At 35.0% G+C, this 72089-nt stretch overlaps 1 protein-coding gene across 1 annotated transcript; it reads left to right on the top strand.

Annotated features, from left to right (window-relative positions):
• The first annotated feature begins 21618 nt into the window (after positions 1-21618).
• On the top strand, positions 21619-53760 carry LOC149571314 (uncharacterized). Its single transcript, XM_089812864.1, has 6 exons — positions 21619-21697; positions 21778-21996; positions 35065-35364; positions 52369-52530; positions 53042-53125; positions 53387-53760. The coding sequence occupies exons 1-6, from the start codon at positions 21659-21661 to the stop codon at positions 53492-53494; spliced, it is 912 nt and encodes a 303-aa protein (XP_089668990.1). The 5' UTR covers positions 21619-21658; the 3' UTR covers positions 53495-53760.
• Positions 53761-72089: the final 18329 nt, after the last annotated feature.

The raw sequence follows: 72089 nt of genomic DNA, 5'->3' as shown, positions 1-72089 counted from the left end.
CAAGCAATGCTTCCAATTGTTCCACATCTTCCTCATCAGTGCTATTGCCACTAGATACATACTTCATTTTTCTTCCTTTCTTTGATTTCACCTATTCGACATCTTTCAGTGATAACTTGGCCTTAAAAGCAAATTCAACATTTTCAGGTTTGTAGTTGTCAAAGTTCGATAACTCAAATGCAATGAGTCTACCTATTATACTTTCAAAACTTGGATTATTTCCTGGTATACATCTTAACTCTTGTATTGTTGATACTCTAATAGCATAGATAGGGAACAAGGTTCTTAAGAACTTACTATTAATAGTATTTTCATCCAGTTGACCATTCAAGCATCTTATTGCACTTACCACTTCCTTTATTCTTCCACCATATTGAGCAGCATTCTCATTTTCTTCCATTTTCATGTCATCAAACTTTCCTCTAAGACTTTATCTTTTTGCTCTTTGTACATTCTAATCTCCTCCATAGATGTCTGATAGGGCTTTCCACATTTTGTATGCAGTGTCACATCCTTTGATATCATCAAATTCAGCATAGTTGAGTGCAGAGGCAATTTCCAGCATTGTCTGGTTGTGTTCTTGCTTTTTTTTCATGTCTTCTGCAGTAGGAGCACCTGTTGGATCTACATGTTCAGTAACAATTGAATTTTGGGCATAATCTCCTATGGATCCAAAATGTAGCTTCATCAAACTTTTTCATGCAACAAAGTTGTCTTTGTTGAGCTTGGGAACTTCTCTCTTTGCCATTTTGATCTTTTATGCTTGTAGTCCTTTTAAACTGAATCAGCAGTTAGCTCTGATACCAATTGTTAGAATTCTTTAGAATAACTGAGAGGGCGGGGTGAATCGGTTATTCATGAAGGTCCAAAATTCCCTATTAATACCTTTTTACTACTTTTAATGAATCCATATACTTAAATCAATCATATAAGCAAGTTACTATAAATCAATATGCAATGACAAAACATCCAAAATTAACACATGACACAATGATTTACGTGGAAACCCAATTTGGGAAAAATCACCAGTAACATGCTACTTGATTTTTGCTCTTCTGAAGTGATTCCCTGTTAAAGGCTTACAACACACTGTTAAATATGACCTTGTTAGAGGATTTCACCAAACTGTTAGGAATGGGCCTGGTTAAAGGTCTTTAGAACATTCACTTGGAATGGCACCCTGTTAAAGGATTTATCTAATGGCTATTAAACCAACCTAAGTCCATAGGATTTAGACTTACTGTTACAATTGCTAGAAAGTAACGATAATGGTCTTTTGATCTGATATAACTTACAACATACTTTGCAGATTTCATATCACACTTTCAATTCAATCCTTATGCTTGGCTTTAATCACTTCAGCTCTAAGTGCTTGTCTCCCTCTCAAGCTTTGTCTCCTTGATTCTTACTCATTTTGCCAATGCAATCTTCCTTGCGGTCGTCTATTCAAACTAAGTTCCAGTGCTTTCTTCTCCTTAGCACATTCTACAGCACTTCATTCTTTTATGCTTGACCACCTCTCTCTCACTGTCCCCTTTTCTTTATTAACTTATGTCTTCTTAAATAGGAGTCTGATTTTCCTTTGCCGCTCAATTCTCCCTCTCCAATTTTAGGGCTTCAAAATGGGTTAGGTAGGATACAATGTATCTACCCCATATCTTGTTCTCTTTTAGAAACTTTGCCAATTGTATGTTTAAAAATGTTCTACATGGTGTTCTGTGCCACCAACTCATCATTCTTATCTTTCTTTTAATTCACAAATTTCTAGAGAACAACCTTGTCGGCTTAGATTTGGCAAATCTTCAATTTCCAAAATAATGCAGCAGCTCGACATTATTGAGTTACTGGTGCTTGGCACCTCTGTGTTACTCAACACCTATACCTTCTTGGCACTTGGTTCCACTCGGCACTTCGGCACTTGGTTCTGCTTGGCACTTCAGCACTTGGTTCTGCTCAGCACTTGCTTCTGCTCGGCACTTAGTTTTGCTCGACACTTGATTAACTTTGTGTCACTTGGCATATGAAGTTTACTTGACATTAACTAAGAATTTTCTCGGCTCCTTCTCTCTAATAATCTTAGTTTGAGCTTTACAAAAGACTTAGCTAAAATCTTAAATCTTTGATATGTTTCAGTGTGCCCATTCTTTGTATCTTATAGTATTCCATCAAATGCACTTTTTCATCAATGGCTTAGTTGATCCTTGTACTTCATTACAACATCATAACTTCAACCTTTCTCTAGGTGTTCTAGTTACATCTTATTGATTGCCTCCTCCTTGACAATCAACTAATTGATAGTATTTGGATCATTAAAGCAATTGTCATTCCTGCAAGTAGCAAGTTTGACATCAATGACAAAACAATGATTGAGGACATTATTTTACCAGTTCCATATATTATTCCAACAACTCTTTTTATGATCATTTCAATCATTTCCAACAATCTCCCTCTTTAGCATTGATGGCAAACAAAACTGATCAGTTAATCAACTTAGTTACCACCAAGATTGTATACGTTGTCTTGCTGCATTTTTACTACTGATCTCATATATCTCCCTCTTTCTTTGTATTGATCAGTTTTCTGGATATTTCTCCCTCTTTGACATAAATGCCAAAGATGTAGCATCTCTATCATGCAAAATATAAGATTTGGCTTCTTGTTGATTTTCTCCCTCTATCACCATGCTTGTGACTGATTTGGAGTTTCTGTTCCTGCTGTCATCTTTTGCATCAACCTATTAATATTTCAATGATTTATTCCTGTTGATGTAAGGCAGCTTTCTTGTTGCCTTAAACAGCTTAAGTTAGGGGTATGACCCCCAACTTGCTTCTAAGATATTCATGGGCATCCTTGGGCAATGGTTTGGTGAAGATATCTGCAGTTTATTCCTTTGTGTGAATGTATTCCAACTTCACTTGTTTGTCTTCTACCAATTCTCTAACATAATGATACTTGATTGCAATATGCTTTGTTTTTGCATGCATCACTGGATTTTTGGATATGTTTATGGCACTTGTATTATCACAATACAATATCACAAGTTTTGTTACTTCTTCTCTCATTCCATTCAATAAATGTGTGAGCCATACAATGTTTGTGCAATTGACTACAGCTGCCACATATTCTAACTCTGCAGTGGACTGTGATGTACATGTTTGTTTCTTGCTAGTCTAGGTAACCAGCCTTTTGCCTAGAAATAATGCACCTCCACTTGTTCTTTTTCTATCATCAATGTTTCCTCCCCAATCTGCATCTGTGTATGCATTGAGTTCAAATTTTCCATTCTTTTTGTAGTATAGACCAAAGTCATCAGTCCCTTTGAGATATCTCATTATTCTTTTTACTGCTATGAGATGATTTTCTTTAGGATTAGTAGAGAACCTAGCCACTATTCCAACTGCTAATGCTATGTCTGGTCTACTATGTACAACATATTGTAGTTTTCCAATCATGGATCAGTACATTGTTTGATTGACTTCAGCTGACTCATCATTTTTGGACAGCTTATTTCTTCTGTTCATTGGTGTGCTGACTGGTTTGGATTCCTCCAATCCAAATTTTTTAAGAATTTCTTTCATGTACTTTGATTGTGTAACAAATATTTCATGTTTGAGTTGATGTACTTGCAATCCAACAAAAAATTTGATTTCTCCAAACATAGACATCTCAAATTCATGTTTCATTTTGTCAGCAAAGCCTTTGCAAAGTACTTCCTTACCACCAAACACTATGTCATCCACAAAGATTTCAGATACAATAATATGTTTACCTTCTTCTGCTTTGATGTACATGTTGTTATTATCATCAATTCTCTCAAATCTAATTTGCACTAAATACTTGTGAAGTCTTTCATACCATGCTCTAGGTGTTTGTTTCAAACCATAGAGTGCTTTATGTAACTTACACACCATATCCTTGTTGTTTTCATCAACAAATCCTTTTGGTTGTTCAATGTAGACTTCTTCTTCTAGTATACCATTTAAGAAAGCAGATTTTACATCCATCTGATAGACTTTAAAATCTTTGTAAGCAGCATATGCAAGTAAAGTTCTTACTCCTTCCATTCTAGCAACAAGAGTGAATGTTTCTCCATGGTCTATTCCTTCTTCTTGAGCATAACCCTTACATACCAGTCTAACTTTATTTCTGGTAATCTCACCATTCTCATCTAGTTTGTTTCTGAATACCCATTTGGTGCCAATCACATTCTTGTCAGTTGGTCTGGGAACCAAACTCCAGGTTTTGTTTTTTCTTATTTGATCAATTTCTTCTTCCATAGCTTTATACCAGTCATCATCTTGTAATGCACCATATACTGTCTTGGGTTCAGATTTGTTGATCAGACATGATTCATGTCTTAATTTGTTCCTTGTCATTGGTCTTGCATCTTTGTCACCAATTATTTGTTCAGCAGGGTGATGTCTTTTTACATATTTGGATAATCTTGGTTGTGTCCTTATTTCCATGTTTGATATTTCAAATTCAGGATCACTATGCAGTCCGTTGTCAGGTTGTTCTTCATCATGTGTACTATTTTCATAATCAGATTGTACATTTTCTTCATTCTACAACTCGGCTTCTGAATGCAACTCGGCATTCACTTGTTGTGAATTGGCTGAAACTGATACCTATTGTTGATTTCCAATTTGATTGACATCATTTTCATTAACAGTCATTCCTTCATAAAAATACACAAAGGTTCTGTACTCTTCCATTTTCTTTGGTTTTTCAGCTTGGACTTCTGTGTGCTCATCAAAATTTACATTTGCACTTTCCACAATTTTCTTAGTGTTATTATTCAAACACTTATATGCCTTACTTCTAGTGGAGTAACCAAGAAATATGCCTTCATCACTTTTTGCATCAAATTTTCCATTTCTAACATCTTTAAGGATAAAGCATTTGCAACCAAACACTTTGAAATGTTTTACATTGGGTGAGTGACCATACCATAATTCAAAAGGTGTTGTATGTGTACCTTTCATGACTTGTACTCGGTTTAGTGTATGAATAGCTACACTTATAGCTTCTCTCCAATATTTTAGAGCAACATTCTTTTCCATCATTAATGTTTTGGCACAGTCAATCACAGATCTGTTTCTTCTTTCAGCAATTTCATTCTACTGGGGAGTTCTAGGAGCTGACGTTTGTCTTTTGATTCCTTTGTCATTACAGAATATCTCGAATTCCTTTGATGTAAATTCACCACCTCTATCTAATCTTAGGCATTTCAAGCTTTTTCCAGTTTCCTTTTCAACTCTAGCCACATACCACTTAAACATTTGAAAAGCATCAAATTTTTGTTTTAAGAACATAATAGTCATCATCCTAGAATAGTCATCAACAAATAGAATTATGTATTTATCTCCTCTATAGCTTTGTATTTCCATTGGACCACATAAGTCAGTGTGAACTAACTCAAGTATCTCTTTAGATGTATAGTTTTTGCTTTTGAAACTTGATTTTGTCATCTTTCCTAGCTGACATTGTTTGCACATGATATTATCAAGCTTCTTCAATTTTGGTAAACCTCTGACTTTCTTCATTTTACTGATGTTGACTAGATTGTCAAAGTTGACATGACATAATCTTCTATGCCATAACCATTCATCATCAAATTTTGCAAATAAACAAGAAACATTATCCATAACAAGGTAAAACAAATTACTCTTTGCTTGATCTCCTTTTCCTATCAGTTTACCATCAGTATTATAGATTTTTGCAGTTTTGTTTCCAAATTCTACTTTGCAACCTATATTGCCTAACTATGAGACACTCAGTAAATTGTAGTTTAATCCTTCAACATACTATGCATTGTCACATGAAATTTCTTCTATGAGCTTAATGGAACTTTTTCCTTTGATTTGACATGGAGCATCATTACCAAATCTAACACTATTTCCATCATACTGAATAAAGTTAACAAACTTACTTTTGTCTCCTATCATGTGATGTGAGCATCCACTCTCTATGATCCATCTATCATTCTTGTTTATACATGTTACCAGTGTTGTGGTCTCTTCTTCATTAGATTGGTCCTTCATGGCTACATAAACAACTTCATCATCATTATCATCAGAATTTTCTTCAACAATATAACACTTCTTACCTTTTTCTTTGTAATCTCTCCTGTCATCATCTCTTCTATTCTTGTATTTTTTGCCTTCCTTGGAATCCTTTTTCTATGGACATCTTGCAGCAATATGACCTACTTCATTGCAATTGAAACAAATGATAGGCATCTTACCTTTGAATTTTCCTTTCCCCCTGTGAAATCTTCTAGCAAGCAATGCTTCCAATTGTTCCACATCTTCCTCATCAGTGCTATTGTCACTAGATAAATACTTCATTTTTCTTTCTTTCTTTGATTTCACCTGTTTGGCATCTTTCAATGATAACTTGGCCTTAAAAGCAGATTCAACATTTTCAGGTTTGTAGTTGTCAAAGTTGGATAACTCAAATGCAGTGAGTCTACCTATTATACTTTCAAAACTTAGATTATTTCCTGGTATACATCTTAACTCTTGTATTGTTGATACTCTAATAGCATAGATAGGGAACAAGGTTCTTAAGAACTTACTATTAACAGTATCTTCATCCAGTTGACCATTCAAGCATCTTATTGCACTTACCACTTCCTTTATTCTTGCACCATATTGAGCAGCATTCTCATTTTCTTCCATTTTCATGTCATCAAACTTTGCTCTGAGACTTTCTCTTTTTGCTCTTTGTACATTCTGATCTCCTCCATAGATGTCTGATAGGGCTTTCCACATTTTGTATGCAGTGTCGCATCCTTTGATATCATCAAATTCAGCATAGCTGAGTGCAGAGGCAATTTCCAGCATTGTCTAGTTGTGTTCTTGCTTGTTTTTCATGTCTTCTGCAGTAGGAGCACCTGTTGGATCTACATGTTTAGTAACAATTGAATTTTGGGCATAATCTACTATGGATCCAAGATGTAGCTTCATCAAAATTTTCCATGCAACAAAGTTGTCTTTGTTGAGCTTGGGAACTTCTCTCTTTGCCATTTTGATCTTTTCTGCTTGTAGTCCTTTTAAACTGAATCAACAGTTAGCTCTGATACCAATTGTTAGAATTCTTTAGAATAAATGAGAGGGGGGGGGGGGGGGGGTGGGGTGAATCAGTTATTCAAGGTCCAAAATTCCCTACTAATACCTTTTTACTACTTTTAATGAATCCATATACTTAAATCAATCATATAAGAAAGTTACTGTAAATCAATATGCAATGACAAAACATCCAAAATCAACACATGACACAATGATTTACGTGGAAACCCAATTTGGGAAAAACCACCAGTAACATGCTACTTGATTTTCGCTCTTCTGAAGTGATGCCCTGTTAGAGGCTTACAACACACTGTTAAATGTGACCTTGTTAGAGGATTTCACCAAACTGTTAGGAATGGGCCTGGTTAAAGGTCTTTAGAACATTCACTTGGAATGTCACCCTGTTAAAGGATTTATCTAATGGCTATTAAACCAACCTAAGTCCATAGGATTTAGACTTACTGTTACAATTGCTAAAAAGTAACGATAATGGTCTTTTGATCTGATATAACTTACAACATACTTTGCAGATTTCAGATCACACTTTCAATTCAATCCTTATGCTTGGCTTTAATCACTTCAGCTTTGACTGCTTGTCTCCCTCTCAAGCTTCGTCTCCTTTAGTCTTCTTACTCATTCTACCAATGCGATCTTCCTTACAGTCGTCTATTCAAACTAAGTTCCAGTGCTTTCTTCTCCTTAGCACTTTCTACAACACTTCATGCTTTTATGCTCGACCACCTCTCTCTCACTGTCCCCTTTTCTTCATTAACTTATGTCTTCTTAAATAGGAGTTTGATTTGCCTTTGTCGCTCAATTCTCCCTCTCCAATTTTAGGGCTTCAAAATGGGTTAGGTAGGATACAATGTATCTACCCCATATCTTGTTCTCTTCTAGAAACTTCACCAGTTGTATCTTTAAAAATGTTCTACATGGTGTTCTATGCCACCAGCTCATCATTCTTATCTTTCTTTTAATTCAGAAATTTCTAGATAACAACCTTGTCGGCTTAGATCTGGCGAATCTTTGATTTCCAAAATAATGCAATAGCTCAGCATTATTGAGTTACTGGTGCTCAGCACCTCTGTGTTACTCAACACCTATACCTGCTCGACACTTGGTTTTGCTCAGCACTTGGTTCTGTTCGACACTTCGGCACTTGGTTCTGCTCGGCACTTCGGCACTTGGTTCTACTCAACACTTAGTTCTACTCGGTACTTGATTAACTCTGTGTCACTCGGCATCTGAAGTTTACTCGGCATTAACTAGGAATTTTCTTGGCTCTTACTAGCTTGCTCGACTCCTTCTCTCTAATGATCTTATTTTGAGCTTTACAAAAGACTTAGCTAAAACCTTAAATCTTTGATATGTTTCAGTGTGCCCATTCTTTGTATCTTATAGTATTCCATCAAATACACTTTTTCATGAATGGCTTAGATAATCCTTGTACTTCATTACAACATCATAACTTCAACCTTTCTCTAGGTGTTCTAGTTACATCTTATTGATTGCCTCCTCCTTGACAATCAACTAATTGATAGTATTTGGATCACTAAAGAAATTGTCATTCCTGCAAGTAGCAAGTTTGACATCAATGACAAAACAATGATTGAGGACATTCTTTTACTAGTTCCATATATTATTCCAACAACTCTTTTTATGATCATTTCAATCATTTCCAATAGATCTTTTAGATCTGACGACTAGGAAGATACATCTCTAAGGACCATTATAATTTCATCTCAAAATGCCATCTGTTGATTTGGTCTTCATCTGACGATCTGAATTTAATCTCTAATCCATTTGACTTGTCAACTTTGCAATATACACATGAATTAAATAAAAGCTATCAATTGGATTTCAAAGAAATTCAAACCACCTTTGACCAAGTTCTTTCACCATTATTTAAGTAGATTGAGAATTCTTGAACATTTTTTTGTCTCTTCTGCATTTAATTGAAAATCCACCTTCACGGGTTGAAACCCACCGAGGAGAAAGAAAACTTAAAATTCTAGTAGAAGTTTCAAAATAAAGAATGGGAATTTGAAAATCATCCTTGAATATCTACATTATATCATGAGTGAGTGGAACATAATCTTTATTAGGTTAGGTACTAAACTTACCCATTATGAGACATAAATTTAGGATAACCCACTCGGTTCATTAGAAGAAAAGTCAAATGAGGGAAACCTAATAAAGATCTCCTTAAGGAAAACTAGACTTAGACTCACCATAAGAAAAATAGAAGAATACCACCTTTGACTTGATATCTAAAGTTCACTTGTTTTATCATGGGAAGAACAAAAGTGGAGGCAACAATTGACTTTTTCTGGGGACTTGGACAATTGCATGTCCAAACAATGAATCTTAGATCTCTAGTTTCGTAAAAGAATAAACAAAAGGTGGCAACACAACAAAAAAAACAAGGAAAAGAGAAGAAATCAAAGGAAACTAACTTAGGAAACAAAAACCAGAACTAAATGTAACTATAATACAATACAGGGATTACCTATTTTAAAAGTGTCTCGAATTTTCCATGCGTACCTTTAGGTGCTCTTCTCTTATCCCATAGCAACACCACATCTCCTATCATGAACTTTCAGGGTCTAGTTTCTTATCAAACAAATCCTTAACCTTCATCTGATGTTGTGTAATATGGTCTACAATATCCTCTCTTTCTTCTTCGAGTTTTCTCAGATACAAAATCCACTTTTCTAAACCATCTTTATATATGTCATCTTCTATCATAGTTCTCAACTTACTAGTAGCCAGTTCTAAAGGCAAAGGAAGACTTGCCTCAACTCCATAAACAAGTTGAAAAGGAGAAATTCTAATCACCCTTTTCGAAGTCACCCTATCAACCCAAAGTGCCTCATGAATTTTCTTGTTCCAAGTTTTGTAGTAATCTGACACAAGGTTCTTCACAATGTTTAAATAGTCAGATGAGTGACTAATTGTTATGCCATGTTTGAAACAAAAATCAATAATTTCAATGGAGGAAAAATAAGTTGCATTATTTGTCACTATTTTTGTGGGCACCCCAAATATTACCATGATGTTCTCTTTGATAAAATAGCACACTACCTCAGAAGTAGTTCTTTTCATTTTCTTGGCTTCCACGCACTTCGTGAAGTAATCTATAGTGGTGATTATGTAAGAATGACCAACATTGGATGCAGGATTTATACGACCTATGAAATCAGAACTCCACTATTGAAATGGACCATCAATTACTATTGGTTTGAGAGGTAATGCTGTCAATTGGGGTCTACCTATGAACATCTTGCACTTCTCACATTTTGATACCCAATGGTAGGCATCTTTGAACATTCCATGCCAATAGTAACATTTCCTAAGTATCTTGAAAGTAGTGACTAAAGAAGAGAAGCATCCACCGCAAGCTTCACCATGGAATGTCTTTAATAACCTCTCTTGTTGTTGCTTATCTACACATCTGAGGAAGATTTCGTTGATGGAATTTTTGTATAATCTATCCTCCTAGATAACATATTTAGTTGCCTTCAATTTCAAATCTCTTCTTTGTTTCATTGTTATCCCTTTAGGAAATTCTCCATAAGTTAAGAAATACGTGATATTTTCAAACCATGGATCTTGTAGGCTCACTATCAAGACTAACTAATTTGCTTCAGGTTCTTTATCTAATTGATTTTCTACCATAGCTCTGCACAATGCATTCCCTCTTACCAGTTTTGTAGGTTTGATCTTCATATCATATTCAAAAAAATTAGCTATCCATGTTCCTCTATTATTACATCCTACATCTTGCTGAGTCAATATGCTTTTCACTGCTATATCAAGAACATACACTACAGAATGAGAGTGTAAGATATAAAATCTAAAACTCTTTGGAGCTTTTACCACAACAAAGGCATGCTTTTCTGCTTGTGAATACTTCAACTCATGATCTTTTAGGGGTATACTCATAAATGTGATAGGATCTTGAATTCCTTCTTTATTTTTCTGGATAAGAATGGATGACATGGTATGCTTGAAAGCATAGCAGTAGATCATGAAGTCCTTATTATAATTTGGGTGACACAAAACATGAGCTTTAGCTATAGCTTCTTTAATCTCTTTAAAAGCCTATGTTATGGAATGACTCCATTTGAAAGTTGAATTTCCTTTCATCATATCCATGATGCATTTGGTGATCTCAAAAAAATCTAGAAGAAAGTTCACTTGATTAAAGAAAGATTTGACCTCATTCTTATTTATAGGTAGACTTAATCTTTGTATAGCTTTGTCTCATTCTAGGTTGATTCTTATCCCTTCCTGAGACACTATGTGGCCAAGTAGCTTTCCTTTAGTCACACAAAAGACTACCTTCTTAAGATTCAAGGAAATCCCATGTTCTCAACATCTTTGCAATACTTTCTTCAAATATCCTATATGGTCCTTCCTCTTCTTTGAAAACACTATCAAGTCATCTAAATATATGACAATAATTTTACCTTTCATATCTTTAAAAGAAAGTTCCATACCTCGTTGGAAAGTGGCACTGATATTGATGAGGCCGAAAGGCATTATGTGACATGCAAAAGTTCCCCATGGGGTGGTGAAAGTGGTTTTATGTTGATCTTTCTTTTCCACCTCAACCTGATTGTAGCCCAAGAAGCCATCGAACATAGACATCATTTCTGCACCTACCACTATCTATAATAGATGATCCATATTAGGAAGTTGGTAATTATCTTTCAGTGATGCTTGATTCAAGTTTCAAAAATCTACGCATATCCTTATCTCTCCATTTTTCTTCCTAACTAGCATTATGTTAGCTATCTAGGTGGAATGATGGATCAGGTATATGGTTCTTGCCTTAATCCACTTCTTTGAATATGGCATCAACAATCTTTGGATTATAGCTTCTCTGTTTCTACTGAAAAGGAGCAACATCTGGTTTTAACAAAATTTCATGCTTGAATTTTCTATTCGTGAAAATTTTCAAATCTTCATAACTCCATGTGAATACATCTTAGCATTCAAGAAAATTTTGCTCAACTTCTTTCCTTTCTTCAAGTGTGCAACATTTCCCAACATTAATCATCTTAGGACTTTGTTCACATCCGATGTTCACTCCTTCATATTCACCAGTGGTAGGTCCTTTCTTTGCTCTTTTCTTCTTGATATAAGTATCATGGCGATTGAACAATTTTTCCAATGATACGAAATAGGGAGGAGTAGTATTACCTTGTACCTGGATGATGCAATAGTCCTCTTTCTTCTATTTTCTAGGATGAACCCTTTGATAATCACTTGAATCATTTCCATTAAAACTCCTATCATTCTCTATAAATAATTGCAGGCTCTTGTCATCTTTGAATACCTTCCAGTCTTCTTCATTATTAGGCACATATGATCTATATATGACTTCTACATTATACCTTTTATCTTTAAATTATGGATGGGGAAGTAGTAAAGATGCAAATAGTGCTAATGAGTCTGCCTTTGAGTTTAACTCTATTGGCATAGATTCTATTGAGAAAGCATCTAATCCTTCTATCTCGTCCTATACTTTGTTACAATAGTTTTTCAATTTATGATTTTTAACAAAATACTAACCTTTTATCTGGCAAACAATCAATTCAGCATCTCCTCAAGCTTTCAGGATTTTCACTCCTTTTTCTTTTGTAGAAATTATTCCAAGAAGTAAAGCTTCATATTCAGCTTTATTGTTTATGTTCCCAAATTCTAATTTGAATGCCATTGGTTTAGGTTCACCTATTGGAGGTATCAATACAATTCCTGGGCTTAAACCAGATGAAGACCAACTTCCATTGAATTCTAGCATCCAAATTTGTGGTATTTCTTTTTCTACAGAGGTTTGATTTTATTCTTCTTCATTTTTTTGTTCATCAACAATATCATTAGTAAATAACATTTAGTTTCCAAATTCTAATTCTTGATATAGGATCTGAGCTTTGGGATCATCTGATTTCATAACAGTGACTTTGGCCTTCTCTTTAGGTTCTAGCTTAAATTTCTTACTGCCCATCAAAATTATGGCTTGAGACCAATCTAATCTTATTTCTCCACCTAAATCTCTACAAAAACTTCTACTCAGCAATAACTCGTAGCTAGCAGGAATATCAGATGCCAAGATAGTCAACAATAATTTCTTCTCTGGATGAGTAGTCAAGGCTACCTGAACATCTTTGATTTGTCCAAGCAATGGAACTTGCTTGGCATCCATAGAGTAACATCTACCATGAACTTTGGTGAGAGTGAGACCTAAGGCTTTAGCTATAGGGTAGGGCATAACATTGTTAGAAGCTCCATAGTCTATAATACACTTATTCAACTTGCAACCATTTATATAAATGCATACACAAAAAGGCTCAGGCTTTTAACTAGGAAAGGTGGCTAGAACCATAGGTTCTCCTTGTTCAAAAAGATTGGATGTCAAGGATTCATCTTCTGAGGACAAGGCAACATTATGATTCAAATTTATATAATCACTTTTACAGTAGTCTATGAATCTCTTTAATTCAACGGGATTAGATTTCAAATAATCTATAGGAGAAATTTGAATTTTGGAACCTTGGAAAAATTTAATAAAATCAAAGGGACCTTGTTCCTTACCCAATTGGAGAATCTTCATTCCTTGACTAACATCTTTAGTACCTAAAGTAGATGGATCATGAGTTCCTCAAGGAGAATTAGAAACTGTGGTTTTTCCTTTTTGACTTTTGGTGAGCATGGTTTATGCAGTACTATCTATAGTATCATAGCATTCTCCATGTCATTTTGAGTCGAACTCATACTCTAAAAATAAATTTACAGAGTCACCATTCGAGCACAAATCCATTTTAGCCCCCGACATTGAGGTGCTCAATTTGTTAGTCATCAGTAATTGTATCATGTGGACTAACAACTTTCTCCATCATGGTTCGTTGTCAAATGAAATACACACATGTTTCCCTTTATAGGAGGTTCTTTTATAGCCAACCTTTGTTATGGACCAGTCAATTGTAAGGTTCTACCTTCGTTATTTCTTCCATCATTATTCTTTCTAATCTGGTCTTGGAAATTCTGCTGATAAGGGTTTTTGAATTTGGAAATTTGTCTCTTCATGGCAATAAGCTCATTTGACAACTTTTGGTTCATTTCAACCTCTGAAGAGGTAGGACCACTGAGACTAGCTTTAGTTTGTATCTTGTGTTTCCATCTTCTCACCAAGATCATATCATCTTCTAATTCCACAGTTGTTCTCTACGTTGCTTCCAAATTAGCAAGATGGGATCTTCTTAAATTAAAGTTCATACTTATGAAGAAATTTTTCAAGTTTCCTGTAGTAGGCCTATCTACCAAAAGGATCGTGTTAGTGATTTTGTTAAAATTAGCAACAAAATCTCTCATACTTATAGAAGGTTGTTTCTTGATGGATGTTATATGTGCTAACAATGCATGCTCATCTTCAGTTGTTTTAAACCTTGTTTTGAAAGTTGCTCTCATGGTGTCCCAAATTGTGATTGAAGCATCGGCTAAATGATAAAACAGATTGGCCATAGCTTCGACCAATGTTCCAATGAACAATCTAGTAGCCACATCTTCATATCCTACTCCCAGAATATGAGTTACTGCATTGAAAGATTTTATATGATCATCCATAGAGGTTTTCCCATCCCCTAAAAATCTGGGAAGATTCTTCTTGGAACCTATAGGAAGTGGATGATATGCTGCACTTTGTAAAGGACCAGTTGCAGTGGCCCAAGTAGCTTCCATGACTGCTTGTGCAAGGTATTGTGAAAAATTAATAATAGGAGGAGCAACTACTTTGATTAGGATCAATCCTTGACAAGTAGAAGATAATGGAGCTTGTGTCTTAGGAGGCGAAGGTGATATGCTTATGCTCTTCCTATCACTTCTTCATTAAGTTACTTCTAATATGGGGAAGCCAAGTTCTGCAAGCCTTTCAAATATAGAATCTTGTCCACCTTGCTCTTTGGTAATCTTGAGAAATCTTCCTTGATCTAGAGCTTCGAATTAACACTACTGCTCAGCTTTGCATTCTACTCTTTAAAGTTCTCTCCTTTGGATTTCTCTTTCTCATGCTTCAGATCTAGCTTCTTCTTGTTCAAGCATGTGACTAAGATTCCTGTAATGTTCAGTATTTCTTCTATATCTCTAGATGAATGTATTCAAGGAAGAAATTATGTCTTCTTAGTCATCTTAAAATCCAAGGTTAGGTTGGAGTATAGGAAACATGTTCTCATGAGAGAGCACCATTTTTCCTCATGATATATTTCTTTTTTGGTCTAGCGATTGTTCAATCTCCCCAACAAAGTCGCCAAAAATCTATTGGTAAACATATTGTTCTTTCTTATAATAACTCCCAAAGTGCCCAATTGTGTAAAGAAAAATTGAACAAAACATTTGGGAAAATGTTATTTGATAACTAATTTCCCTCTCAATTATAGGTATAGCTCCCTTATATATGATTTTCAAAGAATTTGTTTATTTCTAATCCTACTATGGTGTTCTTGACCAGAGAATAGAAGAGGTAAACCAAGTTAGATCTAGGTAGGACTAACTCGAGCAATGGGTTGGTCTTGAAATAAGATTAATTTCAAAAATTCACACATCTTATGAATCCACATAATTAATCATGCAATTATGAAAACTTGTAGCATGAGTTATATGTAGAATGATATGATATGATGCTAAGATGCAAGACTATAATAGAAGTGTTTCTTTTGACTTTAGTAATTCTTTAATTACTTATAAGTTCATTAAATTGAAAAGCTCAATACAAAACTCTGTTTGTTTTTTGATTTCTAATCTAACTTGAAAGAAATACACAGACTAACATATGCATGGAATAGTAAATCAATGGTATCAAACACTACAATACTTGTCTCTCCAACAATGAGTATTTCACACCAAAAATTGTTGACCTTTTCATTAACTATCAAAGTTACATTTATAGGTTCCTTCTTAGAGTTCTTAGCTAGTTACAGATTCATCAATTACATTAATAGAGCACTTGAATCACTTAGAAATCCAACGGTTACTGATTGTAATTCAATACATTAGAGAAAGGAAGCATAAATATTTAAAAACCCTAAAAAATGATTCATATTCCTCTCTGATGTGTAGTAGTCATCTTGGCACCAAAAATTGTATTTCATATCCCAACGGTCACTACAGATTTAAATCTCTAACATCGATCCTCTATCAATGATCATGATTAAAACATTAAAACCCTTTTTAGATTTTCCCTTTTCACTTCTTTGCAATCATCATTCATTTGATATCTTTACTGGACGCAATGATGCGATGATTGGCTTTTGTGGCTTCACAACTATCATTCATTAGATGTCTTCTTCCAATGCAACTATGTGATCAATAGATTTTCACTTGTTCGCAACCTTAACCTAAGGTTGACTTAAATTGCTAGCGATGATGTGATCTTTAGTCTTTTCGTAACTTTGCTACTTTAACTCATGATTTATCTTTAACTCCTATGACCATGCAATCAATGGTTTTCGTTGCTTCGTTGTGCTAACTCTAGGTTTCATTTAACCACCAATGACCATGAGACTATTTATTTTAAATTTTGACTATTATCACTTTCGTTGGGTTGCAACTCATAACTTCTGCTTGTATTTTAACCATGAGACGATGCAATCACTGTCCTAGTTTACCAATCGCAGCTTCACTACTTAAACTCAAAATTAAGTTTAACTCCTCATGACCATGTGTAATCGTCATGTACCTTTGCAGTTTCACAACCCTAAAATATTTAATTGCCTAATTACCCATTACAATGCAATTATTTGCTTTAAGTCTTAACTATTAACACTTTCGCCAGGTTGCAACTTAAAATGTCATGAATGCTTCTTAACTGGTGACCTTGCGAAAACTGTTCATCTTAACCACTGTTGTCTCTCGCACTGTCGCAACCTTAACTTTAGATTACCCTTAACTACCTGCGACCTTGCGATCTTCAATTTTTGCTACTTCACAACTTTGACTTGTGATTAACTTAACCTTCTTGCAACCCTACGATCATGTGATTTATACGCTTCTACTCAATTAGTGACATAATAGTTCTCATTCACTTAAACTACATGACCAAGCGAATGAAGAAATTTAAGCATTCAGTAATCATATTCACTAGGTCGCGACTTAAAATGTCTTGAATGCTTCTTAGCTACCAATCTTGCAAAAACTTTTCACCTCAACTTTTATTGTCTTTCACACTATTGCTATGGTTTATTCCTTAGCATTTTCTCAGACTGTGATCACACAAAAAAGTTTAATTCTATTATTTCACTCCATCGTCGTCTTAACTCTAGATTACCTCTAACCACCAGCAACTATGCAACTATTCAATATTTGAATTCTTTGGTTACTTTTCGCATCTTTGTTTCATTAACTATGGGTTATCCTTAGTCACTTGCAAACGTGTGGTGAGCATTGATCTTTTAGATCTAACAACTAGGAAGATACATCTCTAAGGACCATTATAATTTCATCTCAAAATGTCATCTGTTGATCTAGTCTTCATCTAATGATCTGAATTTGATCTCTAAGCCATTTGACTTGTCAACTTTGCAATAGAGATGCACAAATTAAATAAAAGCTATCAATTGGATTTCAAAGAAAATCAAACCACCTTTGACTAGGTTCTTTCACCATTATTTAAGAAGATTGAGCATTCCTTAACATTTTTGTTGTCTCTTTTCCATTTGATTGAAAATCCACCCTCATGGGCTGAAACCCACCGAGGAGAAGGAAAACTGAAAATTCTAGTAGAAGTTTCAAAATAAAGAATGGGAATTTGAAAGTCATCCTTGAATATCTGCATTATGTCGTGAGTAAATGGAACATGATCTTTATCAGGTTAGATACTAAACTTACCCATTATGAGACATCAATTTAGGATAACCCACCCAATTCATTAGAAGAAAAGTCAAATGAGGGAACCTGATAAATATTTCCTAGCTTAAGGAAAACTAGACTTAGACTCACCATAAGAAAAATAGAAGAATACCACTTTTGACTTGATATCTAAAGTTCACTTGTTTTATCATGGTAAGAACAAAAGTGGGGGAAACACTAGTCACGTTTTATTTTAATGGAGGTTCTTCAGATCAAAACTTACTTTTTGATAGAGCTTTGTAACTTCTTCATGCTTTAGTAGTGTTCTTCATGATCATTCTTTTGTTCCTATTTTCTGGGACACTCTTTAGTTTGGAGGTTTTTCCAGTCCTTCACTAGATTTTTCAACATTCTTTCTATCTCTTCTCAGAGTAGATTTTTTCCCATGTGGTTTTCTCCATTTATCTATTTTACAAAATTTTAATTGTGATTGGGAACCTCATCAAGCCATGTTGCAGGGGCCCACATTTTCTTTCTACATTCTAGTTTCCTTTCTTTTCATGCATTATTTCTAGATTTACCATCACTCATCTTAAGTGATTGGGGTGTAAGAATAAAGCAATAACTTAATTATTAAGTCATCTTGACTTGATCATTAAGTTATCTTTACTTCTCTCTTAAGATAACACTTTATGCATTAGTGACATTAATAATTATATTAATTATTAAATGATTTCTTTTTAGGGTTTCTTATTTTAGATTGCCAAATATAGTTTATAAGGATTAATCATTGTATACTTTTTTAATTTGTTTGTCTAATAATATAATATTTCATATTTTCAGAACCCAATCCCTTGCTTTATTATTCCATTCTTCCCGGTAACAGGTTAACTTTGCATGCAGGTGATCTTGGCTTCATGAAGTTGGATTGGCAACTTCTACATATTTGTTGTCAATAAAACAAATCGATAGGTACATGCTATGGTTATTAGTGAATATTGGAGAGTGATTGTATTAGTTCAAATGATGCATAATGAAATATATTTATGAGCAGTTGTGCCATGTTAATGTGAGTATAGTAGCCTAGAGTTATGGTATGTATTATTACTCTTAATTTGGTTTGGCAACATGTTTTGTTCACCTTGGTAGTTGTTTTCATGGGTTGAGTGTTGTGTGGCTGATGTTTGTGCTCAAAATCATATTTGAGTGATTGAAGAAATCGTCTAAGTGTTGAACTAGTGCATCTTCCTATGTCAATGTGCTAGTATCTTTCTCCCCATTTCACCATGTTGCATCTTATGGTTGCGTGTTGTAGGGTTTTATATTATTTAGGTGAGAGGACCCTACTATCAATTTTTCAAGTCATGATATATTTCACAAAAAAAATTATAATAGTTTGAACTCCATATCACATTTTGACAACTGCATTTTATTACATTGATTGATTTGGGATTGCAATTTTGGAAAGACATTGAGGATTGTGCATTACACCAATAACATTGGTTTTAGGGTTGTTGGAGCTTCAAACCATGATCTTCATCTTGTTGAAGAATACATTGCTTATCTTGTTAAAATATTGTGTTTGCCAGTTCAACGAGTTACTTTATTTATACCAACAAATTTAAAGATTGGGGCTTCAATTCAGACTAAGTGTGCAAAGTCAGTATAATAGAAGAATTGGGCCTTCAATTCAGACTACATTATCAATATTAGTTAGATGCTTCTTCCACAATTATTCATATTATCTATATTGCTTTGTAACTTAATTGTATCTTCTTTTGAAAAAGTGATCTTTAATTTATAGGTCTATTATATCTTTCTCTAAGATAGCATATGTCTTGGCTATAATTATGACAATGAGCCTCTTGGAAACTTGTTTTGTATATGAGTTGACTCTCACCATGATTTTTCCTTCATTAGATTTTTTGTATAAAATTCTTGGTGTTCTTGTACGGTGTATGTTATGTGCTCATTGTTGACTTCTACTAATTTGAATTAATATTCTGTAGAGTTAATATATAGTTGGATTTTGGTTTATGGTAATTCAACCCCCTCAACATTTGTACATGTTCAACAATTCCATGTCCAACATATACAACAGTTTTGTTTATAGAGTAGCTATTGCCTATCACACACACTATAACAAACATCATTCAGAAAATAACACTCTGCATTTGACATTATAAAAAAGCTTTATTGTTTTAGATAAGCAACCTCAAAATCAAAACTTAGTCTTGCATTAGATCCTTTTAGGAAAAATAAATAGTTTTCCATGAATACAATAAATGATAACTTAGCAGTGGGAATTTTAAACTATTAGAAATGTTCAAAATTTGAATAACCATCATTGAAGGGAGGAGAAAGGTCACATGAAGAAAAATTGAGAGCAACAAGAGAGAGTAATTAGGACATTAAATCATTACTGTCCAGACACAACAAAGAAATTAAAAACATATGATGCAAGCATGTGATCACAAGATGGAGTGCCTAATGAGTAATGCAAAATAAGGTTTCCAATGTTGTACATAATAGGGCACTAGAGACAAAAGATCAATGCATGATGGACTCCATACCCAACACGAATATTCATATCTAATAAAGATAACTTGGAAGTGTACAATCTATGAAACGATTTCAGAATCAAAGAAAGAAAATTAATAGAATAAGGCAATAAAAAAGATGAGAATATATAAATGAAATTATAATAGTCTTTTACAATCCAAAAAAAACTCGAGGTAAGAGAAAAGAATCTCAAAGCCAACTTTTCTTTTTGGTTTTGAAAGAGAGGTTTCTATTAATTAAAATAAAAAATTACATTTTGTTGTTTAGATTTGAAATCCCACCCATCTTCATATTGGCTCAATGCGATGAAATCTTTCTCATGCAAGACCTTTATCCCAAAAAGAAGCTTGATTCCATTGTTGAGCCCAACACAGGACAATCAAAAAAAATCTAATCCTTCGCAAGTCCTACTTCCATTGACCAATAATACCAATAATTCGACACCTCTTAGAGTCCCTTTCCATAGGATGATAAAGGTTCTTAGATCATATTGTTTCCACATAGGGTCAAAAGGAAAATCACAACCATTTAACCCGGAAGTTGTCCTACAAATCACAGATCTTAATACAACATTGCCAAGTTGAACTCAAAACTTGAACAACTAATAAGATTTTTAATGTCACAATAAATTTTTAACAATAAAATTTGCAACTTAAATATATTAGATAACAATCTTACATTGACTAGACTTACTATTATGCTGAAATTGTCAAACTAAATCTTGATTTGCTTGAGTTGCACTATCCAAAAGGACTATCAAGTTCAAATATAAAATGAAAATTGCGCTAAAATTGAAAAAAAAAAAATGAAACACGAGAAGTTGTTTTTTTTTTTTTAGGTATAGAGGCGACAAGCTCTCCCGTAAAGAACCTCACTCTACCAACCAGAAGAATCTCGCTCAAATGTAAAGAACTTGATAGCTACCTCGAAATTTAATCCCTTCAACATTATTAAAATCTTTTTATTCATTTCTTTGTAAATGAAATCTAAGGACCACGTGCGCAATAGAAATATGAGCAGCCGCCCTTCCACGGCATCCGACATAAAACGAAGTATCACTTGTACCAATCATGTCACTTGGCCGATCCCTTTTCGTTTGTACATTCTATTTAACAGAGCTGCTTTCAATTAGGGAGCCAGATCCGAATTGATTTCCAGTCGAGCACTATCTCATAGAAATGGCAGAAAATGGGTCTGGCTCGATAAGCTACGCGGTGGTATGTAATTACTAAAGCTCTGCTTTAAGTTAAACCTCTGACATCTTCTTCTTTTTTTTGAATACTTGTTTGCCCTCCAGATTGATTCATTTACAGACAAACCATTCAAAGGGAATCCTGCCGCAGTATGTTTGTTGGAGGAGGAGAGGGATACAGAGTGGATGCAGGCCGTTGCAGCAGAGTTCAATATATCAGAGACTGCTTTCCTAAGAAGAAGAGAAAATGCCTATCAAAATGGAAATGCTCTAGATAATGAGACTGAAGAATTTGAACTGAGATGGTTCACCCCCGTAACAGAGGTTAGCGATTTTGTAGTTGGTTCTCTCTAAATTTTTTTAGTTTGGATTGAGTTCAAATTGAGATGGCACACTTTTAGGATTCGGGTTATGTTAAGGTTTTGGAATGGATAGTTCATGTCTGGAATTTAGGTGCAGAATGGTCCCATGGGCAGTGCTTAACTGGGATTGCTGGCAAAACATTATAGGTGCTACTATATTGAGAAAAGGGGAGTATTATGGTCCTATGTATTTGAGATTTCTGCCAGGTAAGATTGAGTATTACAGAAGGTTTACTTCTGACGTAATTGTATTTTTTGAGTTTGCTAGCGTATGTTCTTCGAAATGTTAATGATACTGCACGCCGAATTCCTCAATGCTGAATGCCCATATCCGCTTCTACTGGTTGTGTACCTTTGCTCGATGTATGCTTTTTGGGACAACTGATGCTCGTTTTTTTAGGACAATGGGTGTGATACTCTATGTTATATGGAAAGGTTATGTACAGTGAGTGAAGGATGTATGTTTAGTTTTTTGTTTTTTACCAGATAACAGATTTACGTTTTGAAATAAACTTATTGTTAGTGATTTAGTGGTGTTTACATCTTAAAAGATATAAATGAACATGAATATGGTTTATATTGAACAATATGCCTGCAAAATGCAACACAGTATTAAAGCAATTTATGATCCTGTGCTTTGGAAGAATTTGTGAGAGAAAGCCCTGTTTTGGAACTCCAGATAAGAGACGCGGTTATATGGAGAAAAGTTATTTACTAGAGCAAACAGAACAAATCAGATCCATCAGGAACATAAGGTTTCAGATATCATTTTTCATAACAGTTGCTGGCAAAATCCAGCAATGCCCTGTCGATATTTTTCTTCAGTAGTCATAGGGAGAATCCAGCATAAATGTTCTCGTTCTCATTTAATTTATCTATAGCTTCCAGCTGAATTTATCTATAGCTTCCAACTGCTGCAAAGTGTATTCTCTATTTTCTGGCTTTTGTAAAGAAGTATCACGTGCCTTTCATCCGATTTGATTCACTGCCATCATTACCAGTGGCTAGGGCTAGAATTTGTTTGCATACATCCATTTTGATCTTCGGCCATGGTGCTGCTACTTAATATTATTTTCTGTGTAATTTTCTGAAGAGCTTCCAGCTGTTGTAAGTTGTGCTTGTAGTCAATAGGAAGAGTTGTTTAGTATGCCGTGTTGTAGTTCAATAGTCTTTTGGTCTTGTATATGCTACTTTGTGTCATTGACATAAGCACACATCAGGAGCTTTTAATCTGATTTGATGTGCTGCCGCCACTGCGAACCGCCAAAGCTGAAATATGTTTATAGTCAAGCGGAAATGCCATTTTAGTATGCTGCGTGGTGGTTTCTGATCTTCTTGTCTTATATTTGCTGATTTTTGTTTTTGATGTAAGGATATATCAGGTGCCTTTCATTTGATTTAATTCACTGTCTTCATTGCCAACTATAAGGCTGAAATTTGTTTGCATATATCCACTTCTTTCACTGGCCACTGTGCAGCGACACAATATCTGATTATTTTGTAGCCAGGAGCTCTATATATTTATCTATTAGAACACATACTGAAACTTTCAAGTTTCAAATATGTTTCGTTTCTGATAGTAAACAAGGCTAGTGCTGGAATATCATCAATCAGAAAACATTCATTGGTGCAAATATATTAAGAAAGAAGGCAGCAACAGTATTCATGTTAGGCTAAGTTGGCGGTTCAGATTCTGGTACGGATGTGGGTTCGAGAGTTGGGTTCGAAATTCATCCAAAGTTTCTTCTTTTGGTTTTGGCTTGGATTTGTTTTGGGTTTTGTCCATACAATATTTTTAAAAATAAAATAAATAAATGTAAATGTATTCATGTTATGCTAAGTTGGTGGTTCAGATTCTGGTACGGATGTGGGTCAGAGAGTCCGGTTCGAAATTCGTCCAAAATCTCTTTTGGATTTGGCTTGGATTTGTTTTGGGTTTGTCCAAACAATATTTTTCAAAAATAAAATAAATAAATATAAATGTATATATATGTGGCAATAAATAAGTTCATACACTACTATGCTAATATTAAAGCAACATATAAAATATACAGTCACATATATTAATGTTTTTTTCCAAATGACATAACAAAATGCCAAAATCACCACCAGATCAATGTTCCAGTTCAAAACAATAATGTTAACATTAATAAGCAGCCATCAGTGATCTAATATGATAGGAAATCATCAAACAAATCATCATCATTCTGCTCTTGCGAATGTGAAGCACAAAAAGTGCCACTAGCATCAGTACTAGCAGCCAGAAGACCTGTAATTCACTGCTAGAAGACTAGACACTCCCTGCTAGAAGACCAGAAGACTGTAACCGCCGTGTGAAAAGAATGCGAGAAGACCTGTAACTGCCATGTGAGAAGATGCTGTGCCATGTGAGAAGACCTTCTTGCTACGATAAAATATAAAATGATAAAGCATAAGAGTTGTGCCATGTATTACCAAGGTGTGTATATATGCTGTCACTTTTAGGGCTGTATTTGTCAAAAAAAAGTTAAGGAAACTATATTGAAAAGTCAACATAACCAACGTCTGACCAAATTTGACCAAATTTGATCCAAATTCTGTCTTGACTCACACTGGCATTTGTAAAGTCAGTTAAATTCGTAGGAAATTCCTACAGGGTCCTTTTGACAAAATTCAATGCATATTTCTCAGTCAAAAGACAAATTTCGAATGAATTTGCACTGTACAAATTTGGACCGAATCAACTCTCGACTTTGGGGTTCTGAATGTGGTAATGTAGATGGTATGATTCGTTTAAATATCTTTTTTCATACTTCATATTGAGACTTGTAAAGCTGCTATAGAAATTGTCGAGTTAGTTAATGAATGGTGAGCTCTGAAGTTTGCCGACATTAGGGAGAATAAGTAGTTTATATTGAAATGGTGTGAGGGTTCAATTTCTTACTTTGCTGGGTTGCTTTTTGGCGTAGATTAGTTTTAATTTATGAGGCGTTTTCCTAAAATGGAGATTTTATCAGACAAATATTCAGGCCTCAACTTTTGCATTTGCAAAATAAAAAATTAAATGCAACGATGAATGTGGAATAGGGAGTGAAATGGGAAACCAGCAACAGATGCAAATAGGTTATTGGATTGACACAATATATTTTCTTCTGATTTTGAAATACGTCATTTAGATCTAGAGAAATTATCCAAGAAAATATAGGATAATTTGAATAAGTTGTTTCAAGCAAAAAAAATGAATGCAATGTTTTCCCCATAATTTCAGCTATATAGATTGATGGATAATGGAATTTCTACGACAAGCCACATAAGCAATTTGACATCTTTCATTGGACAACAGATGCGTAAGCTTCAGTAAATGATTAGGAATCAGGTTATTAAAACCATTTTGTTAAGCAACTGGGCTTCTAAATTCAACAATGTCATTTTATTCCTTATGAAAAATATGATTTCAGCTCTCTTAGCTAAAGAAAAGAGAACAGTTGTAGAAAATAGAAAAGGTGATTCTCAATAGGAAAGTGCAATATATTCATAAAATAATTATAGAAGATAAAATGAAGAGAAAGGGGAGATTGTATGTTATCACTGCAAGAGAAGAGGTCACACAACTTGAAATTATAGAATTGAGGTCAGTGATGCTGTCAAAAGAAAGCCCAAAGACAAATAAAATGAAGTTGATTAGCCTTTGTTGAGGATCAACTGAATGCTTTTAGTGAAAATCCAAAGCATGTTAATAGTTTTTATAGACTACTTTTTTTTAAGGAGCCCTCTTCTTGAAGATAGGATTATAATTAGTATGGATGAAACTCCACGTAGATAGTTTAGGAGTTCATGGATCTTGGGAATTATACGCTTACAAGAGTTATACAAGAACTTGATGGAGCTCTTTGGTTGTCCAATAATTTGGAAGATTTGTGATTTGGGAATTTGGGGAGGTAGAATTTTATTTTCTTTTCCGAAGAAAAAAGAGCAATCGCAAGAGATTCAAAAGGTGATTCTGGACACGTGAGCACATTATATTAATGATATAACAATAGAAGATTAGATAAAGAAAAATAAGACTCTGAACGTCGATATTGCAAGAAAAGAGGTCACTGATGCAGGAGCATCCTAGGTGTAAGAGCAATCTTGCATCACCCAAAAATATTTCCTTTTTGTTTCTTGAATAAGGGTTGTCTCAGTGCAGAGTTGTTGTTTCTGGAGGCTTGCTACTTAGTAAGTTAGTCATACGAGCTCAAAATGTCCTAATTTTAGAGGTGGATGTGCATCTTGGATATATCAACCTACCAGTTGAAGATCAATGCCATATCATGAGTATTCATGGATTTATTGCGGATTTTTGGTATAAAAACTTCAGGCTCACCGTTGAAGACCATAGAGGCCCCGGATGGGCTTCGAAATGGGGTCCACTAGAGCTTGCGCTAGTAGGGCCTCGTAGATCAGAAGCTAAGGATTTCAAAAAGTGGTTATAATAGCCAATCGAAGCAACAGTTCGAAAGTTATGGCCTTCCGAAGTTGGGCCGACCAAAATTTCCAAAATATGTGTCAAAGGTGTATCAAGCAGACTCTATATATAATTTTAGATTTAGTCTGTCTCAAGGGTTAGGGTTTGATGTCTAGAAACTTCCCGGGTGGTGTAAAAATGTCTATTTAAGGAATGCTCGTACATTGGCTAGGACAACTTTGGGTGATAGTTCATAGCTCCATGTTGCAAATTATTGTAAGGCACCCATGTGGGTTTGCATATTGTATTTCAAAATTCTGTAATTCCGCATTTGCGGCGATAATGAGAAGCTCATATTTTGTTCTCGCTGATTGCTGTTATTTCTTTGTTTCTATTATGTGTTTGTGGTAGCAAGGGGAGCACCCTTCATCAATCGCACAACCTAGAATTGTAGAATCACACCCAAGACATTCTCAAAGGGATCTCAAAGCCAAATTAATATAGCATTTGGTGAGGATTTATGAAATGCTATTATTGAAATTCCAACAAATGTTAATAGGGATATGACTCCTTAATTTAAAAGACCCTCTTGTTGAAGGTAACAAAGAGATTTATCATAGACAAAACTCAGCATGGATGGCTGCATAGATACTTTGGGCGTTTGTGGATCTTGGGAGTTATACCATTACAAGGATCGTGAGACAACTTTGAGCATTGATGATAAATCTCAGAATTGATGGTTGTCCAATGAGTCAGAAGATTTCTGATTTGTGAGTTTAGGGAGTTGGTATCTATAGGTTGAGAATTTAGCTTGGAAGCTGCACTTTTATGGGAGTCGCAAGGCAACTTGATAGAGTTCTACCTGTTCCAAAAATTATCTTCAAAGAGAAACTTCTGAAGAATATGAAGTTATAATTGATCAGCATGTTGTTTCTTTTTTGTATTGCAAACCTTAAGAGGGCATGCTGGAAAATAAGGCTTACATTTTGTAATAAAGTCACCTGTGTGGTTTTGAATTCTAGATTTAGCTATTAAGCCATTAATATTATTGTTTTTTTATTACTTGCAAGGATGCGATTTTTGGTGAACCATTGAACAGCAATGCAATGCTTTATAAGTGTTTGCACAGTACATTGTAAAGGACCCCAGTTAAGTATGAATATTATTCACACAGTGTAATTTTAGGCCTAATTCCCATGGCAACATCTACTGGTCGTGTAACTTTGTTTGATGGATGCTTTTCGGGATATTCTTTGTAAGTGCCATGTACATTCATAGCAAAAAAACTTGATTGTCCCAGGTAGTCATCCTGCTGCAACTGCGTAAATAGACCCTAGGGCCTTGATGGGTTACCAGAGAGCAGCTGGCATCCATCTTGACGAAAGAAGTTTCATTTGATATAATATTCTTATGGTGGGAAAGGCTGTTCAAGTCTGACCATAAGTGTTCAACTGACTACTGGCTTGGATTGATACATTTATATGAAGGACCAAAATGATCTTTTGGCATTGATACAAATAGCTATCTGTCTTTAGCTTCTGAGTATGACAAAACAAAGACATTATAACTTCCAGATATCGACTAATCTTATTCCTATGTGACCAATTCTAACTGGCCTCTTCGTGAGATTTTCTTATTCATTCTTAGAATTAATCCCATTTGGTTTCTTATTTGTCTTTTTAAACTCAAGAAAATTGAATATGTGAGTTAGACATGATAGTCCATATTTTCATGACTCCCTGATCCAGACTGTAAGATCTTCCTCAAAACAGATCTGAATGCTGATTCAAAATCTGTGATCCATATTGTTATCAAGCATTTATTCAGACAGTAAATGTGCACATAAAAAAAGTGACAACAGGATAACACGCTGTCCAGTATGTGAGAAGAAAACTCAGAAAACAGAACAGTGCAACAGAAAACATATGCAAATGGAAACACCAATTTATGTGGTTTAGACCATTTCTGAGAGACATTATTAATTAATTACAGAGCAACATCAAGAGTGATTCCTTTTTGTTTAGGAACACAACACACACTGCCCTTCGGAAATCTCTTCCGCAAATCTTAGAGCCATATTGTAATGTCCCCCACTTAGCCAGTTTGGAGTTATGTTGTCGTTAGCCCATTTTTGTATGGTCCCGAGGGCTAACCAGGACTTCTAAAGGGATCCTAAGGTTATTTGGCCTAGTCAAATTTAATTACAGGCCAAACGGAGTTCATTTGTTGGGTTTTCGGAAAGACTTACTATTTTTAGTAAGCCAATAAGGGGATGCAGTGCCTTCAATTTTCAGTGACAGGATGAGATGTGTTTTGTTGGGCTCTTTCTGATGAGCTATTATATGTGGAATTTCGAGTTTATTTGGTATATAATTTTAATGTTTGAAGTTACAACGGTAAAGTGACTATTTAAATTAAATATTATAATGTTTCATAAAGTCACTTTATAAAAAATCAAGAGTCCCCCCTTTTGAGTACATACATGGACTTTGTAAGAAGAAAAAAAGAAGTAATATTAAAACTCATGTATTATCCCACATTGGCAAGACGGAAGCGTGGAGCAAGTGAGGAAGGGATTAAAAGAAAGAGGATAGCTCTCATTTAGGCATGCTTGGAGATATCAAAAAAAATTGGAAAATTTTCTGGAGATTATGTCTCAATAGTTTGAAGGACAAAATCCCTTCAAGTTGGAAATCTTGACGCCATTGAAAGATATGGTCTTGAGATTCAACATTGTAGCAATCTGAAAAAGCAGATACGAAAAAACAGCCCGAAAAAGCGGAACCGAAAAAGCAGGCTGAAAAAAAGTGGGTACGAAAAAGCTGTCCGAAAAAAGCGGAACCGAAAAAGCAGGCTGAAAAAGTGGGTGCGAAAAAGTAGGCCGAAAAAGCAGTTCGAAAAAAGAAAAGTAGAAGGGGCAGCATAGGAGAAAATTATTACAGCCATCTACAACCAGGTTCTTTGTTATGTATTGTTTTTTTGAGTGTTATAAGCTTTCAGCTGTAAGTGTGCATTATACCAGCATTATCATTTTGTAATCCATGTAAATGCCAAAGTCTTGGCCATATTTCATGAGCATTGTAATTTTCATTGCAATTAAGAAGATAATAGTTGTTGGTGCCATTTAAGCAATTTAATATCATTATTTATCAGCTAGTTAGTTTGCATACCAACTGTTTGTAAAAATGCCAGTTGGCTGTAGGTGTTCATTTCTCATGCTTAGATCATATATATGCACTGAATATTGTCAAAATTAGTAGCACACTCATGTTAGGTCATTGTGTAGTCCATTGTAGTCTTCTAGCACAAGATTTTCATTGATGCAAATTGAAGAAAAAAGTCATTTGAAGCTAGCTGAAATACTATATCAGTCATACGTCCCTTGCATGTGAATTGTTTGATGAAATTCCTTGAGCTTTCATCAGCATTTTTTTGAGGGCAGATTAGAGGTGGGTTATTACACATATTGAACTCCCTGTTGCATCTCCTTCTTCCTCTTCATTGTCCTTAACTTGGAAATGAAGTTATGAGGCAAGTTGAATAGTTATAAATCTGGATTTTTTGTATTTGATAAATTCGCTTTATGCAGCAGAAAGCTCAAAGTTTTTTTTTTTTTTTTTTAATCAAATTTTTAATTTCCAATTTTTTGACAATCAGAACATATCAATTATTTCAAACTTGGAAACTACGAGTATAAGGCTTGACAAGACTTTGTTTGATGATTTGAATGAACCCTTTCACTGTTATTTGGTCTACATTCTTAAAGATATCATATGGGTACATGCAAGCCTCATTAAATTTCCGTTCACACACATTTCAATGAGTTATTTAAGTAATTGTCAAGGTGAATTGAAGTTTTAAAAAAGGTTTATGTTGAACACTCTTTTTGATTGTTTTCCAATGACCATGTGCAGTCATCTTTGTCTGAACATTTCGTTCCTAGATTAAAAAAAATTATTAGAAGATTTACCATCAATAAAACAAAATTTTCCAATAGAAGTTGTGAGATCTTATAGTTCTTGACCATATTCATAATAAAAGAGAGGAAAATTATCAAAATTAGACTGAAAATAATTTTCTTTATTAATTATAGAATATTCAAAAAATATAAGCCAAGATAAATTATCTCCATACAAATGAAAGAAATCTTCATACCATTCTGTGTGTATATCCTCTAGATTTATCCACTCATCTATTTCCCTTTCATTTTTTGATGCCACATCAAAATTGTGAAATTATCAAGGGCTCTATCAAATGCATTGTATATTGTTTTCTTACCCTAAGACTTGAGACTGATATTAAGTGTCTACCCTTTACCCCATCTATACTTTATCTAAAGCCATGAAAACCAAATCGTTTAAAAAAAAATGAAATCTTGTTTCCAAAAAATATTCAATTACATATAGTACTTAAAAAGCTAGTTAAAAGATGTATAAGAATTACATTTCAAATGAAACTTTGATATTAGAATAATTTAAAGACTGGATACAATCAGTTCAGCTGAATATGATCAACATAAAAGTGTCAAAATTTCTGTAGTTACTTCAATACCTAAACACAACACCACTATACAATTGATTACATATCAGATAAGTGGCCCATATATCAAAAATAGGAAGTATATAAAGTACAAAGAGTTTAGAGCAGCAATATATGGCTCAGAGTATATCAAATATTTAAAAGTCTCAAAAATAACAAGAAAAGTGGTATTCATTCTTCACTGAGCCCCAACCATCATTAGTTTCGAGAGATTGTAGAAAGTCTGTATCAAATAATTCATTATTCCAGCCTGCAAGGATATATTCTTTAGGTGTATTGTCACTAGGCCTGTGGAATCTTCATGGCCACTTATAGAAGTCGCAGATTTCTGCACTGGAAATGTGTTAATCTTTCATCATCTTTTCAAGCTGGTTTAGTTCAGCAGGGTCCAGCATGTTGAACTGATCCAGATATTGAAAAGCCTTGACTTCTTTTTTTGTGAATAAGGAGCATACCATCTCGAACTAGTATCATGATTCATAAGTTCAGCCATAGAAATTTCAAATGAAACTTTGACAAATTAGTAAACTAACAAAATTGGAAATATTAAACAGTAAGATTTAAGATTTCCTTTTTAATCTGAAATACTTGAACAATAAATAAATCTCAATTTAACAAATGAAATTGTCGAATTGGATATTTCTATTATATAAAAAATGCTATAAATATGATTACCACAAGTTGCATGATATCAGAACAAGTACAAAATGCCAAATGTAGTGAAGGGAAGCCTTTAATCATCCCCGAAGGCAAACTCCTCATCATTGAAATTACTGAACTCATAATCATCAAGCTCCTCCAAACTAGCACCAACCAGCCCTGAATTTAAAGTTGTAGCATCTTCATCAATTTGTGGTGGCTCCTCTTGCTCTACATCCCATTGTGCTACTAGACTCTCTTTTTTAACACATGTCTTGTGCTCAATGAGACACAAAACAGTATGTACAACTACAAGCTTCTTTGCTCTCCTATCGGTAAGTGTGTTCCTCTTAAGAGATTGGATGATTCTATAAGTAGACCAATTTCTCTTAGCAACTAAAAAACTAGAAACTTGAGATAACAATGATTGCCTAGAGTGGTAGTCTTTGATTTTTGTCCATGATAGTTTCACCAAAAAAACTGGGTACTTTTATGCCATAGTTCGTATATCCAATGCAGTCACATTAGAATATCCCCTAAGAGTGGCAAGTTTTGTCTTCTCAATGCAAATCACTCCAATAGTATTAGGTTCATACATCTTATCAATGCACTTGAAGAACCATGCCTTCACCTCATCACCCTAAGCCTTCACCTCATCATCCTGAATCGATGTAGTTCTACTAGGCCTAGCCATGTACCACTTAGGATTCAAAACAAGCAACCATATGCAAGGCAGTGTTGAGCTTGTCCCATTTGTGCTAAATGATTGGCTGAATGTACTCATTGTAGAATGCCAAAGTGGGTACTCTCGCACAAAAGCCCTAATTTGGTCTAGCATAAAACCAATGCACTCATCCCACTTTCCAAGGGGTAGTCACATCCCCATCCCTATATCTGATGACTTGGAAACTTGGAGCAATGATAGAGATTATGTATTTTGCATCACTTCAAAATACATCACTCTTCACTATATTTTTCACCCTTCTCCCATGCTTTGTCTTGGTCTCGACTTATCAATTCCTATTTGTATTCATAATTATGAGTTACAACGCCTCTTGCAACTCAATCATTCTCTACAAGCGAATGGAATAGAATGCATAGCTGATCTTCACTAGTTTCAAGAACTCCTTCATGAAGCTCCTGAAGAGTGCATGTGAAGTATGGTGGGTGCAGATAAACAATTGCACATCTATCACATTGTTGACCACTCCTATAATCCAGTCAATCTTTCCCATGTCCTTAATGGCCTTCCTAAGTACCTCAAACTAAAAGGCAACATCGTTGCAATGCTGTGTACGATTAACTACCCTAAGAAAGTATGGGCCCTTTATACATGTACCTATGATGTTGATGAGTGGATGATTGCTAATGATTGTCCATCCGTCCATAACTATGTTGTATCTAGGCTCCACCCAACATGCCTTGCCCTTCATCTTCTCCATCAAAACATTTATCTTAGAATAGTTCTTATACAAGATCATTGTCCTCAATTTTTGCTACCTAGTGGCACATATGATGCCCCTCTTGTCACGATCGATATCATCTTTTTATAATAAGGAGATTAGGCTAATGAAATGGGATGCCATTGGTAAAGAAGAATTTTCCATTGGCATCCTTCAACTACACATTGAATAATTCAGCTATGGGGTTACTTTGCAACTTTCGTTTTCCTTTACCGTCCCGTGATTGGGCTATGAAATTATGAGTGGGCGATAGTCTTGACATGGATTTTGTTCTTTGATGCAATGTATGACTAGAAGCATGTGGTTGGCTATGCAGAATCTATATATTACGAGACAATATAGCAGGCATTGCAATTGCATTGTCATTAGGAACACTCCAAAGCTTGTTGATCTCAATTGTATATTTGATATTTGCAGATTGATCAAAACACTTATGCGAGAACACACTGTTTTATTGAATAAAGAGGAAGTGCACATTTAGTCTAGGAATGTTGCCAAACCATTCTACACCACGCATGTTGCTTAATTTCCTTGTGCCACCACCTATCCTTGTATTCGTGTTGCAAAAAACCTACTGTGTGCTCAAAAAATCTCTTCATGTTCGTGTAGATTCTTCTTTTTCTTCTTCTTGCTCTTTGTCAAGCTTCTTTCACCTGAACTCACTCAACCTATCTCTTTTCACTCCTTCAATCACTCTTTTCTCTTTGTTCTTGAAAAAATTAAAAAATAAATTGTTAGTAAAAGTGAGTATTCGAGGGGGTTCAATAGGCTTGGAGGGAATGGATGGGGCTCACCTCAAACTAGGGTTTGACTCTATCCCGAAGAAAGAAATTAAAAAAAAGAAATATAAAAAAAAATCCTTTTCAGATGTTGGGAGACTAGAAACTCCCAGAAGTCCCCAAGACGTCATGGCAGTGGTGGTTGGAGGTCTCACCCTGTCTCTACATCTTAGGGACATTCTGATATTTGAAACTTAGGGATCTAGGGAGGGTGGGGAATGCGCCCCCAGGTTAGAGGGGTGATTGATGAAATGAATATCATATCATTAGATGGGCCATTGGTCAATGAATTATCATTGTAAATTCAGCACCCTTTTCTTTGCTTTTAAACTTGCAGATTTCTAAAATTTGTTTAATTTATTTTTAAAATTTTATTTGTAATTTAATATTCCAATATTCAGGTTTTTTATTGCTGTCCCTGCCCACATAAGCTGACTCTGATTTTCAAAAACATAGAGAACCACTACTGTTATCTTTTTATGGCTTGGTGATGGGGATGGAATTTATGGGAGTGTCAAATTAGTGATGATGACTGATGACACAACATGATAGATAACAAGGGTTGTCATTCATTCCAAACTGACTGTGTATTGGTTGTGGATTATTTAAGATGCATGTATGGGTATTTTACACATGTGGCTATTATCAATTGTGGGTACAGATACTAGTAGGAGGATCTCTAGCAAATCCTGAAAAATAGAGACACATTACTGTGATAAACCTTCATACAAAAGCAAACAATTTCATGATCAACAATGTGTTAAGTTCTAGAAATTCCTTCAAGATGACACAGGCAGAAATCAGCATGAAAAAATCAATTTGGATTGCTTCTATATCATTATAGCACTTCATTATATTGTAAAATATTCAAGGATACAGTAACCCTACTGTACCAAAATTTTCCTCTACAACTCATTTTGCTCATTATTCCTTCCTCTTTTTAAACTGCAGACTGACATAACTGATATGAGGGGTGGAAGTTTGTAATATTTTCGCATGGGTACTATTGTTTACAGACAATATTTGGGACATGGCTTAAGTAAGACATAGAATGGCTGAAAATGGTAGCTACCTGGATAGAATCATTTTTAGATGTTAGAAAGAAAATATGGTCTGACTTAATTTGTACATTTTCTCATGTGTTTCAATTATTTTCTCTTTTCATCGTTATGGTTTTGTGGCAGGTTGACCATTGTGGCCATGCAACTTTAGCATCTGCCCATTTCCTCTTCTCCTCCAGTCTCGTGAATCGCAATTCAGTGCTCTTCCACACAAGGTCTGGGGAGCTAACTGCTCTGAAAATTGAAGGGTTTAATAGAGAAGGCAAATCACTTGGAAGCAAGACAGAGAGATTTGCTATAGAACTGAATTTTCCACAGGTTTCAGTGTTTGATTGTGATTCTTCAGACATTCCATTGCTGTCCAATAGCCTCAAGGGACTTGAAGTGAAATGTGTTAAGAAGACAACAAGCAATGATTTGTTTGTAAGCATCCTTCCTTTCTAATCCGTTTTCTTCACAAAGAAGTAGTTACACGTTCTCTTATGTGCATGACAAATGATGTTGAAACTGCCCACTCTTTTGTCTTGTTCTAGATGTTTCAACTTTCAATAGTTTAAGCAAGGAAATTGAGAAATTCAGTCGCTAAGTATTTACATCATTTTTAGTCCATCATAATCTTGCCCTACAAAACTAATTGTTTTTTATGATGACATTCATATGACTTGTCCTCTGTAGCTAGAATATATAATTGACTGGGGAGTAAAGGCCTGCTAGGGCTAATAACAACCCCCATTCCATTTTAAAAGACTTTTGCCTTTGATGAGTTTGCCTTTTCTCATAAACAGTCTTATTCTCCAGACTTTCTTCTTCTAAAGGTTTATCTGATAATACAATAGGCCCAAGGGTACTACCTGATCAACTAATTTTCCTAATTTTTTTGGTGCCTTTTATAACAGTAGTATAACCAGGTTACAGGTTGTCATTTTAGCTTAAATAGTAATAGCAGAATGTTCTATGCTGATAGAATATATTTAAGAAGCTAACATGAAAATGCTAGTTTACTTTTACATGAGGTGCTACTTAGATCTTATATGCTACTTCACTTATCCTTGCTAATATCAATGTATGATCCACAATATCCCAAAGGTATATTGATCCATTTTCCATTTGAAAGAGAGCTAATTGGTTGTACTCTTACATATACATTATCTCCTAGAAAAATATCTACGTCTTTCTGTTTGTTCTCTAGTGTTGCACATTGACACATGTGCTCAACGATTGATTCTTCCATTTTGTGTACTGGCAGCTAGACTTCCTTGTGTGGGGTGTACAACTTTCAGCTTGCACATCACCCACTTCTGAAAATTGAATATGGAGTTGTTCAAGAGTGTTACATTTCGTTTGGTTTTCCTAGTGTGAAATCTTTTATGTATTCCACTGAGTTCCAAGGAATGTATTTGGTGTCTTTCTATTCTAATTCTGAGAAGGGGATGAGTATGGTATGATATACCCACTACTTCCTCAAGAGATGTATATGGACTCCCTATGTGTGAGGCGGATTGTAGTGTTAGGGACATGTGGTATTCTTGTACTCCAATGCTAGAGAGTAATTTTGTTGAGATGACTTTGGACTCTGCAAAAACATCTCTGTGTTGCAATCTAAGTCACAGGATATGCTGAATCTCATCCATGAAATTTGCGTTTCAGCGAATTTTTTACCCTTTCCGAACATCATTGAAATTTTTATAATCTTTAATATAATATTATTTTATTTTAAAATAATATTGAGTTATTTAGTTTAATTATTTAGTAATGTCAAACTATTTTGACAATTTTGTGGATATATTACTTGTATATAAAAATAAATAAATTTGTATTAGTCAAATTTAATGTCGATTTTTTTTCCCAATTTTTTACCCTTGTCGAATTTTACCCAAATTTTATGATCAACGAACTTGAATTCGAACCTTGTGACTTAGGTTGCAATACTTCTTTGACATGTTGCGCTAATTTACGATGAATTCAATAAGTTGCATTGTAGGAAAACTCTTCTTTGTAGTGTTTAGCACCAAATCTTGGCAAACCATGAGTAGTACAAACTTCTAAGCACTAGACAAGATTTTAATACTACTCTGGTGTCTCATGAATCCTATTATCATGATATATAATCTTGTACGAGTGAGTGTTAATCCAAAAGGAGGTATGTGGTATGTTCTCCTTGTCTGGATGTCTCCTTAAGTGATGTGTGGGGATGCCTTATAGACGAGAGTGAGTTGTTTATAAAGAACATTTATGTCTAATGACTATTCGGTGTTGAGGAACATGATGAAATCTATTTGAAAGCATATCGTAAGATATAGACTTGTGTGAAAATTTATTTGATACCATTGCTAATTTATGTAGGACACCCACAATGAGATTTTGAAGCTCATTTTGTTACATCCCAATTTTTGACCTAATTTAAAATGTTCATATAGCCATTGAGGTTTACATGAAGTCAGTTGACAGTTTAATTTGTTATAATCTTGCGAAATGGTAAGATGGTTAGTTGTTATAATTTCATGTAAAGATAACATGCTAAGTTGATTAATTATCACGAATTCATAAAATTGAAAAGGCGGTTAGCCGTTATGATTAATTATGATTAATAACTTGTTTTGGTAATATGATTTAACTTCGGAGAATTTCTTTGTAGGAAGCACATCGAAGGGGTGGAAGCATTGTCAGAAAAGAATTAGGCATAGGAGCATCACCATCACATGAGCTATGAAATAAACAATCGATGGAATCACATGAGCTATGAAATAAACAATTTAAAACATTAATTAACTTAATTAAAATATAATGCGTACCTCAAAGGTTTTGAATGATCTTTCACCATATTATTTTAATATATGTTCACCAACAACAATATATATCTATGTACGTACACAGATATAAATATAAAGTGACACCACAATATTATTTTCTTTATAATATAATGATGCCACCTCACCAATTTATCTACATGCATGTAGATAGATATAAACCATAATATTTTTCAAATTATAACCTTCAAATTTTCTTCCATCCTTTTTATTCTTTTTCTTGTTTAAAACCGATTGAACACTTGGCACATTTATTTGGTGTCCAAAAGCCAATACATTTCCTTTATGTTACAGCTTCTTGGAATCCAAGGAATCACATTACTCATTATATATTTTGAAGTTGAAGGAGATGGAAGGCAGCATTTTATTCTTATTTTTCTTACAACACCCGACTACCTTGTTCTTACATACGACTTCTGTGATCATTACCTTTTTATTTAAGAAGTCCAGAGAGAGGCGGAGGAGATATATATTATTTACCAAGCCCCGACTTCAATCTTGTTTCAAGCACCGGACTTTCCTCTCACTCCCGACTTCGATTTACACCTGATATTTTGCAAATGTCAGTTCGAAATCGCTGCCTCCGTGGCATTGCCAACCCTTTTTGCCTTGTAATGGTCTTCTTTACAGAAGACGTGATACATCTGTACACTGGACTTTGCGCCTGAAGAACGTTTGTGGAGGGGCTGAATCATAGCGGCCAGCTAGGCTCATATTTTTTCCAAACTGTCACAGGTTATGTAATCAATCATGTTCCAAGCATAGCTGTATACTTCTTATCATTTGCTACTGGTTTCCAATTTCCATAACAGCTAAACTATAGTTATAATGATCGGATAGAACCTGTTGAGAAAGAGTTATTTAAGATGCAATAAAATCATGATTTATATATACAATTTGGAAATCAAAATTAATGATATTTCTACTAGTTTTAAAGAACATATTCTTTCAAGTCATAGTTTGTGATAAGCTGGAAACATATAATATTCTTTTATCAGTTAAGGATCAATAGAAAAGTGGGTTGCTTTGAAATTCAAACACCTGGGACTCACCCGGCTGTATAGCCAAGGAAAAGGGTGAAGAGGTGAGAGAAAGGAATGTGCAATAACATGAAACAGAATCAAATGTGACATAATATTGTTTATCAATTTTGAAAGGAATCATTTAATAGCTCGCGCATGATCATGTTTACTGTATTCTCCTATTGTCAAGTCGAGTGGTGTGATTAGATGTCAGGATGCTCATTGGTTGACAAGGTGTTCCATGTTCTATTCTAGGTAGGGAGGGTCTTTCTCGTTAGAGATTGTGTGGAGATAAGTTATGGTCCAAGGTTGTGTGGTTAAGCCCCTGACAATCTTTCCTCTCTCTACAAGATGTCGATCATGCATCAGATAAAGATAAATTAAGCAATTCAAACAATTATCGGTAACAGGTATTTTTACTTTTATGATGTATATTCAAGGAGAAGGTAAGATTAATTGAGTTGTATCATCGTTACAGTTATTTCTTTAAATGAAAGCAACTCTTATTGTCAATATAATTGGCAACTAGTTAGATCGGTTGATCTTCTAACTGAACGTGGAATATATTTATTTGTGAGAGATAGATTTATCTGATAGATTGTTATTTTAGTCTTTCATTTATAAGAATAATGATTATGAGCATATCCTCTAATCTTATGTCATTGCCACAATTAAGCAATCGGAAGGGAAGGAATGATACAGTGGTATTGATGCGCCAAATGATACATTGGTATCTGATGCCCTAAATGATCTAATGGTAATTGATGCCCTAAATGATACAGTAGTATTTGAAGCCCTAAATGATACAGTGGTATCTCATGCCCTAAATGATCCAATGGTAATTGATGCCCTAAATGATATAGTGCTATTTGAAGCCCTAAATGAGATAGTGGTAATCGATGCCTTAATTGATACAGTGGTATGTGATGCCCTAAATGATATGGTGGTATTTGATGGTAATCATCATTTGATTTTAATATAGTGGTATTTGATGGTAATCGTCATTTGATTTTAATATAGTGGTATTTGATGGTAATCGTCAATTGATCCTAAGTGATATTTGTGGACTAATCTGGGTGATTGTAGAAGCATCCCTACATTGATCTTCAGTTCAAATTCCATGGTATATAGAATTTAATTTCCATAGTAAATTTATTGATGGTGTTTTCAGTTGTTAGTTATGAAATTTCATGTAATTGACTTTAACTGTTAATCTCATTCACATGAATGTAACTGATATAACTGTGTTCCTATGAAAGTGAAGTAATAACTGTATTTTTTTTTATATGTTAGTTGTTAGTTTAGACCTAAGAATAAGTGGATGTTACACATTTGAACAAAGGTGAGATAGATTGACAAATTCCATATGCTTAGCCCTTAGAAAACTATGAAATTTCTTGTGTATGCATAAGGCATAACATTGCAACTTGAAGTTTAGTACTTTGAACTATTGCAAGTATGGATTTGCTCTTGATAGAGTTACTGATACACATTAAATTGTCAAGAAGATAAATTGTGCTATTTTGACACTAGTATATGCACTATAATGTAAAACAACTAAGTTATTTTCAAGCTTGCAAGTAATGCTAAAAGCAGTGCTTGATTATGGAACTTAGTCCTCTTCAATTGACAAGGTCCATCCACTCACAGTATATTCTCATAGAATGGCCTTTTCTTGTGGGGGTGTTATAAGATTATTAATGGACTTGTAATGTCTGGTTGAATGTGGAAGTATTTATCAATGATTAGGATATGTAGTCCCATACGATTGCCATTTCTCCATGTTGGGATGTCTAAAAATGGACAAATTGACTTGTAGTGGCCGCTTCTATGAAAAATACAAGGATGAAGATTCAAACATTGTTTTGAAACACATGACTGGTGCTTGCACTAGCTACATATGTTTGTAGTGTGATCTGTACCTTTCGTAGATTTGTTGACTTGTGCACTTTTCTTGTTGATGTGTGGAATGTGATTGTAATGTACACTTTTAAGGCTTTTGAGATCCCTAATTATGTTTTTTGAGTCTATTAGAAAGCTGCTAATTTTCTTGTCTAACGTATTATAATGCCTTGTGTTGTCGCGCAAGACATTAACAGAATAGGTGATTCAAAATCTCCTATTGTAGTTGCAACACCGATTTCATTAATGCACTCTAAGGCTTGCCTTGATACAACATGACAACCAATACACACACATGAAGGAATAAATAGGTCGTGATACAAGTTCACCAACTTTGATTGGATGTAGAATCACACTACCATAACTTAAATGTGAAAAGAAAAAGCATATGGTGCATTGACACATCCTACAACTCTCAAACAATAGAACCAACCACCTATAGGGAAGTACAACAATTGAGACGTTAGTTTACTCACACCTTAGGTAGAGTGTAAAGAAGGTGAATATCTCACATAGTACTCAAAATATGATGCAAAGTTAAGTACAAGGAAAGCAAGGAAGATGCCTAGGAGTAACCTCTTTCAATTTTTTTTGCAAAAACTATTGGAAGTACTCATTTCCAAGGGTTGTCCCTTTTCTTAGTTAGGGTCGCTTGAGAGATCCTAATTGGTAAAATAGGTGATCTAAAATAGTGAACTAATCAAAATGTGGTTCTAAGGGTCTTGGAAGCTTTGAAATAGCTCATTGAGTTTCTTGAAGGCTTCTTACCACAACACTTGTTTTGAGTTGCCCCATGTAAAACATGAAAACCATGAATTTGAGGGCAAAAAGTCCAAGACAAGGAAGGACTAGGCTTGAACAAGACTTAACCCTCCTAGACACTAAACATGGCATAACTACCTTGATAAAAGTGTTGTCCTAAATTGGGTTTCACCAATGAATTGACATGTTTAGAAACCACAAACACTTGAAGTCATTTTAACCCTTTAAGCATTAATATACAAGAAAGTAAGCTTCTTATCAACAAACAATGAAAGAACGTACACTCAATCTAAAATATATAGGTGAGCATAGTTTTCATTTTGTAATTGAAAAGCGCTTACACTGACATCCTTGGATAGCCCACCATAATCATAAAATTCTTTTCGAGTATGAAAGCAAACTAGAGCTGAGCATCATAGGTTTAGCACTAATTAAAACATGCTTCCATCCACACAAGAAGATGTGCAAAATCAATAAAATTAAAGCTATAGAATCATGACAATAAAAGGATCTCATCCCAAATGTGGATGTACCATAATTAGAGAGTTCAATAATGTACAGAGACTTATTTAATACAAATGTTGCAATATCCCATTTTACTATTTTTAAAGAAAACTAGAGCTGAACATCATAGATTTAGGACTATGTAGAACATGCTATCACCCACATAAGATGATGAGAAAAATCTATCAAATCAAACCTATAGAATTGTTACAATAAAAAGGCTCTCATCAAATATATGGATAGACCATAACTAGAGAGTTCAATAATGTTCAAAGACCTACTTTATACCAATGTCGCAATATCCCATATAACAATGTTTGGAAGAAATTAATAAAGAAGAGGTACAAGTATCACGATTTTGCAAGAGTCCAACACACTATCCAAATTGACAAACTTTGAGATTGTGTGGCTCCAATGGTGGTTCAGTGCCACTTAAACACGTCGAACCTTAGGCCCACTGCTTTAAACTAGGAAACAATTACTTAGTTACAAACACAATAAGCACAACAAGGATATTTTGCAACAGACATGCCAATCACGTGCATACAATGAGTACCAAACATACATATATGAAGGTTTCGCAACACCACTAGTGCATAAATGGAGAATTCACATCACTCATCAAATGCAAATTCTGATGCAATAATAGGAAGAGGGTCCTAGATGGAAACTAGGGAGTGTTAATACTTTGACATGATGCCCATGTAGATTGTGGAGTAGTATTCTTATCTATAGTTAGGGTTGTTAATAACATGTTCCAAGATTAACTAGTTGTGAAATGTCCTATACTTGCAATCCCATGAGCCCTCTTAAGGCATTTGGTGCATGGTGTAGGTTAGTCTTGATTATGTAAACTGTACAATCCACATCCTTTTTACTATTTTAGTTGTTTAAACCCTTACTTGACTTAGTCTGCAAGTTCCTTTTAAACCTTGACAAACAATGGAGGCTGCTATTGCTTTATTGTATACCTCAATCCTAAGTGCTCAACACACCAAAAGTACAATTTGTTCTTGACACATAAATCAATACAGATAATCATGACATTAGGTCTCAATGATTTGTGCAAGCTAGGTCTATGGAGGACAAACCAAAAGAAACCAAGAGATTTGTTTGTAAAGTTTCTGCAATTTTTGTGTTGATCAAACTTAGATAATACCTTCTATTGTGCTTGCTGAAGATGATCTTCCTCAGTTTTGACTTGTATAAAGAGATGTCAATAATACATTTATTATTCTGAAATGTTTTACTTCTGCAAGTATTCGTATAGGGGGAACTTGTTTAAAGGAGCAGATTGTATGTTCTTTGTGTGTCCTTTAACTACAACCACACCCTATTAAATATAAGGACATGCCCCTTCCAAAGTCGGCCTTGAATGTTCTCTCAAAATCGGCGACTTTCCAAGGAGAATTTTAGTTTAATACCTAAACTAACCAAGGAGACTAGTTAGTTATAAACCATGTTGTCCAAGAGAGATGCTGATACCTATCAAGTAGAGAAGACAAATATATAATGAATTAAGAAGAGATCTTATGCAAGAATAGATCAATACGATCGGTAATCAAACTGATATGATTTAAAGTTACAAAATTGACAATCCCTCTTAACTTGATGATCATACTGAGAGATATTATATCTAGCAACATCAATTAAGATGAACAAGCAAAGATTGATACTCTATATCTATTTGAATCTTCGTAGCATGTGGTATCATTGAACACATGATACAATGTCATATGTGATATGACTTATCACTTATACTAGTGATAATATTATTGCATAGAATGCAACATACATGATAAAATCTGGAGAATTGATTAAATTCTTCCTTTATCCAAGTTGTGACTCATAGGTACTGGCAGGCCTACATCACAACATGGTCCTGAGTTAAGATCTACCAGTTCATAGGATAAACTCTAGAGAAAGATTAAATTCTTCCTTTATCTGCGCTGCGACTTATAGGCATAGTATTGTCTATATCACAATGTGATCTTAAACTCATCTAGATCTGACAGTAGTTCGCTATTGTTCAGCACATTAATTAAGAAATTGTCATTTCTCATAATGTCTTTTATAACAGTGTTCATTATCTCAAAGATCGTCATGTCTTAAATAATGAATACAAATGGTGGAGCCCATAACAGTCAATAGCTTAACAATAAAATTATTTTAATAATAATTTAAAAAATACAAATGTATTACAATTCAACCATATGAAATCTTTTCTTGAAGTGATCTATCTTCACTCGAGAGAGAGGTTTGGTAAGAATATCTGTTATCTAATTTGCAGTGCAAATGTATTCTAATTTTATAGTATTCCTATCTACCATATCTCTTACATAATGGTAAGGAATTTCACTATGCTTGGACCTGTCATAAAAAATTGGATTCACAGAAAGTTTGATGGAACTCTGATTATCGCAATGAATAATCGTAGGATTCATGGCTTGACCAAATAGTCCCACAAGTAACTTTCTAAGCCAAACTACTTCCCGAAAGGCCATTGCTGCTGCAATGTATTCGGCTTCTATGGAATTTTGTGCTACTGATGATTGCTTTCTTCATATCCATGATATCATCGCTAAGCCTAAACTGAAACAACATCCTGAAGTTCTTTTCTTGTTAGTAACGCTTCCAGCCCAATTTGAGTCTGCGTACCCATGAAGGTCCAGTTCAACTTTCTCATATCTGAGCCCAAGGTTAAGAATGCCTTGTAAGTATCTCATGATGTGTTTGACTACAACTAGGTGAATCTCCTTTGCCTCACACAGAAACTAACTTAAGGCATTAACAGCATAGCAAATATTAGGTCTTGTATTTACCGAGTACATAAGGGACCCAATCATCTGTCTGTAAATAGTAGAATCTATGGAAGGTGATTCTGTTGCTGCTTCCTTGAGTTTATGTAGATTAGTCTCCATTGGAGAAGACATAAGCCTGCAGTTCCACATTCCAAATCTCTTCAAGATGTTTAATGTATACTTTCCTTGACTAAGTATTCATAATGTTGTCAGAATTCTGCCATACTTCCAGTCCTAGGAAGTAATGAAGGAGTCTTAAATCTTTCATCTCAAATTCTCTAATTAGATCTTTCTTGCATTGATCCATGAGATGATCATCACCTGTTATTAGTAAATCATCAACATACAGTATCAAAATTACCATATCATCTTTATCCCTTTTATAATATAGATTGGATCAACTTCATTCTTGGAGAATGCTAAGTCGGTGAGATACTTATCAATTCTTTCATACCAAGCCCTTAGAGCCTGTTTAAGCCCACTAAGAGCTTTCTTGAGCCTGCAAACAAAAACTTTAGGGTTATGAGTTTCAAATCCTCGAGGTTGCTCCAAATATACCTCTTTTGTAATCTTTCCATTCAAAAATGTTATTTTTACATCCATCTGATGTACTTTCCATCCCTTCGATGTTGCAATAGCTAGGACTACTCTTATAGAGGTGTATCTAGCAATAGGAGCAAATGTTTCTTCATAATCAATCCACTCTTTCTGAGAGAATACCCTAGCTACGAATTTGGCTTTATATTTTTCAATGCTACTATCAGCAATATGCTTGATTTTAAATATCCACTTAGAAGAAATAACGGATTTTCCTTCAGGTCTTGGAACAATTTCCCAAACCTCATTCTTCATAATGGATTGGTATTCTTCTGTCATGGCATCCTTCCAAGTTGTATGTTTAATAGCATTTGAAACATTGGTTGGTTTTGATTTAGACAAATCACTCATGTTTGCTGCATAATTAGAAAATCTTTTGGCTCTTTTTCTTTCTCTGAAGGTTTCAGATGGTGCAACGAAGTTTTGTGCTTCCTCTACTGTCTTAATGGCCCAAAGTGGTCTTTTCTTTGAATTTTGAGTTTCCTCAAGATTGAGATTTTGAATTTCATCTTCAATTTCTTCAATGTTCTCCCTCTGAAACTGAGATTCAGTATTTTCTTCAGAACTAGGTAAGGGAGAGGGATCTCCAGAACTTAGGGCTCTTTTGAATGCTAAATCTTCTTCAAATATTACATCTCTACGAAGTTTAATATTTTTTTTGACTAGGTATGAAAATCCTATATGCTTTAGATGTTTCACTATACCTAACAAAAATACCTTTCCTCCTAGAGGGTTCTAACTTAGTTCTCTTTTGTTTTAGAATATGTATATATATTGGGCACCCAAAAATCCTAAGATGACATATATTAGGTTTAACCTTAGTAAAGACTTCTTCAGGAGTTTTATCTCTAAGCTAAGAGTGAGGACTTCGATTTTGAATATAGACAGCAGTACAAGAGGCTTCTGCCCAAAGATAATATTCTAGATTTAGATCAAATATCATAGCTCTTGCAGCTTCTATAATTGTTCTATTCTTCCTTTTTGCTACCCCATTTTGTTGTGGATTATAAGGAACGGTGTACTCCCTCTTAATTTTTGTTTCTTTACAAAACGTTTTAAACAAATCTAAGGTATATTCCCCTCCATTATCAGTCCTAAGAGTTTTAATTTTGTGTCCTGATAATTTTTTTAGTTAAGGTTTTGAATTCTTTAAATCTCTTAAGAATTTCTTCTGATTCTTTACACTTTAAGAAGTACATCCATGTTTTCCTAGAGAAGTCATCTATAAAAAGTATATAGTACCAGAATCCTCCAAGAGGAGGAATAGACATAGGTCCACATAAATCTGAGTGGATTAATTCCAAAACATTGTTAGTTTTTAACTTTTTATAGTGCTATTATGAAATGGACTTTTGGTGTTCTTACCCAGAGTGCATCCATTGCATATACTTGAGTGATCTTTATTCAACTTAGGTAAACCAATTACCATCTTTTCCATAGTTGATAAGGTTTTGAAATTTAGATGACCTAACCTTCTGTGCCATATTTTGTTTATATCAGCAGCTTCATGAATTAATGCTTGAATAGGTCGACTAGGTTTTGTATTTAATTTCTACAAGTATCCCTTTCTTTGACTAATCAACTTTGATTTCTTAAATGAAGAGTTCTTAGACCAAGTCAATACTTTACCGTCCATGAATGCAACATTATGTCCATTATCTTCAATTGCTGTAACAGAGATTAGGTTCCTTTTTATTCCTAGTACATAGACTACTCCTTTGAGATATAGAACACTACCCGACTTTAGTTTTAGGGTGTAATTTCCAATTCCTTTGACGGAATGTGCTAAATTATCACCAATGGTGACTTCGCCATCTTCTTCTAATATAGAGTCTAGTGCTTCTTTGTATCCTATAATATGTCGAGATGATCCACTATCAATCACCCATGCCTTACTTGAGACTTCATTCAATAGTGTCGAATACAATACACGATTCTCAGGATCATAGTTCTCTTCTTTCCTAGTAATGTTGGTATAGTTTACTTGTTGCTTAGAATTCTCAGGGCAATGAGATCTATAGTGTCCAAATTTTTCGCATTTTATTTTGGATAGATCTATTTTAGGTTTGTCATTCTTTTGATTACCCTTTTTCTTCTTGAAACGCTTCTTCTTACCTTTATAGGAATTTGTGTTGAGAACATAAAGTTCATCTTCAGTTTTCAACTTTCCCCCTTTCTTAAGTTTTCTAGATTCTTCCTAAAGACAATCTCCCTTAAGTCTATTGAAGTCAGGAAGATTGTCTCTAGCACTTACTCCTTGTGCGAACATTTCCCATGAATCTAGTAACCCATCTATAGCCATCAGTGTTAGTTCCTTGTCATCAATTATGGTTCCTATACTTGCATGTTCATCTCTTAGACGGGGAACCCTTAGGAAGTAAGAATTCATCGATTCTCCCTTCTTTATCTGTATATGATTTAGTTGTCTTTTTAGTGCGAGGACTCTAGTTGCATTGTTGACTTCATATGCATTTAATAATGCATTCATCATATTAAATGATGTTTGATGTTTCATTAGCATGGGTACTATTTCGTTTTTCACTCCATATAATATGATCTGCATGGCTTTTCTATTTCCTTTACTCCAAGTAGTTTTATTACATTCAACAACAGGTTGTTTGGATGCTGAATCAACAAATTGGTTTACATCATTTTCTTCAAGAATCATCATGATTCTGAATTTCCAAGCATCGAAGTGTTCTTTCCCATCAAATCTATCCTCGGGTCTGATTGTGTATGCCATTGAAGATAGAAGAATGATGCTAGATATATTAAGTCTGATTGTTTAATTTGTAGAGCCTAGGTTTGACTACCAGAGCTCTAATACCATCTAAAGTTTCCGCAAATTCTGTGTTGATCAAACCTAGAGAATACCTTCTATTGTGCTTGCTGAAGATGATCTTCCTTAGTTCTGACTTGTATAAAGAGATGTCAATAATATATTTATTATTCTGAAATGTTTTATTTTTCCAAGTATTCGTATAGGGCAGACTTGCTTAAAGGAGCAGACTGTATGTTCTTTGTTTTTCCTTTAACTACAACCACACCCTATTAAATATAGTAACCAATTGGCATGTCCTGACAAAGGACATGTCCCTTCCAAAGTCAGCCTTGAATGTTTTCTCAAAATCGGTGACTTTCCAAGGGGAATTTTAATTTCATACCTTAACTAACCGAGGAGATTAGTTAGTCATAAACCATGTTGCCCAAGAGAGATGCAGATGCCTATTAAGTAGAGAAGACAAATATATAATGACTTAAGAAGGGATCTTATGCAAGAACAAATCAGTACGATTTGTAATCAGACCAATATGATTTAAAGTTATAGAATTAACATTGTTTACTTAAATAATCTAAGAACTAATTTTGAACATGCAATGGAATAGAAGAACAAACGTTGAAGTCATAATCTAAAACTTAGAGATGCGGATGTAGGTATGAGAACCTGATATGTGGATACATGATTTTTTGGAAGTTTTGGATGCGTTTGGGTACGTTTATATATGTGTGTGTATGTATATATATACAAAAATAATGTAAGAAATATACAGATTAAAAGCATTGGATAGTATGATACTTCATCATTGATCAATGCCAAATGCCAAAGATAAATATTAAATGCCAATTGATAGTTGACAAATGATATGTTTCACAATGAACAACCTCATCTAGGGTCGTTTTAGGGTTTTGTGGAAAAATTTAACTTTAAAGCACATGTGTTTAGTGAAACGTCACTATTTTAGAGTTTTTAATTGATTTTTTCAATGTGTTGGGCATCCGGTTGTATCTAGATGCAGCCAGGTGTATTTGTTCTCCCTGTATGTGCATCTGGATGGGCATGGATGCACATTTGAATGCACCCATCCACATGGGGAAAACATGCTCCCTAAGAGCATCCAAATGCTCCAGCATCCCCATCTCACACCATAACACATCAACACCTGAATACCTAGGTAGGATGCACACACTCGATAACAAAGCTTAATTCCTTAAGAAACTTTAATTCATGCAAACTTTATTTTTAAAAAATTATCAAATGAATTTGTATATGTTGGAGAGATGTTTTCTATTAGATTTGAATTAAAAAATAGTACAATATCTCATCATCATGCAAAAACAACTATAGTTAAATTTTTGCCCAATTTCTTTCACGACATTTACTAAAGACAATTGAGCTTTCTCTCTTTATTTGAGGTAATGCATTGTGGTAAGTCATGGAAATTTTCATCACCTTGTTGAAGAACAAATTTTCTACCTTTTACACACCACTTTTCTATTTGCAAGGAATGAGATATGCCATCTTTGAAAGTCTTCCTAATACCAAAAAAGTTTAGTCATTACCTCTTTGTTTTTGTATCAATCCAAGAAGAAAGTCCATGGACAAGTTTTGGTAAGGTTTGTTTAGCATAGGAGGAGGTTTGTACATAGTATGAAAAATCGCCAGGCTCGCCACAAACTTGTGAGTCCAATGGCAAACCGAGTCGACACTTCATGGACTTGCAAGCTGAATCCAGGCAAGTCACTACCTTTGGACTCGTGAGTCTAAGGCATAGAGTCATGCAAGTCAGACATTAGGACTCCATGCCCAATCTTTTAACAAAATGTTTTTTTAAAAACCTTTTTCATTCATTTGCTGCTTTCTCTTGGTCATAACAAGGTTTAGGTTGTGGACAAGTTGAACAGTCAACATCAAATTGGCAAAATACATCCAAGTTTTTCATTTTTATGTAAAACTATGTTTTTTTTTCTTTTGCCATGTCCTTTCCCAAGTCTTGTTTGAGTCTACGTCCAATTTTTTGGTTTTTCACATCTGAGTTTTTCAACTATGGTTTGTTCCATAGTTGGCATAATCGCCGAATAATCGGCGAGTTTCTACTAATCGCCGAGTTTTTGGAAAAAATCGCCGAGTTTTTTGCAAAAAATCAGCGAGTTTTTCAGAAAAACTCTTTAAATTTTTTTATTTTTTTTTAAAATTTATTTGTAAATAATTTTTTTTTTTTGTTAAAAACAAAAGGCAAAAAGCCTATATATATTATGTAAGATAAAGAGTTACAATATGCTAGTAGAGCTAGGAAGAGGAAAATGTGATTGTAATGATGTTTTTACTTCTAGTTTGACACAAATTATTTACTATTATGCTTCCCGCCATCAGCATTCAGCATGAGAATGTGACTTTGTACCCACTATGCATTTATATATATCTAAACTCCTGCTTCTTTCTTTTGTGTTCTCTATAATGAACTCATTAGATGCATCTTCTCATTGAAATTTGCAAAAAAATGTATTTTGTATTAAATTTTAGCGGCTTTTTTAGGTTCCCGAGTTTTCCCGAGTTTTTTTTTTAAATGGCCGAGTTTTTCCCGATTAAACTTTTGGGGGGCTCGGCGAGTTTTTGGATTTGGCGAGTTTTCCAACTATGGTTTGTTCAACATAGTGTTTTGTACTACTCCCATAGCAATTTGGCATGTTTTGCATCTCTCTACAAACTAACACACACTAACACAAATTAGGCTAGTGATTCTTTCCAACTTATAGGTTCCAAAGTGGCCTATTTTAAGTAATCTGTAAATGAGCCATTTCTCCAGCCCATGCCTCTATTGCATGCCTTCATGCATATATAAAATTTGGATTCGCCACATCCAAATCCTTCAGTCATTCCTTACCCTTTGATTTAATAATTATTGTGGACAACAAAGTATACGTCCTACTTAAGATATTTGCAACTTGATTTGTCTTTGCTAAAATACTACGCTTCAATACAAAGGAAGAACATTGCAAATTTGCAAGTACTCTACGCATCTCATATGTATTTAGTTCAGGTCGGTTTGGCTGTTTATATACTCAGAACTGAACCTATTGTGGTTCCACTAGCATCATAATCAATTTGAAATATGTTGCTAAACTCCAAGAGTCTTAATACAATCTCCTTAGTCACCTTCTTCTTCATGAGTATAAGACTCTTGGCTGTAATAACAATTCAGTCAAAGCCTCCTTTTCATATTCAATGAATTAATGGTGCACATATACTACTAATGTTACTTACGAATTTCTTATATAAGCTTATCAATAAATGAAAAACTTTGGATTTTGTTGCACTTTATGGTACTAGTCAGTCAACTATTTCTCCCATTTTCTCTAGGTTCATTTCCCCTTCACTTGTCTTCAGATATAAGCCCCAAGTTCAAAAACTCTCTTTGCATAAAACTACATTTCTTTAGGTTTATATACAATTTTTTCAATTGCATGAGATCCTACTACAATCGTGCAAAATGTTTTGCCGTTGTCTTCCTAAATTCCAATATATGGTTTAAATACACAATCACAAACTTATGGAGAGCAAAGTAACTCAACCTTTATAACTCATTAGACTCATCAATGTTCTCGGGACATTGGGCATCACCATCTACTCATGTACTATTGTTTGCAGTATAAATTCTTTGCTTTGAGGACTACATGGTAAGCCTCTTCTATGAAATTCATAAATTAAATAAACCTGTTTAATTTTTAATAACATACTTGGAGGCCTTAGTGTCACACTTTTATGATCAACTGCAATGTGGAGTCCATAGAACTTTGTGTACTATTTAATAAATGTTCCTCTTTTGCACAATTTTTGGAGCTTCTTGAACAAATCCACTCCGTTATTTTACAAAATGAACTTTTCCTTTCAGCTTCTTGATCACTTGGTCTGAATTTGTAATCTTTCTCTTTTCCTTCATACCATGTTCATTTTCGAGAATATCACACCACCATGAATCTTGTACCTTCACCTTTAGGTTTGTGAATCTGACTTTCCTGGGGCTTAGAGACTTTAGCATCATTTATTCAATATATTTAGAAACGAGAACAATATACTTAAGGTACAAGCAACATGAATACAGCTCTGTTTCATGCATATTTTAGATAATTTTTAATGATTAATACAAATGCAGTTATATCAGGCAATATGTGTATGCTCGTAGCATGATTATTCAATGTTTTCATAGCAAGAATATTAATTATTGTGGTGGTCGATGTTATCTGTTTTTGAAGATTGAACTTGCTTCAGGAGAACAAGTTGAAAGCCTACAGCCTCAATTTGATGAAATTCATAAATGCAGTGGCAGTGGGGTCATTGTAACAGGACTTGCTCCTCAGCAATCTGGATTTGACTTTTACTCACGTTATTTCTGTCCAAAATTTGGCATTAATGAGGTAGGGAAACTGTCTTTTAAGGTGAATGGGCTGTTCTTCTTAAACAAATGTCTGTTGATTTGAAACTTAGTTAATTGTATGGCACTAATTAAAAATCTTCTGAAAGGAAAATTTATGTTGTAATTCATTTCTTATTGCAAGTGTTTTTATAATTCCTTATTTGATGAACTGAAAAAGAAAATTATGATGGATACAATTGTTACCATTTGATCCTTAGCATAGATTTTGAATAAAAAATGCTTATTCATTGATTAGATGATGAAATGATGTGAAAAAGGAAAACAATCCCCAACAGTTGATTAAAATTTTAAATAAATATTCTGTTAGCTTCAAGAGATCTTGATTTTACTTTAATCCTTAGAATAGGGTTAGTTTATTCTCATAACAAACTCTTGTATTTATGTGATAAATATCTCACTTGTCAGCTTTTGGCTCGAGAATTTACTTAATTGATTCCTTTTCTTTTCTCTTGGAATCTTATCCGTGTATTACATTGTTTGCCACTTTCCAGGACCCTGTTTGTGGAAGTGCCCACTGTGCATTGGGACCTTATTGGGCCACAAAGCTTGGGAAAACCCACTTAGTTGCTTACCAGGTAAATTGTACGTTTCATGACAGGTTTAAATAGGAGTTGAACACGTGGAGGATGCTTTCAGCTGGTTAGAAATTATAACTATATAGTAATATACATATAATTATATACCAATCACTCTTTTATTTCTGTTTGATTTATTTTTATTCATATGCATTTTTGGCTATACATGAGAGTGTATTTATGTCGCCTTTTCATTGGATGCATCAAATATCTTGTAATTTGGGTGGTTATCTGAATTTACCCAATCCTTCTGTGAATCAGGCATCAAAGAGGGGTGGGAAGTTGGTCCTTCAAGTGATACAGGATAAAAACCGTATACTTTTACAGGGCGAAGCTGTTAAAGTCATGTCAGGCATTCTTACTGCTTAGCTCAAGGACATATGAGAGTGCAAAGATGATAAATATCATTATAATATGGCTAACTATTGGGGCATAATTATTGTTGTAAAGTCATCAACATACACTGATTGCTGGGGAATTACCTGTCACTTCACAAAATATTTAAGATGTTCATAAAAGTTTTCTTTTCTATTTCAAAACTGCTACAGTTAACAGTTGTGATATACTTGCTGTAAACGTTCCCATCCCAAGTTGGGTGGTTAAAAGTCTATTTCACTTCCAAAATATTAATTAAACTTGACTGGCAAGACGGTAGAGAACACAGACATACTAGCACACTACCACAATGGCTTGAATATGCAAGCACATTCAAGTATTTTCAGCCTTGGTTGTTGCTAGTAGAGAATGATGACTTTTTCCAGCTACAATTTCTGTCCTTTATTTTGGCTTAGCTTAAGAGCAGTGACCAACAAAAAAGACATGACCATAAATGTACCGACATAGTGACCAAAAATTTAGTTTGTAAGCATGTCAAGATCATCTTAGCATAATTACGCCTACAACAAACACAATCATCCAACTCCTCTCTATCACTTCAACTGAAAGACTGTTATGCCAACCTAATGAAGCCAATATATTACAGAAAAAAATTGGTGAACCATTAGCAATCTCAAGACTCAATATTGCAGGAAGCTCTTGATTTCCATTTCATTGAGCAACATTTTTATCTGCATGCTGTTGGATTAATCACCCTCCAGTGCTTGCTCGATTGTGGGATACAAGGAGGTTTGTTTTACTTAGTCATGTCTGTTGTTACACAATCACCTAAATCCTTCTTGTTGCTCCACTTCTAGTTTCTCTAGCAAGGATCTAATAGAAGATAGCTTTCATTGATTATTTTGAAGAGCTTATAATGGGTTTGTTTGACTACCCTCATAGCATTTGCTATTGATTTCGATTTCATGAAATGCATCTTTGATGCAGTGTTTAATCCAAATATTTCCTCAACTTATAACCATCTCCTGCCAATGCTTTGCTACTTAACAAAGGTCTTCTCACATTTTGAAAATGAATGTGTAACTGAAAAGGGCTGGTAGATCAGAAGCAGAATGCCCTGGCATGCCCATTGGAGGCTTTAATTTCAAGTCCTAGCTTTTCCATGCAAATGACATAGTATTAAACCTATAAAGCTAGGATTACCAAGCACCAAGTGTGTTGAGTGGGATGCAGGAGGTGGGTGGGGAAGTGGGCTTACAAAAGTAGGGGAGTACTGGAAGATAATGTGCCATATTACAAACTTGATAAGAGACAATATTTGCAAAAGGCTAGAAGCTTAGTTGTAGGGCATCCACCATTGATGTGATGGGTTCTAGGATGGTGTCGTAGCTAGACCATGCAAATTTACAAGAGTTGAAGTCTATGTAAGGATTGAAACATCTGTGTAAGCCTTAATCTGAGATCCCAAGCATTGCACTCTCTATAGAGGCAATAAGGATGGCTTTTTACCCCTTGCGAAGGAGTTACTGTTTGCTATTGTACTTATAGTTAAAGGAAAATACCTTGCATTACTATGTAGATTGCAATTGCAAAAGCTCCCCTCAACTGACTAAACATATTTGAAGTTTTGAAGATTTTAAGTATATGTGAAAAATCTAACAAGCTCCATTCACTACTCTTAACATTCAATTGCTTGCAAGAATTACCCCATACGCTCTTATTTCAGTATTTCCCGTATCCCCTTTATCTTTTGCAAGATGCAAGTTATAGTTTATATACCTTAGGAATATGTCATTGCTTCTTCCTTACATCAAAGAAAGCTTGTAGAAACTTCTCCAGCATTTTATAACCCACCTAGGAGTGAAAAGGCAAAGGAACAGTAGTCCCTTGATTGAAGAATTTCATCACAATCACACTTAACTAGCTAGATGGAAACTAATGTTACACTGTACTTTTTAGAACTTTAGGCATTATCAATTGACATGGATAGTATTAGCTATATGAAATGCAAAATGGATACCCAAGTAAATGAATTTTACCTAGGTCTATAAGTTTTCATTTTTAGTTCAGCTAGAGGAAGATCATGTCGACCAACAAGACAGGTTGTCATTCATTACCCAACACTACTACAAAAATCTCTTCGAAGACCTCCAAACTTAGTGCCTTATGGGATTCCTAGCTCATTTGTTTCAAGCTCCTTGATGTGGGTCAAAGCACGAAGTTTTGCTAGGAGATATGGTACTAACTTTCAATACAGGACACGGAGATGGATGGAAACTTGTTATAACCAAAAATGAAATTCAGTGAAATACTAAAAGCATGAACAAGAAAATGCAAGGGTAGTTTATGGATCCATTTGGTAAACAGATTTGCCTTTATGAAAAATAGTTAATTTTTAACTCTTTTAGCCCGATTGATAAAGACCAATGCCATCGACAGTTGCAGAGATCACCACTTCATTGCATTTGAGAGGTGCAGCTCCCTCATATGGCATAGTTTAGTTTTTAGGGGTATGCTAATGACCAGAGAGCATGAAAGGCAAAGCTAACATTTGTGCATAGTCATGACACAAATGCAATCATAAATTTTGACCAGAAAAAACTAACATTTGTGAATGGTCATTACAAAAATGTGATTATAAAATTAGACTAAGGGAGCAAAGACAGATGCCACAGATCATTCACTACATACCTATAAATGATAATCAGGAGAATGAACAATGATACCTTCTAAATAAATATATTTGGAATTCACAGATTCCATAATAGATATAATTATAGCCAGATAACAAAATCACCAAAGCAAGATTGTGAATTCACACATAAGGAAAGCTTACAATTAAATGCACAGATTGAAACTCTCTCATTTTTTTGATTAAAATGTCAGAGCTTGCAAATTCTGCATTCTGTGCATAATTTCCATGCTGGAAAAATTCTACTGCTGTCTTCCCTCTTTCCAGAACTCAAATCTTCCTCTTTACTTACTCAGTCCAACATTTATTTACATTTCAATTTTAACTGCATCTTGGAGACGTAACTGCCTCTTTTTCCCTTCACGAACATTAAAATGTTTTAAAAATGAAAATCTTTTTGATATCCTGTGTAATTAACTTTTAATTCAGGAAAAAGCTCCAACTTAAAATCTTTTTGATATCCTGTAGTATAATCCAACATATTTTTTCCAAACAGGCTCCAACTGAAAATTGACCAGTGAGGCATTACCGAGGTATTTTGTATGGTTTGTGAATGATGATCATTCTTCTATTCATCGATATTTTTAATCCTACTTTTGAACTTTAAGCTTATCTCTTCATTTCATTCTCATGTGTATCTTGCCATCTTGAAGAACTTTCAATTCTGTATATCTTGAATGAACTGTATAAGCCTTACGTTTTTGGGACATTGGTTGTTTGCCCACTTTGCATGGATATCTTGCATTTAGCCAACATCATTTCAGTCATTTCTGGGTCATATATATCTTGCATTTATTCATAGGATTTCATGTGCCTTGTTCATGCTGTTGGCTGACACAGTGGTTCTCAAAACCACCCCGGATACCACTGATGGTTTCTATACCATCCCATAATGTCAATGCTAAGATAGACTCTACTTTTTGTAAACAGTCGTTAGCAATATTTGGGCTTCCAATGAGGCTTCAATTGGGAAGATGTCTTAAAATTCCACCAATTGCCTTAGCTTGAAATTTTTAAAGCCTTTTCATCCAATTCACTCCTTGCTTTGGGTGCGCACTTTTCCCTCCCATTGCACGAAATGAAAGAGGTATCAGGTGTTGGAATGGTTGTGACAACCATTTTGGTGACCGAAAATGGTTTTGAAACCATAACAAAGATCTGACAAGTTCAATTCTATTTCAGTATCGCAAAAGAGGAATGTTCTCACAGCTGGAAGAAACTCTGGACTTGTATGGTATGACTTAATCTCCAGAGAGGAACTAAAAGCTCTGAAAAGAAACAATAACTAGAGAAGATCCCAAAGAGTTTTTGATAATAGATCGAAAGACTTATTTGCACCATTGCTGAGAAGTATATATCAGGATCCTTGTTGAGCACACAGTACCTCTTCTTTCTCAAGCCAGAATAAATAAAGAATTAAATATCAAATATCAAATGGGTTGGAGTACTTGTGGAAGATATTGGTGCTCATAAGTTGCTAGACATCGACTGTCTTCATTGTTGGTCCTTGAGATAGCTTCATGTTTTCCTTTAGAAATGCACACACGCCAGTGTGCACAGCACAATGCTGAGGATGGCCTGAAATCCTAGTCATCAAATGTGATTATAGTCTCGATATCATGATTTGCAATTTATTATCCAATTGTTGGGCTTCACTGCTGTGTTCATCTAAAGATTAGAATTTTTGCACATACCTGATTGCTTTGGATGATGGTTTATGCCATGATTAGTTTTCATGGAATACTCTGATGCAGCCAATCTAGCAAGTGAGCAATTGGCCCTTTGATTATGAGGTGATTTTTAACATGAGTACATTGTTTCTTACAAGTCCATTTGAAAGATTGCAAAACAAAGAACTTTAATTTATGAAGTTAAAAGTGGTTTCACCTACCAAATGCTTGTCATCCCTGTACATGGGGATGTTATTAGAATGCGGGTTTGTAGAACGCACTAAGAATCCGGGCTCATCCATTGAACCAAATGAAAAAATACTAAGCAACTATAATAAGGAAGTCATAATTGTAGATATTGTAGGAAACACATGAAATGCTTAGGAAAAAATACATTAGAAAAAAGCAATGCATAGGGTCATATAATGAAAAGAGGTTATAAATAACTTGCTACATAAAAAGGAAATCATAATTGTAGTTATCATAGAAAGCACATGAAATGCATAGGAAAAACAGATTAAAAAAAGACGACCCATAGGGTCATATAATGAAAAAGAGCTATAAATAACTTGCTGCATTAGAAATATGATTCAGTCTATCAAATGCAAAAATATGAGCCCACGTTTAAAATAACACCAGACAAATCAAATGCAAACTAAAAATAGGAGAAATGACAAGAAGTTTCTTATACAAATCGAACGACAATGCATTGGGAGCAGCATATGGATGGACCCAAACACTTCCTTTAATCAAATACATTCCAATTTCCCCTATTTTTGCAATGGGTAGAAACTAAAAATAAGAGAGATTACAAGAGTATCTTATACAAATCAAACATCAATCTAGGGAGAGAAGCATCTAGATGGACCCAAACAATTCTTTTAAACAATTACATTCTAATTTTCCCCAATTTTGGAATGTTTAAAAGGTTTCAAAATAAAAAAATGCAGTGTTTGAGAATCTAATGCTAAAAAGTATAAAATGATTATCTAGAATAATATTTGTCAATTTTTTAGCTTCACATATTTACTGTACACTATAGTCAATAGTTTTGAATCGGTGGTTAGTGATAGATTTGGAAGATACAAAAATATTTTTCAAGGATGTCTCAAATTAACTATGGGGCTTTCGTAATACTTTTGCACTTTGATAATTTATTAGAGATGTCCAGGATGTTGCAATGAGCATAATGTTGGCTTGTCTTACAAGATGTAGTGGATCATTGTAACATCCAGTTTTCTCGGGTCTAAAATAACATCTAACATACTCAAAGAATACAGTTATTACTTCGTTTCATAGGAAGACAGTTATATCATTTCATGTTCATGTGAATAAGATTTACCGCTAAAATCAGTTAGACAAAATTTCTTAACTTAAAAACTTGAAGTACCATCAAATGAAATTATTAGAGAAATTGAAAACTACATACTTCGAAAAACTGTGATTGAAATCAACTAGGGATACTCCTGCAACCACCCAAGTTAGTCCACAAATACCTCTATAACAATACCACAAAACGACTTCTATCCAATATTGTTAATCCAAAATCAAATGAAAATTATCATTAAATACCATTATATAAAATTAGGGCATCACATACCATTGTATCAATTAGGGCATTGTGGTTCATTTAGGGCTTTTGATACCGCTATCTCACATAGGGCTTCCGCTACCACAAATTCAACTAGAGCTTTCAATACCACAGATTCAAGTAGGGCTTCTGATACCACTGATTCAAATAGGGCTTCCAATACCACTGATTCAATTAGGGTTTTCGATACCACTATATCATTTAGGGTTTCAGTCATCTCTCAATCAATTAGGGCTTTAGTTTCCTTTTCCTCTGAATACTTAACTGTGACAGTATTTCAAGATTAGAAATATGCTTATATTCGATATTCATATAATTGAAAAGCAATCCATGATTATCTCTCTTATATCTAAGTGTAAAATAACAATAACAATGAAATAACTCAATTTAATCTTACCTCCTCATAAATAAAAATGATAATACTTATTTTTTCATAAACAATTGAACGCATAGCTTATCTCTGTCTAACGCATGTCTGACAACTAAGGGGAGGTGAAACATTGTCAGGGGCTTAACGACCCAACTTCAAACCACAACATATCCCCACACGATCTCTTACGAGAAAAGCCCTCCCTACTCGGAATAGACAGGGATCATTTTGCCATCTACTGGGCATCCTGGTAATTAACTCACCATACAACTTGACAGCAAGAGATTACAGTAACAGGATTATGCATGAGCTATTAATTTATTTATATTAAATTGACAACAATGAAATGTCATAACTAATTATTGTTTCATGTTATTGGTAATTCCTTTCTCACATCTCATCACCTATCTTCTTGGCTACACAGTCGGGTGAGTTCCAGGTATTTGGAATTCTCAGAGCAGACAACTCTATAAATTATTCAAGAAGATTACATACAACCATCATTTCACATTCTATGAGTATGTTCTTTAAAGATCTCAAAATTGACAATATTTTTCATGAGTGAAACATGCATGAGCTAATGCATTATTTATTTTATTAATTTCTTGTTTTGCAGATGTCTCTTCACCTCCTCACCATATTCAGGCCATCAAGCCGATGATTTCTTGGTGCCTTCAGATTAACTTCACTTAAATACTTTACACCATCTTCACCATATTCTGGCATTCGCCTGGTGAATTCCTCCGTGTTCTCAATTATCAAATTTTATATCAAATTTTAAATGATTTCATATGATAGCTTTCAAAGAAAAAAAAGAGTTATTACATATTCAGATATCAACAAGAAAACAGTTAGGCTTGAGTACAAATTCATTGTTATGCTTCCACACATGGTAGTCACTAGACTTCTCATAAATCACAAAAGACATGAAGGAATACGACAGGTTTTAGTAATTGTCTTTCAACACAAGGAAAACGCCATTCTTTGAAATAAGATCGTTAGGTTCTAAGCATATTTTATTATGTAAATTCAACACACCATGAAATGAAAGACGGTAACTAAGAATGGTTCTGGCCTTATGGCCGGCTTAGTGTTTGATCTTTGCTTTAATAACAGTAAACAAAAAATAAGGAGGATGGCACGAGTATAAATAAAATCTGACGTGACTTCTATGTCCCCAAAATCTGGGATATGCTTGCACTTGAACAATTTCATCTCTTGCTTGGAGGCCCGCAGCAAGGTAGCTCAATCAGAAACACAGTATTAAACATGTCGGATTGTCTTTGCAAGTTATGAAGGAGCTAGCAAGGATTTTGAATCATAATGGGCTTGATAAGCCGTGAGCAGGGAAAAGAATGTCGATATATGTTTAATGGTTTCATAATATAGAGTTGAGTCAGACCTTACGGCTTCCTACGATTACAAGAGACCATAGGAATTTCAATCATAAATTCAATTTAAATCCCCAAGTAATAAATAGATTAAAACATAGAAGAGAAGAGGAAACGATAAAAAAGGGAAAAGATTATAAAATAGTTCCAAATGCCAAATAATAAATTGATTTTTAAACTGTGTTAATTGGCTAAAAGCAAGGAAAAATAGAGTTATAATTATAATTGAAATGTTATTAAATTATGAACATTATTATAATCTTATAGGTACATATAAACATCATTTTATTAAATTATAAAATTATAATGGTGTTGAATCATTTTATACAAATATGAACGTTTATAAATATTAATTAAAATAAGATGATGACAAATATATTAAAATCCTTTGAGATATGTTTTTATTTTTAACTCAATTATTTTAGTTAAATTAATTAATTAAATAACTCATGTGGTTCCTCAGACGTATCCTATTCCAAATCGCTAGGTCCTCTACCCATCTACCCAGTGATGGTGATGTCCTGCCAAATTCTTTTCTGACAATGCTTCCACCCCTTCGACATGCTCTCTGCAAGGAATTTCTACGTAATTAAATTATAAATTATTTAATTTTAAATAATCATAACAGTTAACCTTTCATCTTATTTCCATGAATTCGCGATTAATGATCAACTAACATGTCATCTTCACTTGAAATCATAAGGACCAACTATCTTACCATTTCGCCAAATTATATCAAATTAAACTGCCAACTGACTTCATGCAACCTCAACAGCTATATTTCGAGCTAGATCAAAATTTGGGATGTAACAAGAGCTAGTCTTTTTTGTTAGTTTTGTTAGCTTGGACAGCTGTTTGTCCATATGCTATTATTTAGTATCTAATTGTTTTTGCTAACAAATTGGTTAGAGCAAGGACAATTATTTATTAAATAATTGACTTCTTTTAGAAGCAACTAGAAACCAATTTTGTTAGGGTTGGTAAGTTGTTTTATATCTCCACCATTGATTGTAAATCAATCTCGGTCGTTGGTTTACCAACGAGAGTAGTATAAAAGGGGGTCTAGGGGGCATTTGGAGAATAAGAAGTTTGGAAAAACGTTTGCAGTGTTAGCAAGGGCGCAGTGTTAGCGCGAGAATAGCAGTGGGGAATATCAGCGGGAGAAATTAAGAGGTTGTCAGAATTCTGCCAGTAAGAGGCAAGGAATTTTGTATCTCTTGATTTGCGAAGTTTAATATAATTTCTCATCTGTAGAACTAATTTTCCCTTAGGGGATTTTCCAGAGACAATTTGTCCGAAAATATTGTGTTCATTGTGTTGCTCATTTCTTTTCGTATTTTATAAGTAAAGTTGCAGTTGTGTTATTTTTCGATATTAGCTGAGAATTTGTTTTCAATAGTTTAAATAATCGTTTACGATAGGAGATTAATAATCAGTGATTGCAATAGTTGATTTTTCACATGGTATCAAAGCGTTGTTAAGGGTAGAAGAGTTTTGCCCTAGGAAAGAAATTTTGATCTCTTTAGATTTATTATTGCTTTAAACCCTTGAGATGGCTTCAGCTGGTTTGAGAGATCAGGATAGATTGGATGGTGCCTCAAATTTTGGTGTTTGGAAGGCCAGAATTTCTTTATTGTTGGAAGAGAATGGTATCAAGGATTATGCTACCAGTGTTGTACCTGTACCAACGAATGTAACACAACTTGCAGCATATAGGAAGGATGATGCCAAGGCGAGGAGGATAATCCTTGATGGTGTCAAGGATCATATTGTTCCACATATCGCAGAGCTAGATACGGCGAAGAAGATGTGGGATGCCATTCTGAATCTATACCAGAATGCTACCACGAACAGGAAGTTGATTCTCAGAGAGAAGCTAAAGAATACCCGAATGAATCAGGGAGAAGACGTCACAAGTTACCTCACCAGGCTCAAACTTGTCAAGGATGAGTTAGCAGCTATTGGAGATAGCCCTAGTGATGACGAGCTAGTGAGAATAGCCCTAAAAGGGTTTACTAAACAATGGAGTGTCTTTGTTCAAGTTGTCAGTGGACGAGATACTTTACCGAGTTGGGATCGACTATGGACTGATTTCACTCAGGAGGAGTTTAGACTAAGTCTTGTCAATGGGGCCAACAAGAGTCAGAAAAATGAGGTGGAACAAGAGAACGTTGCCCTAGTGGGTAAAGGGAAAGCAAAGAAGGGATCTAGCAAAGGATCAAATTCATAAAGTGAGAAGAAGAAGAAGTACCTTTCTAATGTCAAGTGCTTTGGATGTCACAAGTTTGGTCACTATGTCAGTGATTGCCCAGTGAGGAAGAAGGGTAAGAAGCAGGTGGCAGCTTCAGCAAGTGCAGAAGAACTCTCCAGTAGAATGGAAGATGAGTTTGCACTCATAGCTTGTATGGTTAGCTCAACCTCACCGTGCGTTTGGTATATAGATAGTGGGGCGTCATTTCATATGACAGGAGTTAGAGAGTACTTCTCCAATTACAAGGAGGAGGACACCAACATCCAGATTTCTATGGGAAACTTGTCCAAACTCAACCCTGTTGAGAAAGGGACTGTTCAGTTTCATAGGGAGAATGGAAAGATAATCCCACTTCATGATGTGTTATATGTGCTAGGCTTAGCTATGAATTTGATTTCTATATCTGTTCTTCAGGATAGGGGGTATAATGTACTCTTTAGAGGGACAAATGTGTTGATTAAGCACAAGGATTGGAAATCACCCATAACTATTGGAGTTAGGAGTGGTCGCCTTTATAGATTGCAGTTTGATACTCCTAAGGCACTTATGAGAAACAATAATCCTAGAGATCTTGGAGAGCTATGGCATAGGAGGATGGGCCATATTCATCATGGAGCACTTAGATTGCTTCGTGAGACAGTGACAGGTGTTCTAGAGGTGAGCACAGAGCATGACGATGTATGTAAGGGATGTGTGTTGGGGAAGTTTGCGAAAGCATCTTTTCCAAGGAGTGACACCAAATCTAAGGGTGTTCTTAATCTAGTACATTCAGATGTTTGTGGACCAATGTCGACGAAATCTCTCAGAGGATATGAGTACTATGTTACTTTTATTGATGATTTCTCTAGAAAGACCTGGATATACTTCTTGAAGACTAAGGATGAGGTTTTCAATCGATTCCAAGAGTTCAAGGCTCTTGTGGAGAACTCAACAGGAAAGAAGATAAAGGTTCTTCGGTCAGACAATGGAGGCGAGTACAAAGGAAATGTCTTCAAGGAGTTCTGTACCAGAGAAGGAATCAAGAGAGAATGGACCGTTCCTTACAATCCACAGCAGGATGGAGTTGCTGAGAGGAAGAACCATTCTATATCGGAGGCAGCAAGAGCTATGCTACATGACCAGGACATGCCCTGTTACTTATGGGCAGAGGCGTTTAATACAACAGTCTACATTCAGAATAGAGTTCCACACAAGGTGCTAGGGAAGATGACACTAGAGGAGGCTTTCACAGGGAAGAAGCCAGATGTTAGTCACTTCAAGATATTCGAGAGTTCGGCATATTGTCATATTCCTGGAGATACACGTACAAAGTTAGATCAGGCTGCAGAGAGGGGGTACTTTGTTGGGTACAGTGAGACCTCAAAGGCATACAGGATTTTCATTTCGGGGACTAAAAGAATAATTGTCAGACAGGATGTCAAGTTCATGGAGGGCAAGGCATTCAGGAGATCCAGAGATTTGCCAACAGATGATCAGAGTGAGCAGTCAACAGAAGCTCCAAGACCAAGTCAAGAGCAACAAAGCTCAAGTACAGTTACCAGTACGAGTGTAGATTCAATTAGTGAAGATTCACAGAGTATGGAGCAACAAGTGCAACAGGAAATGCATCTAGAAGACTTAGAGGTTGACATTTCATCCTCTACAATTGGCAGCAGGAACCATGTGGTTCCAGATACACAAAGGGATACTCAAGAGTTTGTGGGAGCTCCTAGGAAGAGTACTAGACAACGAAGACAACCAGCCAAGTTCAATGACTATGTGGCATTAGTTAGTTAGTTGGTAGATAGTGAGCCTTCTAGCTATCAGGAAGCTGCAGAACATCAGGTATGGCGAAATGCTATGGTTGAGGAATATTCTTCAATAATGCAGAATGATGTGTGGGAGGTAGTCCCTAGACCGACAGATAGGGCTATAGTTGGATCACGCTAGATCTATAAGATAAAACACGGTGCAGATGGTAGCATCGAGAAATACAAGGCGAGGTTCGTGGCAAAGGGTTTCTCTCAGAAGGAGGGAATAGACTATAAGGAGACATTTTCTCCTGTTGCCAGGTATACTTCTATATGAGCTATAATCTCACTTGCAGCACAGATGGGATGGCAAATCTATCAAATGGATGTCAAGACAGCATTCCTTAATGGTGAGTTTAAGGAGGAGGTATACATAGAACAACCAGAAGGCTTTGTAGCACACATCAAAGAGATCCACGTGTGCAGATTGAAGAAAGCATTGTACGGACTCAAGCAAGCTCCTAGAGCGTGGTATGAGCGCATTGATACATACTTGCAGAAAATGGGCTTTGTGAAGAGTGAAGCAGATGCTAACCTCTACTACTTGATGGTTGGGGGTGAGATTCTAATTCTTGTTCTTTATGTGGACGACCTATTTCTTACAGGTTCACTAGGGCTCATAGTGGATTGCAAGAGGAACCTTGCAGAAGAGTTCGAGATGAAGGATTTAGGACTTATGCACTACTTTCTAGGCATGGAAGTGTGGCAGACAAATGGGAGATTTTCCTTGGTCAAGGGAAATATTGCATTGAAATCTTGAAGAAATTCGGGATGGAGGATTGCAAAGCCATGTCTACACCCATGATCATGAATTGGAGGAAGGTAGATACAACTAAGGAGAAAGATGTAGATCCCACTTTATATAGACAGCTGATTGGTTCGCTTATGTATTTGGTCAACACTAGACCAGATAAAGCATTTGCAGTAAACTCTCTTACTCAGTTCATGGTTGAACCAACGAGAATGCATTGGATAGCGGCTAAGCATGTGCTACGTTACTTGCGTGGTATAGTCGAGTATGGGATCAGATATGTTCGAGGTGAAGGTATCAGGTTGATAGGCTATACTGATGCAAATTGGACAGGAAGTACAATAGACAAAAGGAGCACTTCAGGGTGTTGTTTCAACTTGGGATCAGGAGTTGTATCTTGGTTCAGCAGGAAGTAAAAGTTTGTGGCTCTGAGTTCAGCAGAAGCAAAATACATAGCAGCTAGCACGGCGACATGTGAAGCTATATGGCTTCGGAAGTTGTTAGTAGCCTTGTTTGGTCAGAAGATGAAGACTACTGTGATACATTGTGACAATCAGAGTTGCATCAAGTTGTCTGAAAATCCAGTGTTTCATGATAGGTCTAAACATATAGATATCAGATATCACTTCATCAGAGATTGTGTACAAAGGGGAGTTGTTCAGCTAGAATACATACCTACAGAGGAGCAGGTAGCAGACATTCTGACTTAGGCATTGGGGAAGGCAAAATTTATCTTCTTCAGAGATAAGTTAGGTGTCCTGCAGAACAACTTCCTCGCTAAGAGGGAGTGTTAGTTTTGTTAGCTTGGACAATTGTTTGTCCATATGCTATTATTTAGTATCTAGTTGTTTTTGCTAACAAATTGGTTAGAGCAAGGACAATTATTTATTAAATAATTGACTTCTTTTAGAAGCAACTAGAAACCAATTTTGTTAGGGTTGGTAAGTTGTTTTATATCTCCACCATCGATTGTAAATCAATCTCGGCCGTTGGTTTACCAACGAGAGTAGTATAAAAGGGGGTCTAGGGGGCATTTGGAGAATAAGAAGTTTGGAGAAACATTTGCAGTGTTAGCAAACAGTCTTGCAGTGTTAGCAAGGGTGCAGTGTTAGCACGGGAATAGCAGTGGGGAATATCAGCGAGAGAAATTAAGAGGTTGTCAGAATTCTGCCAGTAAGAGGCAAGGAATTTTGTATCTCTTGATTTGCTGAAGTTTAATATAATTTCTCATTTGTAGAACTGGTTTTCCCTTAGGGGTTTTTCCAAGGACAATTTGTCCGAAAATATTGTGTTCATTGTGTTGCTCATTTCTTTCCGTATTTTATAAGTGAAGTTGCAATTGTGTTATTTTTCGATATTAGATGAGAATTTGTTTTTAGCAATTTAAATAATCGTTTACGATAGGAGATTAATAATCAGTGACTGCAATAGTTGATTTTTCACATTTTTTTAAAGTTCACCAATGAGACTTGTCTTAGATTAGTGGTACAACTTTAAAAATATAAAACGTGGATAGATGCAAGAGGGAAGAATACCGTGCAACTAGATGAGATTTTTTGAAAAACTATGTGACTTTTGGAATGTAGACTTACTTCACTTTCCAAATCTCTAGAATTAATAGGGAACAAATGGTGCCTTGAGGACATCTATTACCTTCTAGAGATCTTGGAACTAGGGATTTAAATGGGCGTATGGGCTGACTTGCCATTTTATGAGCTGAAGGATAGGAAGCCTTGCCTAACTTCTTAATGAATGCTTGATTACACAAAGGTGAAGTATTTAGAAAGCTTTGTTGCACCTTTAAACCGATAAGCTGAAAAATTGAAGGGTATTTGTTAAAGTGAAAACAAGTAGTTTGGGGAATAGAGGGCTTAATTTGTGTATTTGTTGAATTTTTGATTCCAAGAAGTAGACATGTAAATGTTGTGTGTGAAGCTTGTTGTCCTGCATTTTGTCACCACAAAATGTAGGTAACAGTATGAAACTTTTTCAAACTAGTTTTGCATTTCTCTGCATTGAATTTGTTGTTCAATTGGTTAATATTGATCAATCAATTAACTTCAATTCACGTAACAAATTCTTTTACTGAAGGCTTTCATCAAGTCTTTTTAGTGTTTCTGTTTGCTGAGCCTATACTTGATTTTTGAGGCCTTCAATGTCCTTTCTTCTATTTTTTAGTGTGAGTTTGTTGGTTTTTGGTCTTTTGGTTTTGCTCAAGTTATTGCTTTCGATTTTCCCTTTGATTTGATCTATCTGAGGGCTTAATTGGAGTTGGCAATCAAAAGATATGACCAATTTAGTGCCCATGATGCAACTGCACAAATAAAAAATATCATGTTATATTTTAATTTGACATTTAGTTTTTGAAAAATATAACTTAAATTCGTTGTATGTTATGTTTTTAAGTTACTTTATCATTTTGATTTTTCACTTAAAGTAACTATAGTGTGCTTTATATTATATTTTTAAATTGAGTCACTTTTTAATTTTTCACTCAAGTGACTATATTAACTATATATTTTGATTTACTTTTTTATTTTAAAAACAAATGCTATAGCAAATATTACTCATTACATTTTTAATGTGATAGTGTAAATATTATTTATGGCCCATTTAAGTAATATTTCATCAAAAAATAAATTAATATGTGCTTAATTTATCACTTAAGTTGTGTTCAACATTTCTATAAGCATATTTCATAAAAAAATACGCAATTGCACAAAAAAGTTGTGATTTTGAAAGGGAATGCATGCAAGTGCATTAAAAATATGCCATGACATCAAAAAGGCGAGAATTACATGTAATATGCAATTGCACCAAAAAGGTACATTTAGCCTTGGAGGTCAATTGCAAAGCATGTAATTGCACCAAAAAGGTGCATTTTTTTTTAATATCAGTAATAGATATGTTTTATTAAATAAAAGGAAAAATACAAGAGGTTCACAGCCTCAAATAAGGGCCCATACACCATACACCAGATTTCTTAAAAACCTCCAAACAATAAATTTTAAGGCATCTACCCACTTAAAAACAAAAATGCTCAAAATAGGATATCGACCTCCATATCACACTTTATTTTTGCCTCCCTTGGTATGAGAATGGAGAGTCATATCAAATGAACCCATCTTTGCCTTTCTACGCTTCTTGCCCTTTATAATATGCCAGCCCTCTTCCACCTTGGTTGCAACCGTTTGTCAATCCCTTGAGCCATCCATTAAATCTTGAGTGTGCTCCCTTGCAAAATCCCCCTTAGCTTGTTCACCTACAACATCCCCCATTTTGTGGGAAAGCACATGTCCTTTTGCCTCACATCGTCGACATCTCAAGTACCAACTGGAGTTTTTCTCTTTTATAGATGGGGTTGTAGCCCTCTCGTTCATGTTAGCCTCTTGCATACCAACAAGTGTATCCCTAAACTCATTGAATTTTGTGGGTTGCTCAATTGACATTTTAGGAGACAAATGTTTTTGCTCCCTAGAGGCTAATTGAGCAAAGCTCATTTTCTGCTCTGCCTTTTTCTCCACAGTGTAGTACTGGGCAACAACATCCTTCCACCATGTTGCTTGCCTCCACACTCCTCCCTTATCACACTTGGTTGCTAGATGTCCAGTTTGAAAACACCACCTACATCGAAAGGGAATGCCCTCATAATCCATAGGTTGAACCCAACAACCCTTTGAGGTTTTAATCACAATCTCTACTGAGAGCTTCTTTACACTATATTTTTCCACAAGTATTCGAGCATAGGTAGAATAAAGCAGATTTGAAGAACCCTTATCCACCATCAAAAATTTACCTAAAGCATCACCTATAGCTCCAAGACAAGAATCGAACCAAAGATGTATGGGTAAGTTTGGCAGCCTCACCCAAACTAGAAAATGCTCGAAAACCTCCTTTGTTGGATTGAAATCTGGATACCATGGCTTTAACATAAGTGGAAAGTTATTTTCCCAACACCATTGATAATCACATAGGGTCCTATTTTTATCTTCTGCAAACTCAAAAACAACAATAAAGAAGCCTTTTGCTACAGGGTAAATTTGCACATAGCCTTCCAGAATCGGCTTCCATAAATATGAAGTCCACTTGTGAAGATCAATCAACTTTGGGCAAAACCCTTTGAAATGGCCAATCAACCCAAGATTAAAAAAAAAAAATAACCATGTTGTGAATAGCTTCATCTTCTAACTCTGCCTCCAAAACCACATAACAAGTCTTTTGTGAGGGTGTGATGGCCATATTTGTTATCCCTTTGATAAGTTCTTGTCCATGATTTCTTGCACCCTTGCCCAACATCCCATCTTGCAAACCCTTTTTTTGTTCCCTCAACTCTGTTGAACAAGCCTTATCACCTATTTGAGTCATCGCTTGGGAAGGACATCCCATTTCAAACCCACAAAAAATTGGCATCTTCATCCCCCATTTCAAATGATCCGAGTCCAAATCCGCCATAAGAAAATTAATGGAGGCTCCAACATCCATCTGTTTGTCATTTTTGGCACTCACAGGCCCTACGTTACCACTGTTATAGGAACCCCCATATTTTGAAAAAACCCTAGCCGCGGGAACCTTTTCCACAAAGTTCCATGTTTTGCTCTTAATCTCCTCTGCTTGCAAAATTCATGTCTCCCAATTCCAAAGTTGCTCCTCAAAAAAAAAAAAAAAAGGTTAGCTTAGACTTAGAAGACATTTTAAAACAAGTCATTGCACCCAAAAGGTGTCTTTTGGCCTTGGATGCATATTTTAAACATGCAATCACACCAAAAAGGAGCAATTTTCTATCAAGAGTATGCATTTGCCTCTCTAGAACCCATTTATGAAGATTGAAAGAAAAACATGCATGCAAGTTCTTCCTAAGAACATGTTTTTGCATAGAAATCCAAGATTTCTACATGAAATGTCTTCAAATCTTCTCCTTTAGGGATGTTTTTGTAAATCCAACCTTTCCCATGCCAAAAATGTTGAATCCTTTTGCAAAAAACACTATTTTCCATGCCCTTGGGAACCACATTTTTTATAAAACATTTAGATTTGAAGAGTTTTTTTATCACATTTTGGAGTAATGAGAGGTGTTTTGGAGTTTTAATCCATATCCTTGTTGGAAAACACGTTTTTGCATTTCAATGACAAACGACTCATGTGATGGTAGTTTGTGTAGACACCTAAATTTGATTACACTGCTTTGGTAATCTAATTTAGCCATCTCTAAAGGCATCATTAATTAATCCTTTTCCATCCCTAGTTGATTAATTTAATTAATCATCTATAGTCCTAATTGATAAATCAAATAATCTATTATTTATCAATTAAATTCTTTTCTCCTATCTAATTCCAAAAATCCCCATTTATTAAATAAATCTATTTGATAAATGAAATCCTCAAATTCAAAAACTCCTAACCTATCTCTAATCCTCCATTTAGCCTAATCCACCCCATCCACCCATACTAACCAAGCTTAGCCACTAACTCACCCACCTTCATTAATGCCATCCACTTGCACATCTCTAACATCCCTAATCTAATCCTAAACCCAAGCCTAATCCACCCTCTAATGTTGTCACATTCCTTAAACAAGTTTAAGACTTTCCTAATCCAAACCAAAGTCTCCCCTCAGAAAACCCAACCACTAAGTCATGAGTGCTCTTACAAAACATAAAAGACTCTTACAAGCCCACTCATGACTCTTACACCCATCTTCCACACTCTTCCCTCTTCCACACTCATTCCTCTTACATCCCTCTTACATACTCAACCCCACTCATCATGCCTTTAACCAACCCTTTACCCTACCCTCTCACACTCATCCTCCTTGTGACAAGTGTCACCTTCCCATTGGTGCTAAACAAGCACAATCCATGTGCTCCCCTTTGAGTGCATCTTAGCCCTCCTTAAGCCTTCATCCATCCTTGCATCTAAGCCCTCCATCTCTCTACCCCTTAGCCTATAAATTGAATCCCATCCCAAGCCATTTCATCAACAATCTTTGAGCTAAAGTTACCATGCTATTTTGAGAACCAAAGCCATCAATCTTACCCTTATAATGCCAAATTGAGAGCTCACAAAGCTACCAATTTGCCATTACCCATCTCCATTGAAGCAAGCTTTTGAGCATCTTGATCATA

This window comes from Cupressus sempervirens, chromosome 2 (assembly GCF_028749045.1).
Source record: "Cupressus sempervirens isolate cs-2001-9-10 chromosome 2, ASM2874904v1, whole genome shotgun sequence".
NCBI lineage: Eukaryota > Viridiplantae > Streptophyta > Pinopsida > Cupressales > Cupressaceae > Cupressus > Cupressus sempervirens.
The sequence above is the reverse complement of the archived record's forward strand: the minus strand, read 5'-3'. Positions and strand labels throughout refer to the sequence as shown.

Bases quoted from the DNA above. Each gene is read 5' to 3' on its own strand.
- LOC149571314 (XM_089812864.1), top strand. From the start codon at position 21,659: ATGGCAGAAAATGGGTCTGGCTCGATAAGCTACGCGGTG. The intron at 21,698-21,777 runs GTATGTAATTAC...TTTGCCCTCCAG, and splicing joins GCTCGATAAGCTACGCGGTG to ATTGATTCATTTACAGACAA. The intron at 21,997-35,064 runs GTTAGCGATTTT...GTTTTGTGGCAG, and splicing joins GGTTCACCCCCGTAACAGAG to GTTGACCATTGTGGCCATGC.